Source organism: Lolium perenne, chromosome 2 (genome assembly GCF_019359855.2).
Source record: "Lolium perenne isolate Kyuss_39 chromosome 2, Kyuss_2.0, whole genome shotgun sequence".
Lineage (NCBI taxonomy): Eukaryota > Viridiplantae > Streptophyta > Magnoliopsida > Poales > Poaceae > Lolium > Lolium perenne.
The window spans coordinates 60834591-60906679 of NC_067245.2; the positions used below are offsets into that span (position 1 = coordinate 60834591).

The 72089-nt window shown below is 44.3% G+C and overlaps 2 protein-coding genes across 2 annotated transcripts; one reads left to right on the forward strand and one right to left on the reverse strand.

Moving 5' to 3' along the window:
- Positions 1 to 20524: 20524 nt before the first annotated feature.
- On the forward strand, positions 20525 to 21496 carry LOC127330031 (osmotin-like protein). Its single transcript, XM_051356394.2, has one exon. The coding sequence runs from the start codon at positions 20593 to 20595 to the stop codon at positions 21319 to 21321; it is 729 nt and encodes a 242-aa protein (XP_051212354.2). The 5' UTR covers positions 20525 to 20592; the 3' UTR covers positions 21322 to 21496.
- A 2224-nt stretch (positions 21497 to 23720) lies between these two features.
- On the reverse strand, positions 23721 to 24354 carry LOC127332734 (uncharacterized). Its single transcript, XM_051359064.2, has one exon. It carries the CDS (start codon positions 24335 to 24337, stop codon positions 23798 to 23800), a length of 540 nt encoding a protein of 179 aa, XP_051215024.1. The 5' UTR covers positions 24338 to 24354; the 3' UTR covers positions 23721 to 23797.
- Positions 24355 to 72089: the final 47735 nt, after the last annotated feature.

A 72089-nucleotide genomic window follows, 5' to 3' on the forward strand; every position in this document is an offset into this window, starting at 1 on the left:
TTGTCACATAATAGAGGCACTTTGTCACAAATGACACCATATTCCTTTAAAGTTTGCCTCATCCATAACAATTGAGTGCATCCACTTGCGGCAGCAACATATTCGGCTTCGGCGGTGGAGAGAGATATACAATTTTGCTTCTTAGAAGACCAACACACCAAGGACCTACCAAGGAATTGGCAATCCCCGGAAGTTGATTTCCTATCATCCTTGTCTCCCGCCCAATCCGCATCGGTGTATCCATTGAGAATAAAACTTGAGCCTTTGGGGTACCAAATACCATATCTTGGGGTATCAACCAAATATCGAAAGATTCTTTTGAGAGCCATCATGTGGCTCTCCTTAGGAGAAGCTTGATACCTTGTACACACACCAACACTCAACACTATATCCGGTCTAGATGCACAAAGGTAAAGCAAGATCCAATCATGGAGCGATATACCTTTTGATCCAACTCTTTACCATTGGGATCAAGCGCAAGATGACATTTAGTAACCATAGGAGTGGCTACACCCTTCAACTCGGTCATCTTGAACCTCTTGAGCATGTCTTGGAGATATTTTGCTTGGTTGATGAAGGTTCCTTCCCTCAATTGCTTGATCTCAAAACCAAGGAAGAACTTCATCTCTCCCATCATAGACATCTCAAACCTATCGGTCATAAGCTTTGAGAATTCATCATTGAAAGCTTTGTTAGTAGAGCCAAAGATAATATCATCAACATATAATTGGCAAACGAAAAGTTCCCCATTGACCCTCTTAGTAAAAAGAGTGGGATCGATTAGCCTAACATCAAACCCACGGTCTACCAATAATTCTTTAAGGTGCTCAGACCATAAAGAGCTTTATCTTATAGACATGGTTAGGGAAGTTGAGATCCTCAAACCCCGGGGGTTGCTTAACATAAACCTCTTGACGCAAAGGACCATTAAGAAATGCACTTTTCACATCCATTTATTGTAACTTAAAGTTATGATGCGATGCATAAGCAAGAAGGATACGGATGGACTCAAGGCGAGCCACGGGAGCATAGGTTTCTCCAAAGTCAATTCCCTCAACTTGAGAGAACCCTTGAGCCACCAATCTTGCCTTGTTCCTCACAACATTTCCAAACTCATCTTGCTTGTTCTTGAAAATCCATTTAGTGCCTATAACATTGCGGCACCCCTTTGGCTTCTCTACTAAGGTCCATACTTTGTTGCGCTTGAAGTTGTTGAGTTCTTCGTGCATAGCTTCCAACCAATCCAAATCTTCAAGGGCTTCAAATACTTTCTTGGGTTCCACTAAGGAGATATAAGCATGATGATTGCTAAAGTTAGCCAATTGCCTTCTTGTGGAAACCTTTGCCCTTACATCACCAAGAACCTTGTCATGTGTGTGTCCACGAAGTTCAAGGTTCCTATCTCTTCTTGCTAGACGATGGGCCTCGATCTCCTCCTTGGTTCTTCTTGGCCTTGGAGGTATCACTTGATCAACTTGATCATTTGGGTCCCCGTCTTGACCTTCAACTTGAGCTTCCTCAATTTCTTGAGAGTGCTCAACATCATGTACTTGATCTTGGACAATAGGAGGTGAATGACATGAATTGAGTGGATCCTCATTGGAGCCATCATGAATGCTTGGTTGATCTTGTCCTTGATCTTGTACACAAGAGGGAGGGTCTTGTTCTTGTTCTTGGGTTGGTGCATCATTTGCTTCACTTGATGGGGTTTGTTGATGTTGAGAAGATGAGGGCTCCACCGTGGTAGAGCATAGTCCTTCCCGAGACGCCACACCGTGTCCCTCAATGGGGCGGAAAAATCCCACACCCATTCTTACTATGGCATCTTGAGGTATTTCATCACCTGCACAAACATCAACTTGCCCCACTTGGGAGCCATCATTTTCTTCGAACTTCACACTACAAGATTCGATGATAATCCCGGAGGATACATCAAAGATTCTATAAGTGTGAGATTCGGCACCGTAACCAACAAATATACCCTCCAAAGCTTTAGGAGCAAATTTAGATAAACGAACTCCTTTGATTTTGTAGAAACACTTACACCCGAACACCTTGAAGTATGAGATATTAGGCTTGTTCCCGGTGAGTATTTCATATGGAGTCTTGTTCAAGCCCTTGCAGAGATAGAGCCGGTTAGAGGAGTGGCAAGCGGTGGAGATGGCTTCGACCCAAAAGTTATAGCGGGATTTATACTCCGCCATCATAGATCTTGATATATCCATAAGAGTCCGGTTCTTCCTCTCCGCAACACCATTTTGTTGAGGGGTGTAAGCAGCGGAATATTGATGTCGAATATCCTCTTCACTAAGAAAATCATTGAGTGTATAGTTCTTGAACTCGGAGCCGTTGTCACTTCTTATTGCCATAATGAGGAGGTTGTGTTGGCGTTGCACCTCGGTAGCAAAGTCAATGAATATTTGTTGAGTCTCATCTTTCGTCTTGAGAAAGTAGACCCAAGTGTATCTTGAGTAATCATCAACAATCACCAAGCAATGTTTCTTCGCACCAAGACTTGCATGAGCAACGGGACCAAAGAGATCCACATGAAGGAGCTCCAAGAGCCTCTTGGAAGAGATGATGGTCTTGCTTGGATGCGGAGAGTCATGCATTTTGCCTTCAACACAAGCCCTACAAACACGATCTTTGGCAAAAGACACATTTTCCATTAGTCCCACAATATGGTTCCCCTTGTGAAGACTTTGCAAAGTTCTCATGTTGACATGGGCTAGGCGGCGATGCCACAACAAACCCACATCCGCCTTTCCGAATAGGCACATCGCACTTGTCGTGGTGGTCCCCGAAAAGTCCACCACATACAAGTTGTGTTCGCGATACCCAACGAAAGCGACTTTTAGAGTCTTGCTCCACAAGAGGACCACAATATCTTTATCTATAAAGACGGCGAAACCCATCTTGCCAAGGGCGGAAACGGAAAGCAAATTGTAACCAAGGGTTTTGACAAGCATGACATCCACAAGACTAATGTTGTGTGCAACCACAACCTTGCTAAAACCCAATACCTCGGATGTAGAATTATCGCCAAAGGAGACGGTGATATTATTTATGTTGGGCCTCAACTCCTTGACGAGGTTCTTGCCGCCGGTCATATGACTTGTACATCCACTATCAAGTACCCATTTTGAACCTCCGGCGGCATAGTCCTACATGAGATCAATTCTTGGATTTAGGTACCCATTTCTCAATGGATCCTCTTTTGTTAGCAACAAGGGTCTTTGGGACCCAAATAGACCAAGCAACATAACCATCATATGGACCAACATATTTAGCATAAACATCACCATAATAATATTTAAAAAGAACATAGTGAGGGTTATCAATTCCCTCACCATCATCATTAATGGTTTTGCCCTTTGGGGTTTCACCATTAGTGGTGGCTTTCTCATGTGCGGGCTTGGCCTTTTTCTTGTTTGTCTTTTTAGCCTTGGCATTATAGCCAAGTCCCTCCTTCCCATTGTTTGACCTTTGCTTACTCAAAAGATCATCCAAGGAAAGTTTACTTTGGGGAGAGGAGGCCTTAGCAAGTTCATCCTTCAACCTAGCATTTTCCTCAATAATATTTGCATGATCACATGAAGGAGTAGAGGTACTAGGTATGTCATATGAATCAAGCCTAATTTGAAGTTGCTCATAAGACTTGGAGAGGAGAGAGTATTCACTCTTCAAGGCTTTGTGAGCCTTGTCTAGTTCATCTAGATCCTTCACAAGTTTCTCATGATCAACGCCAAATTTGGCCTTTTCCTTTATAAGCACTTTAGTCTTAGCTCTAGCAAGATCTCTAGCTTTAGTGAGCTTGTTAAGTTTATCTTGAGGTTCTTCAAGATTTTCTAGCCTCTCTTCAAGATACGCTATGGTTTCTTGACATTCCTCAAGAGCATTTTTAAGAGCATGTATTTCTAGAGAGTCTTCTCTCTCTATTTGGCACTTATTCTCTAGAGTACCATTTAGTTGAGCTATACGAACCATGAGATTTGAAACATGCTTCTTAGTGTTACCTTGTAGGTTAAGAATGAAATCATCAAACTCTAGCATTTCTTGTTTCACTTTTAGACTAGCAAGATCAACCCCAAGATCATTTGAAATGTTAGGCATAGAGGAGTTAGGAGATGATACCTCGGAAGATTTAGCCATGAGGCAACTTTCTTCCTCCACATGAATGACCTCATTGGGAGATTCACTTGTTTATGAAGAGTTAGTGGAGAGGCAGGCAAGGGAAACCAATCCATTTGAGGTTGCATCTTCTTCATCATCAACATCATCATCTCCGGAGGTATACTCTTCTTGAGTTGATAGCACAATTGATGTGTCCAAGGTGGACCTTGCCATGAAGCAATGTGCATTCTTGAATTGAGGATTCTCATTGTGTGAATCAAAGAGAGAGGAAGATGGAATGTTGGTAGTGACAATGGCGGCCACTTCTCTTGAGCTTTCCTCTTCATCATCACTAGCACTTTCAACTTCATCGGAAGAATATTCTTCTTTAGTCACTAGCACAATCCTTGAGGGCCTTTTGCCCTTCTTGTTCTTGTTATATAATTTCTTGTTGGGGGGCTTTGAATACTTGCCCTTTGAGTCTTTGCTCTTGTCCTTGGGGATGAGCCTTCCACCATGAATCCCCCTATTCTCATAGGGACATTCGGCAATGAAATGGCGCTTGTTGTTACAATTGTAGCAAGATCTTGTTCTTGGGCCCGAGCTTGTGGGACCCCTTGAGTTGTTTCTCTTGATGTTGTCTTCTTTGGCCTTGGATGGGTCAATCCAAAAGGTGTTTGCATGGAATGCCATGTGGTCATGGTAGTGGTGTTCCAAGTCATCCGGATAGGACATGCTCCAAGATGCCCTATAAGATTCTTGAGGAATCACTTCTTCCAGGGAGTTGACCACCAAGGCAAGGTTGGACCCTTTTGACATCCCAAGAGCACGATTGCGAGAATCATGAGAGTTTTGCTCAAGCACCTTGAGAGCTTGCATCTCGTGCACGGCTTGTTGAGAGGTGAGAGAGGGATAGCATTCTCTACCGACAAGAGTCTTGACATCAATAGGTTCAAATGGCATCATGCAATCGATGTACTTTTCCTTGATCCAAGAGTCATCGATGTGAGTGGCACCAACATTCCGGAAAGCATCAGCAACGGTGAGAAGTCTTCCATACATGACTTCATGATCTTCATCCGGTAGCCTCATGAATACTTCGGCTTTATTCCGAAGAGCATTATACTTGTTCCTTTTTGTGCTCTCACTTCCAATGCAACTAGCGGCCAAACCATCCCAAGCTTCCTTGGCGGTGGTGAAATGCCGAACACGAGACAACTCCTTTGTCCCCACACTAGTTTGAATCATGTGCAAGGCGGTGTTGTTGAGTTGACTATCAACCGCTTCTCTTCTAGTCAACTTGTCGGGGTTGTAAGGCTTGAAGCCTTCCACGATGATTCTCCAAAGTTCATTGGAGGCACTGCGAACATGAGAGCTAAACTCAAATTGCCAAGTATCAAAATCATTAACGGAAAACTTAGGTGGGTCGCCACGAATGTTTATATGAGGATGGGGAACCGGTATATCGGGAGATAGAAAAGGTGGAGCCACTCGATTGTAGCTCTCACATCCACTAGTTCCCCTAGTAGATGCAATGGGGGATGTGATGGTGTTTAAGTTATCACCATTCACGGGTTTGGTAGAGGAGGGTAATACCGAAGCATTTCCCTCTTCTAACGCATCCGTGACATTAACCTCTTTGGTGGGAGCCACGGGAGGGGGCGGAGTCAAAAGCTCGGAAATCATCTTTCTCATGCTTTCCATTTGAGCTTCCATGGATGACCTCAACGAATTGATATCATCCATGGTGACCATCTTAGCGTCCCCTTCCATAGGTTCTTTGTCCGGCATACTCTTAGGCGGTTAAGCCCGAAATAAGAGCCGAGGCTCTGATACCAATTGAAAGGATCGTATGCCGCACCTAGAGGGGGGGTGAATAGGTGCTAACGAATTTTTAGTTCTTTTTCAATTTAGGCTTGACACAAAGGTAAATTCTCTAGATATGCAACTAAGTGAATTTACCTATATGACAAGGTAATCAACTAAGCAAGATATAGCTACGCAATATAAGAGATAGAATAGGATAGAGGTAACCGAGAGTGGAGCACGCGATGACACGGAGATGTTTCCCGTAGTTCCCTTCCTTTGCAAGAAGGTACGTCTACGTTTGGAGGAGTGTGGTTGCTACGAAAGCCAAACCAACAGCCACGAAGGCTTCACTCAGATCTCCTGTGAGCAACGCCACGAAGGCCTAGCCCACTTCCACTAAGGGATTTCCTCGAGGTGGAAACCGGGCCTTTACAAGGTTTTTGGGGCACACATCCACAACCAAATTGGAGGCTCCCAAACCTGTAACAATACAACAATCAACAACAACAACACATCAACAACAATCAACTAGGGAACCAAATAGGAACACTAGCAAGAGGGCCCTCAAACAAATGAGGGGGAAATGTAAATCGCTTCGGTGAGGATGTAGATCGGTGTCTTCTCCTTCGAATCTCCAAAGATCAAGAGCTTTGGTTGGGGGAGGAAGGAGATCTTGCAAATCTTGTGTTCTTGAGATGGCTCTAATGGAGGTGAGACTTGGCAGAATTTTGTGCAATGATTGAGCAAGGAGCAAGGTAGAAGAAGGGGGGGGGGGGTATAATACCCCTCTCCAAAATCCAGCCGTTGGAGCTTCCGGGGGGCCGGATAATCCGGCCTAAGTAAGGGCCGGATAATCCGCCCCCTGACATAGGCATCCCCAATGGGCCTGCCGAATATAGTACCCGGGGTTTACTGAAGGCCCACGACTCGAAGAATAAGAAGAATCGGAAGCCCAAGTGGATATTTAGGAAAGCTAGAGTTGTATTAGAAGACGATGTTTGTAATCTTGCGGGATGGGTTGGAAACCCTCCCGGACTCTGTAACTTGTACAATACGAATCCCTCGACTCCACCTCCTATATAAGGGGGAGTCGAGGGACAAAGAAAGCATCGAATCATTATCTCACGAACCCTAGTTTTCATAATCGTCGAGTACTTTTTGGCTGAAACCTTCGAGATCTACTTGCCCTCTACTTCCAACTAAACCCTAGTCTACAACCCGTAGGCATTGACAAGTTAATCCCTTGTCACCCCCCCCCCCCCCCCGGAAAATCCGGCCTCAGGGACAAAACCTGGTAAATATCCGGCCAAATGTTCGGAGCTGCTTTTCTTCTGGTCCTTAGCCGATTTCGAGGGGGCCGGATATTTTGGAAATATCCGGCCCGGATAATCCGGCCCTGGAACAAATCCGGGCAAATATCCGGGCAAATGTCCGGCCCCTGTCCAGAGGCATACTGAGCCACAACTCCTCAAGTCCTTAGCCGAAAAATGGGGGGCCGGATATTTTGGAAATATCCGGCCTGGTGATCCTGTTCAGCTTCTTTTTGACACGACTAACCACATCCATCACACATATAAATGTATCTATATAATCCCTGTACCACTTAGACAAACATTAGTGTATCACATACATTGACATCAAACACACAAAACATAATATGAGAGATGTTCTTTTAGAAGCCATCTACATTTGCCAAATGGTTGTGTCAATTGACTAAAAGAGTACACGATAATTTAGAAACAAAATTTGGTAGGAAAAGAGGAAAATTTTACATTTGACAAACTATTAAACACTGGATGTGCAACGCGAAGCTTCATGGTCAACAGTGGTAGGTGGATGTGTCGACGGTGGGGCAGAGGAGCTAGAGGCCGACGGTAGCCTCAGCTACGTTCACACGGAGCGGGCGAGGCTGGCGGGCGACGATGAGACGTCGCGACCTTTTCTCCGGTCCATACCAGTGGAGAGGTCGCCAAAGGTGAGCGCCTACTCGAATGGTGCCGAACCAAGGCGACAGGTTCTTCCGCGGGGAATCTCGAGCATACGCAGCGGAGGAGTCTGCGTTTCGGAGACTAGCATGTTTGAACGCCAGGCGCGTGAGCCCGGGGATCCATCGGGTCTATTTATCGGAAGATTCATAGTTTGAACGGCCTGCCCGCAACATCAACGTAGATCTTCACTGACCACTTCTCGCGACAACAGCCGACGGCCCTCATCTTGACACGGCATGGAGCTGGGCCCCAAATGCATCCGCCATGGCAAGCGGGAGCTCAAGCGACCCCTCGTGGGCACGCACAAGCCTGACGAAGAACTCGGAGCCGGTAAGATGAGGTCACCCCTCCGGGACAGTGGTCGCCGGCGGGGGGCTGATATGTGCATTTTGTATCCTAATAATAGCAACTTATAAGACTACTTTGTATTGTTATTTTCATTAGTATATCATTACTTGTGCATTTTTAGATGGTGGGTGGGACTTTCCTATAAAGTCGCTTTATTTTGGTATTAACATTGTATGACAAAAAAATACCTTATGTTAGTATTTTGAGCATTACATGAGCTATGAGACTTCAAAAAGGGCAAGGTCAGAGGCCACACTTTGGAATTTTTGAGATGAACAAAATGAGCTAAAGTGGGATACCAGGAGATCAACAGGCTGAGAATAAGAGCAGGTGGCACGGGCCCCTATGTATCTCACGCCACCTAGGCCTTTTCTGGGCCTCAGACGTCGCCTCGTCTCCTCCTTTCACATACCTCCTTATATACCTCGAAAACCTATCCTCCCAGGAGAACGAACATTTTCGTGAAACAAAGCGCCGCCACCACCATGATCTTCATTTTAGGGTCAGATTGGTCCTGCTCTCCACACTGGAAAGGGGGATCTCGATGCCATCTTCACCACCATCGTCATAAACAATGTCTCCATCAACCATGTTCTCACTCTCCATCACGATGAATGAGTAGCTATCTGTAGACATGTGAGGTGGATGAGGATTGGATGAGATTGATCATATAATCATGCATACGTATCGAGATTTGAGGTGTTTATTTGAGGATATTCTTGTATGATGTTAATACACATTTGCTATGTTTAGTGCTTATTGCTAGGACCAAGTGACCTGATTTTAGTACTGAACTTTTATTTCTCCATCATATATATATGAGTTTGGTATGTATTTGCATAGTGTATTGACTACTATTATGTTGAACCTACGAACCCTAAAGTGACGGTCAGGGAAACCAAGAGGAATATGTGGTAGTTTGAGGATATTGTGTGTTCATGCAGTGCTAATGCATTATTTCAGGCTATTCGAAAGGGTAGACCTTAATTTCTTGTAGTTTCAATTTGGCTCCGGTGAAATTGGTAGGTAGGAAAACAAATGTTGTGTAAATTCTCTTGGTTAGTACGCATAACTATATTTGAAACACATACCTACACACAATTGAGTTAGAGATTAACACTATGTTATTTGTATCAATCTTATTCATGCAACATCCCGCTATCACCTCATGCCTTCGTTTTTAGCCATTGAAGTTACAAGTTTACTACTTCTGGTAAAAATTGGAAATCTGCTATGATCCAAGCTGACCTAAATATTGTGCTAGTAAGACGATGCTACTATGATCCAAGTTGGCATAATCATGTATAACACAAATAATATGTGGGAGGGGCTTTGAACACTGGGTGATATAGCATGAAGAGGTAAAAAATATCAAAATAGAGTATAGAGGATGTTCTAGAATATGGTGAGACGGCGTTTTGAGGAATTCATATGTCTGATTATTTTCCATAAATTTAAATGATTCATATAGGCACTAGTGAAATTATCTTAGCATAACATTTGTGGTTGTTGTTGTCGAATGCCATTTAGAAATTAGTATATTTTAAATATTTATAGAACCATAAATTTATTTCTTTGACACATTGCGTGCTCTTAACACAATGCCCTCGCATTTGCAACGGCCTCCTAGCTAGTTTAGTAAAACAAATATTAACATGTCGAAAATAAAATATATTGTATTAAAATCACTACAAAGTATATTTTTATATTATAAGTATTTTTTATGATGAACATTTATATATTTTTTATGTTCTTAGTCAAAATTTATAAATCTTGACTTTAACTAAATCTAGAATGCGGAGTAAATAAATATGGAGGAAGTAATTTGAAGGGTGTGACTTGTTGAATATCAGTTACAACCAATGGTGTAACTCACTATTAGCACGGATCATGAAGCAAATCTAATGGTTTGGCAACTGGAAAATTTGAGTTGCAATTCCACTTGCAACTGAAAAAATATCAGTTGAAACCCAACTCGCAACTCAAGAGTACGAATCACGATGCAAATCCGACGTTGCAGGAGTCGACTGAGCACTAGCTTAGTTTTCAATCTAATAAGAACTAGCAATTCCCTAATTTGAATGCAATGTTTTTTTTTTGTTTTTTAGACGGAAGCCTCGAAATCACGATGCCAACACTGCTGAGCTTCACCACCACATGGTCGAGAGCTGCCCCATCGGTCCCTCCAGGCGCGCGGGAAGAGGAAGTCCACCGTTGCCGCTGATGGAGGCGAGGGAAGTGACTGGGGAGGGTGGGGCGGCGTCTCTGGAACTTTTCTCGTATCGTGGCTCTCGGGAATAGGGTTTTCACGATGGAGAGTATAAGTAGGCGGAAGGGCAGAGTCGGAGGAGGCACGGGCCCCACACCATAGGGCGGCGCGGGCCCCCTTGGCCGCGTGGCCTTGTGGTGTCGGCGCCCCGTGGCCCCACTTCGTATCCTTTTCGGTATTCTAGAAGCTCCGTGGAAAAATAAGACCCTAGACGTTCGTTTCGTCCAATTCCGAGAATATTTACTGTGTAGGATTTCTGAAACCAAAAAACAACACAAAACAGGACTGGCGCTTCGGCATCTCGTTAATAGGTTAGTGCCGGAAAATGCGTATAAATGATGTAAAGTGTATATAAAACATGTGAGTATTGTCATAAAACTAGCATGGAACATAAGAAATTATAGATACGTTTGAGACGTATCAGTCACTAGGTACCAATCTCGTCAAGGACCCGAAGGGAGCGTCAAGGAACCGAGGAGAGGGAAGCCACATGGTTCAAGGAAGAAGAAGAGAAGAAGGAGAGGAGGAGGTCCATCCGGCCCAGGATCCGGTCCAACCGGCCCCAGGTCGGACCCGCCGGTCACAGGCCCGGTTGACCGGGCGGCAGACCGGATCCAGCCCGGTCCAGACCGGATCCCAGGCCGTTGCCAACTGGAAGGAGTTCTAGGGCTCCGGGAGCCCCACCCGGTCACCGTCCGGCCCAGCATCCGGTTTGGACCGGATGGGCTGGCCCCAGGCCCGGTCCAACCGGCCACCTGACCGGATCGCACGGGTCCGTCTTGACCCGACCTTTCTGGGCCGGTCTTACTTGTACCTCTTCGACCCGAGTCGCCCTGTAAACCTATATAAGTGCCCAGGTCGCCCACCCCTGCTCTTTAGACAAGATATGGCTTAAACATGACTTTGAGCTTTGTCTCCCTAGGGTTAGATCCCCTTTGTATCAAGGCTACTCTTGTTGAGGATTAGGCTACTTGTGAGTGAGATTCTAGTGTGCTCCACTCTCTCTCCCTCACCGGTCTCCATCTCCAACCCCGATCTCTCACACGGAATTCTACCTCGTGTCTCTTTCGGGTGATTCTATTGGCGTGGTCCATCGAGCCACGAGAGTAAGTTTCGATTGTATCGGGTTGATGTGTGTGTGTGTGTGTTTGTTCTTCGTGTTCTTCGTGTTCTTCGCGTTCTTCATCCTCTCCCTCTTTCCCCCTTTGGATTTCGGGTCAATCGCAAGATCGGGTCACAAACTAGGTCTTAGACCACATCATGTGTCACATATGCTTCAACAGTAGTTGTTTGCACCAATTTATACAGTTTACGGATCAAAGATTGATGTTGGTTCCTCCCAAACCTGCAGACAACCTCCTGACTGAATTCACTCCAGGTGTACTTGCGAATTGAGCTCTTAATCAACGAGAGCCATCGAGCAGCAGGACCCGTGAACTGCAATGAAGCCAAGCGAACCCACAGAGCTGGAGCTGTTCCATACATCTCAAAATAATCCTCACATTGTATCTACCAAGAGCTTCGGTTGATCTCCGTCGAACCTTGGAACATCCATCTTGGGCATGCGGTGACGAGGAGTATAATCAGCGGCATCATCGTCCAATTCGAACGAACGGGGAGTAATTGGTGTAGAATGATGGGGATGATGGCGCGTACCTCTTGCCGGAGGTGGTATGTAGGGACCTTGAGTCCCCACTGCCGGCCTCCGTGGAATCTGAGCTTCACGGTGCCCACTTGGGCCGATCTCCGCGTCGCTTGCCGTTGTCCGGTGAAGAGGGCCGGACTCATCGGAGGCGGCGAAACCTAGATGTGCGCGAATCGAATCCAAACCTTGTTGAAGAGTGGATTCGACGCCGTCGGTGCAGACTTGCATATCCGCTTGGGCCTTGGAAACGCAGGCGCGCACCGTCGAGTCCAGCGCGCGCGCCATGGCCACGTCGACGGCAGCGGTGACGGACTGGCCGATGAGCGACTTGATTTCCTGTTGATGAAGCTCGTGCTTCGCCGCTGCTTCCTTGTTCACCGTGTCGAAGATCGCGCGGCCTTCATCCGAAAGCTTGTCCGTGATCAGCTCGTGATTTCGCTCCGCCGCCGCACGGAATCTGGTCTCCAGATCGGCTGAAGGAAGGGGTGGGGGATTTTTTTGGCTCTGGATACCAAATGTTAAGAGCGCAGTGGGATCTACTCTCAAATTGCAGGATCTATGTCTGGATTTCAGTAGTTTGGGGAAATCTCACACCAGTTTCTACGGAGAGAGAAGGGAGGATTACATACCAACTCGGCCAGGCCGAAGCCGTTACTCATTCGCCAGCGTTTCCGGTCATCGACGTGGATACTTGTATTCGACCAATCTCCTCGCGCCAGCTCACTTGCGGGCCCATGTCTTGGAAGGATAGCGTGTGCTTTCCTTGCGTGCCCGCTTCTCCCGTTGTACCGCTGCCAGTGGGTCTGGAGAGTCGCTGCTAACAATATATTGGGAGCACTACAAGCACCGGCAATACTCTGTGTCAATTATGCTTTGTGAACTTGTACATAGCAACGCTAAGAACATCCCTATAGAAACATCAGCAACACGGCCTACGGTTAAGAAAATTAAGCGTGACAAATGAGGCTTGCGCCAGCCGGAGAGTGGCAACCCGAGCAAGACGGTTTCCTGAAGATAGGAAACAGTTATTCCAAAACAACCGAATGTGATGCGAAGGTCAAAGTCATCAGGATGGAACAAATCACTTCACGGTATATAAATAGTTTCAAACTTAATAAAGATAATCACATAATATTAAATAAGCACCGAAATATATTCTATAGGTATGACAACAATAGTTTCACACATAAAACAAATAGATTCCATCAAACAAATATAGGTCTACACAATAGTCAAGCGCTTCGAACAAATAGTTTCCACTGAAAAAATAAAATAAACTCACTTCTCGTAAGGATATGACTGGAATCTGATCATCCTAGCTATCTTAAACGACGGGTGTTTATCCATGGGGTCTCTGACACTACGGGAACCCGCCAAGCTGCCGACGGCCGGCGGCCGTCGGCAGAGCCTGCCTCGCCGTCGGCCCACGCATGTGCCGACGGCAACCGTCGGCACCTCGCCGTCGGCACAATGTGGCCTCGGCACAGCCTCAGGGGCCGTCGGCACACGTCTGGCCGTCGGCACAGACGCCAGCCCGACGGTCGGACGACGCCGTCGGCACAGCCGCTGTCGGCGCCGTCTTCGAGGGCCCCACAACGCCCAAACGGCCGTTAGCCCAGCCAGGAAACTGTGCCGACGGCGCCTCGCTCGGACGTCCTGCGCCTGCCACGCGTCCCCAGGTCCATCTTCTGTGCCGACGGCCTAGCCGTCGGCCCATGTCCATCGGCCCAGCTCCGCCGCATCGCGTCGCCAGCCGCTGCGCCACCCTCCTGTGTCGACGGCATAGCCGTCGGCACAACTCCTGCCATTTGACACGTCCAAGGGGCTGTGCCATTTGGTTTCCCGCAATATTTCTGGCGCAGCACAGCCTGCACAGCAAAAGTACCAGCAATATACATTGAAATGCATCACAAATGTAGTATAACACATAATCATCATCGTCATCATATCAAATGTAGCAACAATACAAAGCACTTAAATCACTTAAAGAATAATGATACAGATCCTGGATTTCTGACGACACACAATAATGATACACTTAAGAACTTGAGACCCACACACGATACAAAGCACTTAAAAAACTAGACCCACATACAAACCAAAGCACTTAAAGAACTAGACCACACACAAACCAAAGCACTTAAAGAACTACACCCACACACAAAGTAAAGCACTTAAAAACTACACTACTCACACACAAACCAAAACACTTAAAGAATTAAACCCACACACGAACAAATCACTTAACACTGGGTCGACACATGACCCGCTAGACACACGGACTCGACACACACACATACTAATCAGTTGTCGAAATCTTCGTCCTCGCTAGGGGTGTCCTCTAAAGCGGTACTTGAGAGGTTCCACAACCACCGTTCATCATCTTCCCCCATGTCAACGCCTCTCCTTTGTACCACGGCATCTACAATTAGTACCACGGCATGCACGCAATTAGAACGTTGTGTAGTAGACTTGAGACCCAGTCCACAGAAACTCGTGGATGGCCATAAGCTCCCGTTTCTCATGATTGCATTTTTACATGTCCTAACTGAACCGGCTTCTTTACTAGTACTTGAAGGCAGAATACATGCTTTATCTCCACTGTTCTGCAAACTAGGATCCAAACCGGGCCTTTTCTGTACCAACTCAGGCTTTCGCTGTTGTTGTTGTTGTACAACATTGGCCATTGAAGATATATTTTCAGATGTCCCTGAACTGCAGCCTTGCATGACTAAATCGGTATGCACACCAGCCGATTTAGACTTCTCACCTGTACCGTACTAGAGGATGCAACGAGTGGATTATTTGCATGTTTCTCTTTCATACTAGCAGTGACGTCACTTGTTTTGGGATTTGAAATAAAAGCTCTAGTTGACTCGTGATCCCCAAGTTTCACACGATGAACAACATCTGAATCATCTGATTTTTTTTTATAGATTTAAGCTCAACACGCTTTACCCACACACACTTGCATTCACCCATATAATTCTTGCCATTTGCATGCATATCGTCTCTCATGGAGATTTGAATTTCGCGAGACTGGTTTCTCATCATTGCAACCAATCACAGTAGCATCACGTAATCTGACTGCTTGATTAAACTGATCTCTTTTCTCCTGGAAGTGTGGTCTGAATATAGGCCTTTGTGAAATATACTTCAGCTGAAAATTACCATTTGGCCTTGTAGGATACGGCGTCCAGTGACTAAAGCTCCATGGTGGATATTGTAGATACATAGGAGGCCGGTATCCCCAATATATCGGCGCCACTTAAAAATAAGGCTGTTGGTTATACAAATTTTCTTGCCAGTGCTTATGCGCCCCAGGTCGAGTAGGAGACCTAAGACATTTAGTACCTCCAAGCCGACTAAACACCTTGCTGGCCTTGCGCAGAGTGTATTTGTCCAACATATGTTTAACAGTCGGTTTTGGTCTTGGAGCTTGTTTTCTCTTGCTTTCATCCACTTTCTGCCCTCCTACTTTTGGAATTTTCGGTTTGATCATCCTTGGCGCAGCATTATCATCAATGACAACATTTTTCTCTTTAGTAGATTCGGCCTGATCCAATTGAATAAGTATTTTCTTGTTCTCAAAGCCGGTCACCTTGATTGAACTTCAAAGCCGGTCACCTTGATTGAACTAGGACCACGATCGAGATTCATCTTAGATCCTTCTGCAAATGTCAATCGTCCCTCATCAATGGACGATTGCACCTCCGACAAAGAATTTTGAGCATCCGACGTTTGCTGCGGGGACCGACCTAAATATGAATCTAGTACTGGCTTGTACTGAACCCCTCTATCAACATGTTGCAACGGTGTTGTATTGTATGCTATTGTTTGATAACTAGGAAACTGCAAATTAGAATTAAATTCTACACTTCTTTCATTGCTGCTGTTATTTTGCGAAACCACAGTTGAAACAATATGAGTAGCAACACTAGATATAAAATTATTGGTTGAACATCTATCATAGTTCCGGCCATCTAGGTTGTTATTTAAAGGGATGTGGGGCTGAACATTAGCCGATGCACCATATGCATATGTATTACTAGGCAAATTAATCAATTCGCTACTTCCTGAAGGTATTGGCTTTTTCTTGGAAGGGTCATCTTTGATTTCCAGAAATAATGAGCGAACATGAGGAGCTAGACTATTTTGAATATCTATATTAAGCCGTTCATTTAATTCTTCAATTCTACGAGATAATGTGTGAGTAATTGGCCTTGCTGTAATTTTCATCTCAGAATCACGCTCACTAGCTACAGACACATCAATTAGATTAGAAATTTCTTCAGTTGACATTTTTACATCGGTGACAAACGCATCGGAAGGAGTCGGAGCAGCTACAATACTCTCCATGTCTTCGGTTGTACCTGCTGGCTGAATCTCCGACAATACAACACCAGAAAACTCTCATTTTGCTCTCGCCAGTGTGTCTTCTTAGGCTACAATCCCAATCACCTAGGTTTTCGATGCTTGGATAATCAAGTGGGTCTGTGTATGTTTCCCGTGATGTCATCTTTGACGAATACGTATATCCCTTTTCCAGTGATCCACAAGCTCTTCAGGGCCCTCTCCGTCTGAAGATGCTCTTCTTATTTCTGAACCAGTTGTAGAATTGTCGATGTGTGATGATACGGCCCGTGTGCTACTAACTCGCTTCATGTCTTTCAAGTAACGTCGATCATGCCATGCATGGCTTGAATGCACCCCCTCACGTCGACTGTGTCGATCCCGTGGGCGCAGACCATGACGGGCCATATGTTGCAGCCCAGCCTAGTGATGGGCCTGATGCGTCACCACCGCCCTCTCCCTCTAAACCGTCCCATGGGATGGCTCCTGGCGATGAGGGCTGGGCAGCCTCGTCGCGAGGCTCCTCTCCTCTAGCTGCGTCTCCGACCGTGGGACGCTGCTTCTCCCATCCACCCGATGTGCACACGCCTGCGCAATGAGGTGGTCCGCGCAAGCTCTTCGACGGCATCATTCGCTACAACCCCGCTAAACATGCTTTTGCCGCGGAACTAGTCTCACATCTTGATGTTCTTGCAACTCCAGCTTGGAAGACTGCTATGGATTCAGAGTTTTAGGCTCTCTGTCACAACAACACTTGGCGCCTCGTCCCGCCACCTCCTCATCATCATATAGTTGGCTACAAATGGGTCTTCAAGCTCAAGCAGAAACCCGATGGTTCCATTGATTGGTACAAGGCACGCTATATTGTCCGCGAGATCTTCCTACGCCTCCCGCCCCCCGAGCCTCGTCCCTGCCTCCTTTGCTTGTTGCGCTTTCCGCCGCGTCGTCCGTTCATCCCCCGCCTTCCGCCGCAGTTTCCGCGCGCTCTACGCGCCGTCTCTCCTCGCATTTTTCCTCGAGCCCAACTTTGAAGTGGCCCCGGCCTTTTCCTGCCCATGGCGCAGCTGCGACCCTGACCTTGTCGCCACCGATTTCTTTAACATCCGCCACGCCGACGCCAACGCCAACGCCAAAACTACCGCAGTCAGGGAGATCGAATCCCCGACTCCTAGCTGTGACGGCTACTTCCCGACTCCGATCCAAACCAATGTTGGTGCCGATGAACACCGTGCGCACGCTGACGTGATCGTCCGCCAGTGCGTGCTTGAACAAGGCGGGGACAGCAGGATCTCGGAGAGCCAGGCATCAACCCAGAGAGCTAGCGGCCCCGGCTGCAGCCAGTGATGTCCGGCCAGAGCAGAGCGGCGACGAGGCTGTCACTGTTGGAGTGCAGACGATGAAGGAGCTTGAGGTTCTGCGTGTATAGGCACCGGATCCCCAGGCCGCCCACCTCTTTGGACCGACACGCCTTCGTTCAGTTTGGGTGGGCGGTGACCAGTTTTGTCCCCAGCACCGCGAAACGTGCTACTGGTTCTTGTCTGTTCCTAAAATTGATAGAAATGCATGGTCAGTAAGTATTCTTCATTGAGGAAGAACCCGGCGCGCGGGCAAGCAAAATCACTAATATCAGATATATCGTCTGAACCACTCCGGCCATGTGAAAGAAGCATAGCTATGCACCAGCTGGAGAACACATCCGGAAGTAGCTAATGTAACCTCCGGGAAGAAATTAGATGCATCTCTGCTCAACAAGGGCACGCTACACTACAGTCTCAAGAATAGAAACCACTCTTGCCATGACGGGACCAATCCAGGCATCCATTGATCCATACGGGCTGGAATGCAGAGTGAATAAAAATCAGTGTGATCCTCTCCTTCGTAGCTAAGTAACCAAAGAACTCGTGCAGATCTAGCATCGTGCACATCGTCTTCATGATCCTGCTGTCTCTCATCTCTTGGAGTTGGTGCTCTTCCTTTGTGCTCGTGATGCACACCAGGAACACCTCGGCTCCTCCAAGTAAATGGGATTGCTAGCCAAAATAAAGATGACAAGTGTATTGAATCTTGTCGAGGCTGATATTGCAGAAGTCCGGATGAGGCAACCAAATGCAACGGATACTCAATTCATGGATAACCCTTTCCACTGTCCAGTAAACAATTATTCAGTCACTAAACCAGCTATTCGAAACATAATGTGGCCATCAGAACCTAGCATATTCTTGTGACATCCTGAAACCTGTTATTCTGCTAGTTGCCACATTTACATTCTGCTTAGTGGATAAAGGAAAAGATGCCTGTTCAGGCTGAACCCACTTATTTTTCATGTGCTTATTATTCGAAGTTATTAACGGTGGGTGCTGTTCATGGTGCATCCTCAAAACATTCTGAAAAACCCAAAACGTATACGCAGATTAGTTTCCTATGTATGATCTGTTCCTTGTGTTTGAAGGGTTCCTGATTATTACCCTACAGAACTGAATTTCCGTTTGGGTGCGCGGTGACCAGTTTATACTGATTCTTCACATACCCAATGAGGATGAGGATGGCATCAATAAAGAAATAGCCGCAACGTTGGAGGCCTTCTTGCGTCCCAACGAGGATGACGATTGCTCTTTTAATAGCAAGATCACTAATTTGGAGCACAGTTGATAACTGCAAGAGACCATATCTTGAGGATAAGTCCATGACTCTGAGGTCTGCGAGTGTGCCTAGTACAGAAAGAGAAACCTGATGATGCGTTGGTGATAACTTTATAAGTGGAAGCTCCATTCCCCCGCAGAACTGAATTCAGTTTGGCTGGGCGGTGACCAGTTTATACTGATTCTTCACATACTTAGAGCATGTCTAACAGGCCCCGTATTTTTTCGCCCCGTAAAACCCGAGTAGAGGGCCCTGTATCCGGATTTCACCGGCCGAAAACTCGGACGAGCTAGCAGAACCCGTATCCCTAAACGGTAAAAAAGCATATTCCAAGAATATGCCAAATTAAAAAAAAAATTCCCCATCTTCCTTCTCTTCTTCTTCCACCTCTGGGCACTGTAGGCCATGGCCAAATCGCGTCCCGCTCCGGCCGCCCCCGCCCCCGCTCCGGCCGCCGCCGCTGCCGCCGGCCGCCGCCTGCCCGCCATGGCCTGGCCGCCCTCGCCCGCCACGCCCGCCACGGCCTGGCCGCCTCGTCTCCCGCTCCGGCCGCCCCGCGACGCCCGGCCCCGCCCGCCACGCCCCTGCCCCCGCTCGCCACGGCCCGGCCACCCCCGCCCGCCCCGCCACGGCCAGGCCTCCGCCGCCCTCGCCCTCGCCCGCCACGGCCAGGGCCTCCGGCCGCCCCGCCCGCCACGGCTGCTGCCGCTGCTCGTCGCGCCCTCCGGCCTGCTGCTGCTCGTCGCGCCATGCCATGCACCGGCCTCCGGCCGCCACGGCCCCGTCACGCGACTCCGCCTCGACCGCGACCGGCGCGATGAACAGTTGATTTCCTGAAAATTCAGCCCGCCACGACTAGGGGGTTCGCCCTGTATTCAGCCTCCCACCCTGTACTTGTAAGGGGCGAGGAGCCGCCCCGTACCCAAAACTGTAAAAATTCGATACCGGGGGCTGATTTACGGGGTCTACTAGACGGCCGGGTAGAGCTCTACCCCGTATATCGGCGGTTATTTTACGGGGTTGGGGCTTTTAAGGGGTCTGTTAGACCTGCTCTTAGCTATGCACCGGGCAGGAGAACACCAGCACGCCACATCCGGAAGTAGCTAATGTAACCTCCGGGAAGAAATTAGATGCACCTCTGCTCAACAAGAGCACGCTACATTCTCAAGAATAGTAACCACTCGCCATGACGGGACCAATCCAGGCATCCATCGATCCATACGGTGATACGGGCTGGAATGCAGAGTGAATAAAAATCATTGTGATGCTGCTCTCCTTCGTAGCTAAGTAACCGTAGAACTCCATGGTCGGTTATTCTAACACGCATAGCACTCACGGCCCCTTGCCTATATAAACAGCCTTGCACGTCCGCCTAAACGATATCACCAGTTCATCACCACCCCTGCAAAGCCAAGAAACAAGAGCACATGGCTACCATGGCCGAGCGCCTCGCCCTCGCCTTTCTGCTTGCGGCCGCCGCTGCTCTGGCGGCATCGGCGGTGGACACCAAGCTGACCCTGCAGAACCTCTGCCCGTTCCCCGTGCACCCGCTGGTCACCCCCAACGGGAACTTCTCCTCCATCTCCGACAACACCGTCCACCTCGACCCCAACCGGGGGCTGGTCTCCTTCCCCTTCCCGGACACCTTCTGGGCTGGCAGCGTGGTGGCGCGCACCTTCTGCAGGACGCCGACCAGCTGCGACACGGGCTCGTCGCCGCCGAGGACGGTGGTGCAGCTGGCCGTGCACTCCACCGAGGACCTGGCGACGTACAGCGTGAGCCTCGAGGACGGCTTCAACCTGGCGACGGTGGTCACCCCGCTGTTCAGCGGCGGCGGGCAGTGCCCGGCGCTGGGCTGCCCGCTGAACCTCACCAACGGGTGCCCCGTGGATCAGGTCAAATTCGACGACTGCGGCGTCATGGTGGCGTGCAAGGGGGACCCCGGGTACTTCAAGCGGCGGTGCCCGCTGACGCGGGTCAACGGTACCGACCGTGAGCCACTGCCACAGAGCTGCATCGCGCCCCGCGAGCTCAAGGTTGTCTTCTGCCAGAAGGAGCTCGCCCATCTGACCATGGTCGGTGCCGCCTCCGCCCAGACGGAGCTCGCCCATCTGACCATGGTCGGTGCCGCCTCCGCCTGCACGGAGCACCTGTAATTTCATGATAAATAAGCAGCTGCTCAGCATTCAACTTACTGTGAAGAGAAACAGATTGATGCGCCAATCGGGCTCTATCATACTGTAAATCTTCGAAAGTGAGCCTATTACATTGTAACTGGCCTGTCGATATAGAGGCAGCCCAGGCACAAATGAAATGACGATAGTGAAGTCCCATTCTTTGCAAATATAAAATTGAATTCCTTAAGCAAATGAATGCATGTGAAGATAATAAGGAGGAATGAACAACACACGCTGGATTACCAAGAAAGTTACCAATTCGAACCAAGATATCATCAGCCATGCAACACGCGTCAACACTTATCAAAATGTTTCCGACCATTGGTAAGCCTCTTTTCTGAAACTGTATGTCGCACTGGTGTGCAGCTTGTTCACGAGTGAAGAGAAGCAATGGGACTGGGATCGATGTTCGTAATGTTGACAGATGTGCTTGTTGTTCAATAGATTTTGGTTGGCATGTATGGATGCCTGAAAGGCTGAACATGCTATAATTAATGACGAATACTTCCAATGAGCTCCCACAATTAATGATGAATAGATTGGAAGATGACAGAATGCTTTTGGAAGATGACACAATTATTTGACTGTTGTAGCTAAGTTACCTTCCGGTGCTAGCTCTTGCGTCATCCCTTTTCCAATTCATTTTGTATGTCATTTATGGGAATTTTTTTTGCTGGGAACGGGCCGCACGCTGCCTCTTTTAGGGCCCCTCTTTAGATTGTGACACGTCGCCTTCCGCACGCATCTTAAAGCTGCCTAGAATCCCCTCATCAGTAAATAGGTATCTGTGCTGTACCTGGACGTATCGAAAGGAAAAAAAAGGATGATACGTACGTTCTATCCGTAGGCCTTCATATTAGCCGGACAATCTGGAAGATCTCATTACTTGCAACGAACGAAAATAGATAACTAAAGTGCAATGACTTCAAAGTAAAGCACACCCGATCAACTTGTGCGTAATGCACAAAGTAGCAACCCTAACTGGAGAGAACCAACCTGAGGTTGGGTGGTTAGGAGGGTGGTTGTACCCCCAGCCCACCAGAGTTCAAATCTCAGATTTGACATCTGTGTGTCTCATTAAGGCGGAATATTCATTCAGTGGGAGGCGACGTTCCCGTCGACAGCGAGGCGCCAGTGGTGACTTCGTCAATTTCAAGATCCCCGCCGGCTCAGTCTTTCGGAGGTGCTCATAGGGGTAGGGTGTGCGTGTGTGCGTTCATGGGGGTGAGTGTATGCGCGTGTATGTGAGCGTCTGCGTTGTACTGTGTTTCTCAAAAAGAAAATAGATAACTAAAATAGATTGCTATTGTAGAGAAAAGACGGAACCAGGTGAATAGCGATCTGGAAACTACTCGCCACCGCAGCTAGCTCCGCCGTCTGGCAATCAGACGTTGCCGCAGCTGTAGTGCTAATGTCCAACGATCAGGAGGTGACCACAGTAGTTGAGATCGCCGATGTGCAGTGCAACGCTGCTGTCGCTGGTTGTGAGGTGATCACAGGAGGCGATACCGTCGATGTTCTGCACAACGCCGCTACTGCTGGTGGTGAGGTGGACACAGGATCCGATGTCTCCAATGTCCAGTACAACGCTGCTGCCGCTGGCGCGCAGCCGGTTTCTTCCTTCACAGTAGACTCATCCCACGATCATGTTGCCATGGCCACCTCGTCGCCCCTTGCCGGCGACAAGACAATTCACGCGCCAGATGTACGGGCTTCCACGTTCACGGCGATCGAATCGAGCTCAAATCTGTCCACCTTGAAAGCTTCATCTACAATGGCAAACTCCAATGAGGTACAAAACTGATCTATGTATTGGTGCAAACAATGTCATGATTTATTCGTAGAAATTAAGTTTAAATATATTTGAATGTAGGTCCATGGTACTAGTTCTGAATAACTTGTTCCTAAAATTGGAATGGCTTTCAAGTCAGAGGAGGATGCATCCCTTTTCCTGTTGAAGCTAAGTTACCTTCCTGTGCTCTTGGGTCATCCCTTTTCCAATTCATTTTGTACGTCATTTATCATCATCCGGCTCGAGCAAGAAAGAAAATGTAGAGCTGCCCCGCTAAGAGAAGAAAAAGGGCATGGCCTCTAGTGCTCACGTTCCTCCGGCCTTCCACTAGCGATCTTCCACAATCCTCTATCCATGCAACACTGGAATTTAGCTTCAAGACACGTGGGCCTGTAGACCGCTCTTTTTGCCTTTGTGACCTGTAAAGCTCCGCGCTGCGTCTGCGTCTAGTTGGACTTGAAACTTGTCAAGTTCTGAAGCTGTAACGATAGCCGCTATCATTCACGGGAAGCACGAAGGAGACAGCTAAATCTCAATATTACAAACATGAAATTAATGGCACAAGGCAATCAAATCACACATTCAATTACTGTTTTTATTTTCATAGATCTATCGATCTATCTAACACAGGTCACACGGCAAGATCCACAGGTATCCTGCTTGCTACAAGTACAACAAGAAAAAGATCACCATGGCCACGACGGTGAGGTGCTCGGCGTCGGCGTTCACCTTGCGCAGAGGCGACTCCTCCTTATCCGCGGCCATGGCCGCAGCGGTGCAGTCGGTGGAGGCCCTCCTGGCTGCGATCATGTTGTCCTCGTATGCCTGCTTCTGCCCCGTGGCAAGTGCGTGGATGGCGCTATGCATCGCGTTGAGCGCCTCGGTGTACCGCTCACGGCACGTGGCCAGCGCAGCCTGCTGGCCGTCCGTCCAGCCGCCGTGCCGTTGCAGGTCCTTGATCGTCGCCACCGCCGCCGTGTAGTTGACCAGCGTCAGGTTCGTGGCGATCACGGCCAGCCCGTGTGTGTCGGCGGTGGCGCTCCCCGGCGCCGCCTGGAGCGTGGTCACGCAGACGGCCTCCAGTTCCTTGCGGAGCGATATGTTTTCCACCTTCGCGCACGTCTCCTCCACGATGGAGGCGAGCGCCACGTGGGAGACGACAAGGAGCACTAGGAGGATGGGGATGAGAAGCCTCGATGCCATTTTGGGTGTCTCGTTTGGGGAGAATGGAGAGGAGGCAAATCTTGAGGCTTTTGGTGGGTTTATGTAGTAAGATCCCGTGGGCAAATCGTGAGGCTTTAATTTGGTGGGTCTATGTAGTAAGATGAGGCAAATCTTGAGGCATAAATGGGAGATCAAATTTTGTGATACGCTGCTAAAATGGATTTTCTTTATGAAGTGACAATGGGAGATGAAATTTGTTGTGATAGGTGTATTTGCGCCATAAATGGATTTCCTTAATGAAGACGAACGAGTCTTGGTCATACTTTATTATGCTAGCAATAAACAAAAGAAGTGTCTTGCGGCATTTTTTTTTTCAATTATATTATTCACCATAAACGTACAACTTCCAATGCGGGAATTAAGAAACATAAACGTTACCTCCTTCCTGAAATATAAACATTTATGGAAAGCTAAAAATACTTATATTTTAGAAGGGACTTAATACTGTTCAATGTTTAAGTTAACAGTGTAGAGCAGATCCTGGACTTTGGACCGCTTGCCCATCCAAGGTGGCCTCGCCGGCCTATGAGCCAGCTGTGCTAAATTGCCAACCACAGGAATAAGACACATTATTATCTTTGGATCTTCTTAATGAATGCACAGCTAATGGTAAGATAACATGACAAAAGGCAAAAGTAAATATATGCCTTTATCATGAAATAATTTTGACATAATTGGCCATAAATGTACTACTATCCAATGTACTGTGAGTTTGAAATGTAAAAGTGCATCGAATATATGATGTATTTTAAGGCACCTAGAAATTATTTTAGAACATCAAACACTTTTTGTCATAGCAGATGATGTAAAATAGAGCACACTTCCATCGTAGATGATGTAAAATAGGGTACCACACACGTATCAAGATCACCGTGAACATATCTACACGATTAAAATTTATTTATGCATGAATAATTTTGACATGTTGAGATAGAGCTTATTACACCAAGCATTTCGACCTATTGTTTTTGTATTTCTCATAATGCTTACAATCTTCACGGAGAATTCAATTTTACTGGGTCCATGTCGGAGACAGAGGGGTTCAAATCTATTGGATGCAATCTTATTTCTATCAATTCTTTAAATAACTATAGTAAAAACTAAGAAAACTTTTTTGCCGGCCTACAATTCTCCTTAAACTTATGTGCTTGGTCAGCATGGCTGGCTGCTCTCCTAACAACCAACCCTACGACAAAGGAGGGCAAAGAGGGTCTACGCGAGCTAGCATGTTGGATGTTGACGACTAATGGGCACCAAATAGGGGCTGCGCCATTTGTTATTGACCACTGGTCTGATGCAGGCAATGATGCCGAGCGGTGGCAAACGATGGTGTTTTGTGCGGGGAGGCTGCCGAGAGAGAGGGAGATGGAGAGGGGTCCATGGACTAGAGACTTGCCACATTTGCAATGGAGGGGTTTTTGTGGCTAGAGATGACCGGACGGTGTTGGAAGGACTTCGAATATGTGAGGTTGATTGGATCGATTGTGAACTTCCCAACAAGCTTTTGTCGGTTGAGAGGTGGTGGAGCTTCGCTGATGCCCAAAGGATCTCGATCAGGCCTAGCATAGCGGCACGAAATGATGTGGTAACTTTGGTTTCACGTGCACGGCAGAAGAATGGGGGGAGAGGGTATTGAGTGTGGCGACTAGGGTTACGTGCCGCATCATCTTTTCCGCGGCAGAAGAATGGGGGAGAGGGTATTGGCCTTTCGGGAAACATCGGAACGCCGCTTCGGCACCCTCCTTGAGCTTGTTGCTGTCTATACACACCTACGATCCAGGTCTGGTCTGATGTGCTGATCCCCTCCCTCTCACCTCAACTCTTCTACAGAGCGACCCTCGAGCCTGCAGTCATTTTCTTTTTCGAGCTTCCGAGCCTGTGGTTGGAAACCGATGCAAAAATAAATCAATCAATTAATCCACCGACATCGCCTCGAATCCAAATCCGAATACGAACCAGCGAAATAAACACATGTACTCACGTCCAACTCCAAGTACCAAACCAACCGAAACTGAATCAAAATTTAAACGAAACAGCATCTGGTGTACTCCACGACTCCATATATGAGTCGATCAATCATAGTCCGAGGTCCTGAACCAAGAACTTGGCAGTCCGTCTCGATCTGGGTGTTGTCATGCCCAAAATGACTCGCCGCCTAGATCGCTTGGATGCACGCTTTCCAATATGAAAAGCATTTTCAGCAAAACGTGTCAAGCCATCTCCCGATCAAGCGACCTCCCCTTCAGGCTTCAGCAACTTCTGAAACTTTAAAACCCAAAAACTGTAGTATCTGCTGTGCCGGTAGTCATCTCCTTCTCAGCAGCGTTCTTCTTGATTCTAGCATTCCACCATTGCCATAGGAGGGCTATCACCCGTATTTTGCACTGAGCGCTAGAAGATGGTTGACTAGCCTGTCACTTGTGCAGCCTGTACCGCATTGCTCTTTGCATTACAAAGGATGTTCAGTTTCTTAGACGAGACTCGTAAATTGTTCGACACACAGATTAAATGAGACTAATAAATCATTCACCTAAACAGATGAGACACATGAATTAATCAAGTTAGAAGTATAATATGTCCACTCTCAGATCTATTCCTCTCCTAACAGGTGGATCTAACAAGCTCAAGGCTGCCTAAGAACCTTGGAACCAAACAGGAAAGTGGACTTCGAACTGAATATGCACAGCAAAAGACACAATCAAACTCTAGGGAAATAATAAGCTCATCCATCGTACCGATGTAGTATATGAGACTACTATTGCATGGCTAAGAAGAAGAAGGGATCCCGGTGTTTTCGTTGTGGGAAACCAGGACATTGTCTTAATGACTGCAGTGCTCAGATTTGTGATTGTTGTCAGAGCCCAGACCATGAATCAAGGAATTGTCCACTTCTGGTGGCACCTAAACCAACTATGGCCATGTATGGTTTAGCACATGAGGTGTTGATGTTTTGGGATACACCTTTGTCTGATTCAGTTAGGCCTAGATTGGAAAACACACACATGGGTCGTGTAACAATTTCTCGTGGTCAACTAGTCCGTGTTCAGCATTGTGACAGATTCAATGTACCCAACACTTAGGTGTCGATGACTTTTGATTTCTGGAAGAGGGTGGTTGAACCGGCTTTGGCGAGCCCAGGATGTTTGGGTGAGGATTTTTGATATTCCAGCAAATGTGTTGGATGATTACTTGGCATTATGGGCTCTTGGTACTTTGTTTGAAAAAACCAGAGGTATTGACATGAAGTTCACACGTGCTAATGAGGTACTGAGAATCCTCATTACTTGTCTTGATCCTACTTTGATTCCTAAGAAGATGGATGTGAGGATGAAGGATGATTTTTATAGATTAAGATTCGAGGTGGAAGGTTTAAACCCTGCTCTAGGGGCTGATGTGCACATGGATGATGCTCCAAATGGAGATGGTGATATGGAACATGATGGTTCTAAGGAGAATGATGAGGCTAATGGGAAAAGAAGTGACAGTAATATCGAGATGGAACAAAATGACAACATGGATAACAATGGAATGATGCTTCTCACATACAAGGAAATACTCTTTCTTTTGGGCCTAACTTCGGTTCTTTTGAATCTATCAAAATATTATCAGATTCCCACTGGTGGTGTTTAGCAAGAAATCCGTGGATGCTATACGGTATGAACCTCTATTCACTTCTGTCGGGGATTCTCAAAGTGGAGTGATGTCTCCTCCACTTGATATCAATTTGTCTGAGAAGACCTTTGATTCGACTGGGAAGTTTTCATCGGACAAACATGCAATGGAGGTACATGACTATGCTGAAAATATGGGTGCAGCCACGCCTGGGCCATCTGTGGGCTTCAGTTTGGGCCAGCCCATTATGCATGCCACTACGTCGATCACACATGCAGAGGCGACGTCGATCATTCGTCTGGGGGATGATGCTGTTAATTGTATAGCATCTCCTGGTGGAGTGTCAAAGGTACCTTTCACTGATTTAAATCATGTACTTGATTGCAATGTTGTTAATCATTTTGTTAATATTTCTACTGATCAAAAGGTGTCTGCAAATATTGATTCTAGCAAGCCAAATATGGAAGAGGTTATTGCTTTTGGAGGGATCAACTATGGATCAGAGATGGGGCTGAGGTCTAGTGATCGCCTTCGTGCACATCCAAACTCGGACCCGACTCAAATGGAGCGGGCAATGATGATTTCCCAAAAGCGTGACGAGCCACAAAATTTTGGTACACCCAAACCCTCACGTTTATCTTTCATGTCTTTTACAAATAAGCAAACAGTTGATAATGCAGCTAGGATTGGAATATCTATGGGTGATACACATGAACAAAAAATTGAGGCACCGAAATTGCTTAAATATATTGAGGAACAGCGATCTCTAATTTTCCTAAACAACTCGGAATTACAGAAATCTAATGAAGACATTCCTCACTGCCTTGCTGTAGCTAGAGCTTCTGTTTTATGTGAAGATTTAGAGGAGCATGAGGGACTGGTAAATGATAACCATGTGGAGGATCTACTGCCAAAAATAAAAAAATAAGCAAAAAAAACGAAAAAAGGTCTTATGACAAGACCTAAGGTTAGGAGAAGTGAGAGAATTAAATATACTAGGAAAAATAAGTAAATCAATGGAGGGATTGAGAGGTTTAACTTGGAATAGCGAAGGTTTCAAGGATCCGGGTAAGCATCTTTCTGTGAAAGAGGCAATTCGGGATTATTCTCTTGATTTTATAGCTTTACTAGAATCAGAAAGATCCAAATTTACTGTGCCATTTTTGGATATCTTGCGGCGGGTAAGCATTTCACTTGGTTTTGTTTGCCACCCCATGGACGATCAGGAGGAATACTAGTAGGTATTAACACACAAACGATTAGTGTTAAAAAAGTTGATAATGGGGATTTCTGTGTAAAGCTTCATATTCGATCAAAATTTGATGGGTTTGAATGGGTTTTGGTACCTGTTTATGGCGCAGCCCAAGATAACCATAAAGCCGAGTTTTTATCTGAATTGGTTCGTATGTGTGAGCATGAGACTTTGCCTATACTTTTAACGGGTGATTTCAATATTTTGCGAAGAAAAGAGGAAAAAAGTAACAATAATTTCAACCCTCACTAGCCTTTCGTTTTTAACGCCATTATTGAAAATTTGAATTTAAGGGAGATTGTTCTCTCGGGACGACAATACACTTGGGCCAGCCGTAGACAAAACCCAACATATGAAAATTGGATAGGGTTTTGACAAGCGTTGAATGGAAGCAAAAATCCCCCTAGTCACTGTGAGCGCTTTAATTAGAGCTGGTTCAGATCATACTCCTTTGTTAATTGATTCTAGGCATCATGCTCACCTTGGAAATAAGCCAAGACTTTCTTTTGAGCTTTCTTGGCTTCAACAGGAGGGGTTCCATGAAATGATAGTTGCCGAATGGGCTGCTGTGGCTAGTGGGATCTCTCCTATTGAGACTTGGCAAACAAAGATAAGACAACTTAGGAGTTTTTTTAGGGGTTGGGCGAAGAACTTAAGTGGAAAATATAGAAAAAAGGAACGCCTTTTAATGATTATTGATACACTAGATATTAAAGCTGAAAATTATCCACTCTCTGATGCCGAGAGAGAAAATTTGAAGAAGGCTCATGAATGTTTGAATAAACTTCATCGTGATGAGGAAACTAAATGGGCTCAGGGGGAAAAAGTGAAACATACACAGGAGGGTGGGAATAACACTAAATACTTCCATCTCATTGCTAGTGGAAAACATAGGAAGAAAAAGATTTTTCAGCTAGAACAAGATGAAGGTACTATTGTTGAGGATGATAACCTAAAAGTTTATATCACAGAATATTATAAACAGCTGTTTGGTGAACCTGAGCATAATTCTTTCTCTCTGATTGAGGATCATACAATAGGTATTCATCAATTATCTCCCAAGGAAAATACTATACTAACGGCTGATTTCACCGAAAATGAGGTCTTTGAAGCTATTTCACAAATGGAACATAATAAAGCACCCGGTCCTGATGGATTTCCGGCTGAGTTTTATCAACATTTCTGGAGTGTTATCAAAGGTGATCTGAAGTCCAACTTATGTTCCCTAATTTCCTATTTAACAAACAGGTTTAGCAGTATCACCAAAACCACCCGGATTCCAATTTATACCTTTTATATTCTGCATTAAGAGTATTGTTTTTTAATTCGTTTCCTAGAACTCCTGCGAATATTGGTAGTATCTGATACGTCTCCGACGTATCGATAATTTCTTATGTTCCATGCCACATTATTGATGATATCTACATGTTTTATGCATACTTTATGTCATATTTATGCATTTTCCGGCACTAACCTATTAACGAGATGCCAAAGAGCCAGTTGCTGTTTTCTGCTGTTTTTGGTTTCAGAAATCCTAGTAAGGAAATATTCTCGGAATTGGACGAAATCAACGCCCAGGGGCCTATTTTGCCACGAAGCTTCCAGAAGACCGAAGGGAAGACGAAGTGGGGCCACGGGGCGCCGCCACACTAGGGCGGCGCGGCCCAGAGGGGTCCCGCGTGGCCCTAGCGTGTGGGGCCCCCGTGTGGCCCCCTGACCTGCCCTTCCGTCTACATATAGTCTTCGTCGCGAAACCCCCAGTACCGAGAGCCGCGATACGGAAAACCTTCCAGAGACGCCGCCGCCGCCAATCCCATCTCGGGGGATTCAGGAGATCGCCTCCGGCACCCTGCCGGAGAGGGGAATCATCTCCCGGAGGACTCTTCACCGCCATGGTCGCCTCTGGAGTGATGAGTGAGTAGTTCACCCCTGGACTATGGGTCCATAGCAGTAGTTAGATGGTCATCTTCTCCTAATTGTGCTTCATTGTCGGGTCTTGTGAGCTGCCTAACATGATCAAGATCATCTATCTGTAATGCTATATGTTGTGTTTGTTGGGATCCGATGGATAGAGAATACTATGCTATGTTGATTATCAATCTATTACCTATGTGTTGTTTATGATCTTGCATGCTCTCCGTTATTAGTAGAGGCTCTGGCCAAGTTTTTACTCTTAACTCCAAGAGGGAGTATTTATGCTCGATAGTGGGTTCATGCCTCCATTAAATCGGGACGATGTGAGAAAGTTCTAAGGTTGTGGATGTGCTGTTGCCACTAGGGATAAAACATTGATGCTATGTCCGAGGATGTAGTTATTGATTACATTAAGCACCATACTTAATGCAATTGTCTGTTGCTTGCAACTTAATACTGAAAGGGGTTCGAATGATAACCTGAAGGTGGACTTTTTAGGCATAGATGCATGCTGGATAGCGGTCTATGTACTTTGTCGTAATGCCCAATTAAATCTCACAATATTCATCATATCATGTATGTGCATTGTCATGCCCTCTTTATTTGTCAATTGCCCAACTGTAATTTGTTCACCCAACATGCTATTTATTTTATGGGAGGGACACCTCTAGTGAACTATGGACCCCGGTCCTATTCTTTTACATCGATACAATCTACTGCAATACTTGTTATACTGTTTTCTGCAAACAATCATCATCCACACTATACATCTAATCCTTTGTTACAGCAAGCCGGTGTAATAACCCAGAACATAGGAACAACGAAGGGTAGAGTTAGAAATGGGATGTGCATTTCATCGCAAAACGGGGGAAATTTTCGCGCCTTATTGCAACTAAACCTAAGAGGGATCGAGGTTCTCTCTCATTTTGCACTTAGGGTTAGGCAATGTGAGTTAGGGAAATTTCGACATGATCTCTTTTGTATCTTGTTACTTTGGGGAATGATTGCATTTGATAAGTGTTAAACATTTAAAGATAAACATCACACAATATAACAATGAATTTAAAATTCAAACACAAGATATAAATTCAAATCATTTTTGAATTTCAAAGTGAATGTCAAATACAATATTTAATCAGGATTATGAACATTACATCATACAAAAGCTCATAAACCAAAACTTGAGCTTTATTGATATGCAACACAAATTACAAAGTCTTTACAATATTCTTGATACAAGAATTGAGACATAATGATCAGTAATAAAAGAAAAGGAAAATTACAAGTTTAATTCTAAACTAAACCTAAACTAAGTGGCTTGAGGATGATCTTCTTGCCATAGCATCATTCAAACCTGCAAAACAAAACAAAGAACAGATACTAACCAGAATACAAGTGTTAACAAGGTTCAGTTTGGACAGTTAGCAAAAATCACAGGAAATTCAGTTTGGACAGTGCAAACTGTCACAGCACACTTGTGCTTGTCCAAATTCCTGGACAGCACAAGATAGACATAGGCAGACCAACACTGAGCAAGCCACAGTGGGCTCAAGTTTCACCATATGAAGGCTGTTGCTAGGCAAGCAACAGCAAGGCAATGCAAGGGGTGAGTCATAAAGTAACCAAGCTTGTGTGTCATGGCCAGGGAAGAAGTAGAGACCATATAAATAGCACACAAACCCTAGAACCATGACAGTCGACCACATTTGCAAATCACCAGGTAAGGGTGAAGCAAGAACAAGCACCAGTTCATCCAGTTCATACTCAAGAACAGAAACCAACACAACCACTTAGCCACCAGGAATCATGGTGACCTGAGAAGATCAACCAGAAACTGGAGGTGAAGGGCTGTGCACAAAAACCCCAAGTCTGCATCAACCAAATATTTCACACTAGGAGCTGGAACAAGGTATACCAAGTTCCTGGACAGATCCAATGGATCTGATCCATCATATATGCATGAAATAAGCATGGGAATGAGCAGATGCTCATATGGGTAGATCATCACTTGGTTTTCACCAAGGATTGCTGCCAGTCAAAAAGCTACCAAAAATAGAAAAGCATCTAGGTACAGATCGTGTACACAGAAACTAGCACACATGCACAGATGCACACACTAGCCAGATCAGATGCACAGATAGCACCAGTAGATGAATTGCAAGTATTAGCAGCTAATAAGACTACACAGTAAATCCTAAGCTATAAACCATCAGTAAACCCTAGATTTTCATCAGGCAAGCATATTGGCATTCATATCAAGTATGATTCCCAAATATGCAAGCAAAGGTTGAGTAGCCACAAGATCCAACTAAATAGGTGAGCAACCAATCAGTAGCAAAGCTACTGAGGTCACATCACACTTAGCATCAATTAAAAGAAAGCCAAATATAGCACATCATTATCCAGGAATGGATTCAGATTCAATTGCTTGCTAAACACTCATGAATAGCCAAATCATTTGCAAGCAAGTCATTTAAATCATTACTGCATAAGCAGTTCATCATAATTTAATTAATACAAGCATGAATTTATCACAGATCCGTGCTTAGCACTGACAGTAGCATACTATTAAGCAACACAGTTTAATCACTGCATCATAGCCATTGGAACAAGTCCAGTAGCTTGAGTAAGCAACAGCACAGTGATGCTTGAGCATCAGCATCACAAGGAAATTGAATCACTTAGCCACAGTGTTAATCAGTAAGCCATCACTGACAATTAACTGATTAAATGGATCAATTGAATCAAGTCAAGCTACACAGGGAAGCTAGCCAACAAGCAAAGAATGATCCAATGGATCACTAGCTTGCATAGGAAGCACAGAAGCATATCACAGGCACCACTGGCACACACACAAGTGTCACTGATGCATCACAGGCACACCTAGACAAGCAAGCATGATATGCCAGTAAGCACAAGCAAGCCATAATCAAGCATAGCATGGCATAGCAAGCTTTTGAGCAAGCACAGTAGAGCATGGCAAGTACAGGGCATGCTAGGAACAACAAGGTAAGCAAGCACATCATAAATAGCAAGCAAAGCAACATTGGTCAGTACCAGTAACTGGTAATTTGGCCATGAGCTTGCAGTAGCTAGAAGCATAGGAAGATTGAGCAGCTATGGCATAGCTCTGCATGATCACAGGACCACCAGAAAGCAACAGAGCATGAGGAGGAAGAAGAACAGTAACAAGGGGAGGCGCACAGATATGGAGAAGAGGAAGAGGAAGTGCATCAACTTACTTGCGCCTGGAAGCAGAAGCTAGGGCATGGCGAGGCAGTGCTGGCCCTAATAGCTGCAAGTCCAGGGTAGGCGCCGACGTTACGCCGGCGAACCCAAACATGAACCAACACCACCGTAGCGAGCACCTGAGGAGACGGCACGAGTACTGCGAGCAGCACCCGCGCCAGGTCAACCCCAGGAGCACACCCATCGTCGGCGAGGACGAGCGCTCGCCGGAGTTCGTCGAGGCGATTCTTCCCGAGATCCAGAACGGAGGCGATTCGCCAGGAGTGGAAGAGAAGGGGAAAACCACGCGGACAGATCGATAGATCTGCACGCGGCGGTTCTGGTTCAGTAGGTGGCTACGGCGGGGGAGCACGGAGCTGGCCGGAGCAAGGCGGCGGCCATGGCGGCGACGCCATCGCCACGGCGTCGCAGAGAGGCTAGGGTTAGAGACGAAGAGCGAGAGAGGGCCAAGTGAGTGAGAGAGGTGGGCCGTTCGGCGCCACCGAGCCACTATGGGGCAAGCCTTAGTGGGCTGTCCCATGGGCTTAGGTTATTGGGCTGGCCCAATAGGGGCCAGAGGGTTATTTTTGTCTTTTGACAATTAATAAAAGACCAGAATTTTACCAATTTTTAATAAATCAAATACAACTCTAAAAATCCATTAAAAATTGGATTAATGAATGAAAAAATAAATCTTAACAAGAATAAAATATGAAATGGAATTTATGAAACAAATTCAAAATTATGAATTTTAAGAATTTAAATAATAACTTGGAATTTTAAACTATTATTTCCTTGTATTTAAAATTCAAGGAAAAATCTCAAATAAGTTTAAATACTTATTTTCAAACATTTCAAAATGAAATTCTACTATTCCAAGTCATTTCCATTGAAAAGGGTATTTTTCCAAGAAAAATACTATATTCCTTTTTATTCCAAAAACTATAGAGGTAACTCTATGATTTCAAATTATTTTTGGAATGGTTAAGGGAATCACCAAGTAAAATAGTTTTACTTTGAATTGTTCTACTTTGTGTGAATTAAAATGGTTTATACTTTTAATCCATTGCAAATTACTGTCAAAGACATAAATCTTAAACACAACCCTAAATTGATATAACTCAACGGGGTGAAGGGATTCAACAAAATAATACATCCATGATTGCATTATTTGGATTTTATAACATTGTCCTTACCGGACAATGATGCTTCTTACAGAACCCGAGGTCCAGGTTCCATCAACTGCATTGAACTGCACTATCTCGCAGTCCACAGGCAAGTTCACCCTTGCTCATGTCAACTTGAGTATTTTCTACTACCTTAATGCAAAGCTATATACTTATCATTCCTGCACCGCAAATGAAATGTTACTTTCCAACTATGAATATGACTATGTGGCTGGCAATGGAACCATGGTATGTGTTGATATGGTGGAGGTTCCATTGCAATGGGTTATATCACCCTAGGATTAAATTACCAATGCCGTCCAGTGATTCTAGCGCCGTACAAATCGCGTTGACCATGAGATCTATAATGGCTCTGGGGAAGCCAGCCGTATCTTTTCCCTTCTGCACGCCAACGGATTGGTAGAGCCGGTGGGGTGTTGGAGGCACTTCCGCAATAGGTTGGGATATCCTTTTAAATCCCCATCCATTAGTGATGATAAGCTCTACCATCTATGAAGGATTGTCCGGAGTACACCGTGAGTAAAGCCGTATTATCGGGGGAAGTCTACTGGGGGTGTACGGTTGGACAAAAGGGTGGGTTTGCAGTCGCGGAGAAGGCGGTGTGGGCTTGGATCTTTATACCTGGCCTCACACCAAAGGAAGTGTGAACGGGGGCAAGTCCCTGCGGATGGCATAAGGGGTGAGATCTGTTGTGGGAAAAGTAACGCACCTCTGCAGAGTGTATCAAATTGTGGCTGTCACTCCTTGTTCCGGGAAGGGAACTGCGAACGCGGCAGGAAAGGAACTCCACGAAGTTCTAGTCAACCTGTGAAGACTGACGGGCATAGTTTTCATAATAAAAGCAACCTTTTGAAGAAATGATTTCAAAACATGCATTTACCTGCGATTTCCTGATCAATGGTCGTAGCTAGTGCATCAAACACCTTTTTATTCTTTTAGAACTTGCTGAGTACCCCTGTACTCACTTTCTTTCGACACCCTTGCTAGACTGTGATCCGGAAGTGGAGGCCATCAACGATGGAGCACCAGAAGGAAGTTACGAGCTGGTCTATGAAGAACCTGATCTTACCGGCGGAGTGGAAGGCGTAGACTATGGGATAGTCTACGGACCAGATGACACGGAGGTGGAGGAGTAGTGACATACCCTAGCATCATAGAGCCGAGCAACGTAGAACTTACCTAAATAAGTTGTTGAGCTCTCTTTATATTTAGTTATGAGTTGTAATCGTACTTAAGTAGTATCTTAGGATGTTCTCATAGGACCTGTGAGAATATCAACTTGTAAGACAATGTTTGTAATAAAGTATGGAGTGTTATGACCTGCAATGTTTCTGTTGTACCACTCTGAGGGATATGGCAAATTGTGAAGAAGTCCCTTCGCAAAGATCATATCAACGACTTGTATACTACAACATGCAGTGGTATGCTGGGTCACCGCAGCTGGTATCAGAGCAAATGTTGCGACCTTAGGTTGGAAAAACCTAGTATCGGGAAGAAACCTGTAGGAGTCTAGTAGAAATAGTAAAGGATTCTCTAGAAATATGGTGATTATTCACTTGAGAATAGCAAAACCATATATTTTAGTGCGATAATTCTTTATTATAGCTATTATGATGCATTATCACTACTAATATTCTGCTTTTGTATACAACCATAATGGCGAACACTTTTCCTAAGAGGACTTTGAGGAAGGTTGAGGGATGGCTCGGTGATTATGATGGACCAATAACAGCTCTCCTGTGTGGGATGCTGAAGGAACTTCATTGTGATCCACAGATACCTGTTATCAAGTATACCTACTATGATGGGGAAATCCTAGCCAAGTGCAGAGTATCGGTCCAATTACCGACAAAACTGCTGATGAGTCGTGTAATGCCATACGGAGAAGCCAAAACTATCACCACAGCCTACCTCATAGGCCTATTCAAGGCAATCCTTGAGATAAGGCAGCACAAGTCAGTAGAACTGCTATGTTCAGAGTTTTCTCATATACCTCATGCCGAGGAAGATGAGGATCCCACTCTGAATCATTTGGTGTTAGCACGCAGAAGTCCTGAAGCTGCAGCACAGCATATGGATAGCTGTAAGTCTTTATTGACCACGATGTACCTTTTACACATGAAGATGAGAGGTGAGATTGACCACATGCTAGCTGAGTTCACGGACCCTGATAAAGTCCAAACTCGGATGAGTGATTTGAGGGCACAACCACAACATACTACACCTTTCTTTAGCCTAGACAGCTATGTAGATTTGAGTGACCAGTTGTCCCATAAAGATCCACTCACACCCAACTTTGTCCCACATTATCCACATGTGTCAGCATCATATGAGTCTGGATATGGGGGAGATGATTCCAGGAACCTAAACTGCTCGGAGTCACCAATCGAGAACTCGACTGGTTGGCGTTTCGGGGAACCATTTGGAGATGAAGGAGAACCCATCACTTGTAAGTCAGAGGATGAAGGAGGCGTGGTTAACCAGAATGTTAACCAGAGCTTTGGGAAGGAAGAGAAAGATACCAACTCCATTTCTTTAGATTTGGAGATGGGGTTACCCAAAACATCCCAGTACGTCGTAGGTGAGAGTTCTGGAACCAAGAAAAAGAAGAAGAAGAAGATGAGGGGCCAAGTGAATAGGAATCCTCCATGGATGACAGAAGAAGATGAGCTGTATCCCACTGGGGATATATATGAGTCTTTATCTAGCTACTTTGGCATGACAGATCTCTGTCTCGGCACTTCGTCCGATTTAGACTACATACCTACGGGAAGGACCTTCATTCCGGACGGTGTTCGGAGGACAAACCGCTGTACCGGATGGACCCCAGGGATGTACGCAGAGGCGAGTTATGATGACGAGGAGTGGAGCTCCAATGAAGAATAAAGTAATCTAGGTGGTATTGTAATAGAGCGTATTTTAAATTCCCGTTGGCTTGGGCTTTGAGCCAAATAAGTGGTTTATATATACCACATGTAATATAAGTTTGTGAGTGTGTTATATATTATACAAAGTATATGCATAATAAATGTTTGTTTTGTATTTGCTTCTTGATTTCATTGTGTGACTAGTTCTGGGCATTGAGTTGAGCTCAGAAAGCATTTGCATGGTGTAATTATGAGTAATCGCTCTTTGTTACAGGACTAGGGGGAAATGGCGTTAGTAGAAACCGAAGAGGCTCGCAGAGAGCGGGAAGCAAGAGAAAAAAGAGGAGGCAGATGCAGCAGCTAGATCAGAGAATGCACCACCACCACCACACCCAATGATGCACCCAGACTTCCAACAGTATATGAGGGCAATGGATGAAGATAGGAGGCGTTACCAGGAAAGCCAGAGCAAGAACATGCAAGATTTCTTTACCCACGTCATCAATGATAGGGGTAATGAAGGCAAGGGAGTAACTCTATCGGACTTCCAAAATGCAAGACCACTACCATTTACATCAGCTCCAGAACCAATGGACGCTGAAGATTGGCTTATGGATACGGAACGGAAGCTGAAGATCGTTGGTTGCAACGATGAGGAGAAGATCAGATATACTACTTATCTGTTGTCAGGACCAGCAGCGTCATGGTGGGAGAACCTTGTAGCAGTACACCCTCCAGATAAGGTGTTCACCTGGGAGGAGTTCAAGAAGAAATTCCGGGATGCTCATGTTCCGGACAGCGTGGTGGAGCTGAAGAAGAGGGAGTTTGAAGAACTAAGACAGAATACTGCACCCATCATGCAGTATGTTCGGGATTTCAACGGGCTATCCAGGTATGCACCTGAGGATGTAGATACAGAGGAGAAGAGAAAGAAGCGGTTCATGAAAGGCATGAATCCATACATGAAGATGCAACTGAGGTTGGCACGGACTGCCGAATTCCAGGAACTGATTGACTCGGCAATCACTTTCGAGGATGATTACCGGCAAGTCCAAGAGGACAGGAGGAAGAGGGCTCGTATCGAGCCAAGGAAGTACCCAATTAGTAAACCAACACCTGATCGGAGTTTCAAACCCCGATATCGACCTATTACTGGTAATCAATACAACCGGGGAGGTCAGAGTCAGAATCCAATCAACCAGATCATCTGCAACAATTGTGGCCTGAGAGGTCATTTGCAGAAGGATTGTCAAAAACCCAGAATCATCTGTTATGGTTGTGGGAAGGAAGGACATATCAAGCCGGATTGTCCAAACAAGGCGTCTTGGAGCGGACAGAGCTCTGGAGGACGAGGTGGAAACAACAACAACAACAACAACAACCGCAACAACAATAACAACAACAACAACAACCGCAATTACAACAACAACAACAACAAGAGGGGAAAGCCTTATGGAAAGCTGAATTGCACATCTTTGGAACAAGCGGAAGAGTCGGATCAAACAGTCTTAGGTACGCTAAGCATTCTTACTCATCCTGGCAAAGTATTATTTGATACTGTAGCAACCACATCATTTCTTGCATTGGAGTTTGTGGAAAAATTTGGGCTTAGATGTTCTAAGTTAGAAACTCCTATAACTGTTCTATCCGCGGGGGGAACGATCTTAGTAACCCACGTGAAAGAAGCACAAGTCTTAACCATATGTGACTGTGTGTATTTCGCGGACCTATTCATCATACCCATGAAGGACATATCAGTCATCCTAGGGATGGATTGGTTGACAGAAAATGGAGCGGTGATTAACTGTGGAGACAAAACAGTATCACTTCGCAACTCCATCGGAGGTCGAATAGTGTTCCAAGGAGATAAGTACAGTGAGTTGGAGATCGGATTGGAACTCAATAGTCTGAAGGAGGTGAGAATTGAAGATATTCCTGTAGTGAATGAGTTTCAAGATGTATTTCCTAAGGAACTACCGGGGATGCCACCCGATAGGGAGATAGAATTCACAATCGATCTGATTCCAGGCACATCACCAATAGCACAACCACCATATAAGATGGGGCCAAAGGAATTAGTGGAACTGAAAGCTCAGATTGATGAGTTAGAACAGAAGGGATTCATTCAAGAAAGTGTGTCACCATGGGGTACACCAGTTATTTTTGTGGATAAAAGAGATGGCGGAAAGAGAATGTGTGGAGATTACAGAAATTTGAACAATGTAACTATCAAGAACAAGTATCCTTTACCTAGAATCCAAGACCTTTTTGATCAAGTTCAAGGAGCTGGAGTCTTCTCGAAGATAGATTTAAGGTCAGGATACCATCAAATCAAGATCAAGAAGGAGGATGTACCAAAAACAGCGTTCGTATCAAGGTATGGACACCATGAATATTTGGTTGTACCATTTGGACTAACAAATGCACCAGCAATTTTCATGAATTTGATGAACAAGATATTCATGAAGTACTTGGACAAGTTTGTGATAGTGTTCATAGATGATATTCTAATCTATTCCAAAGATAAAGAAGAACATGCCAAGCATTTGAAGATAGTTCTGCAAACTTTGAGAGAACATCAGCTATATGCAAAGTTTAGTAAGTGCAAATTTTGGTTAGACAGTGTTGAATTTCTTGGACATGTCATAACTAAAGAAGGCATAGCGGTGAATCCAAGCAAGGTTCAGTCCGTATTGGAATGGAAATCACCCAAAAATGCTAAGGAGATACGAGGATTTCTTGGTATGGCAGGCTATTGTCGGAGATTCATAGAGGGATTTTTGAAGATTGCAGGACCAATGACCAAGTTACTCAAGAAAAATACTCCATTTGAGTGGACAGATGAGTGTGAAGCCAGTTTCCAAACACTCAAAGATAAGTTAACCACAGCACCAGTGTTAGCAGTTCCTGAACCAGGAAAGGATTACACGGTGTATTGTGATGCTTCCAAGAATGGACTTGGATGTGTTCTTATGCAAGATCGGAAGGTAATAGCCTATGGATCAAGACAGTTGAAACCACATGAACACAACTACCCAGTACATGATCTAGAGTTAGCGGCAGTTGTGTATGCTCTGAAGAGTTGGATACAATTTCTATATGGATCCAAGTGTGAGTTATACACCGATCACAAAAGTTTGAAATATTTCTTCACCCAGAAAGAATTAAACATGAGGCAGAAGAGATGGTTAGAGTTGATTAAGGATTACGACCTTAAGATCAACTATACACCAGGCAAGGCTAATGTAGTAGCAGATGCCCTAAGTAGGAAGAGTACGGAGAATCAACCTACGGAATGGGAGATTCCAAAGGAACTTCGGAAAGAGTTAGAGGATGCTCAGATTTTGTTTATTCAAGGTGATGTTAAGGGAAGTATAGCAACCATGAGGATTATGGATGAGATGTACTCAGACTTGAAATATGAGATTATCCGAAAGCAAGCGGATGATTTGTTCATACAAGAGGAATTCAAGAGGATTGGAGAAGGAAGACCATCGGAATTCCATCTAGGGGATTTTGATTCATTATACTTCCAGAAAAGGATCTGTGTACCGGATGATCCAGAAGTGAAGTCAATCATATTAAAGGAAGCACATGAAACCCCTTATTCAATACATCCGGGAAGTACTAAGATGTATATGGATTTGAAGGAGATGTTCTGGTGGAACAACATGAAAAGAGAAATAGCACAATATGTCTCGGAATGTCATACATGTCAATGAGTGAAGGCAGAACATCAGAGTCCTGCGGGATTACTCAAACCACTAGAGATACCGGAATGGAAATGGGATGAAATCGGAATGGATTTTGTTACTGGTCTACCAATGACTAGTAAGAAGAAGGATATGATATGGGTAATAGTGGACAGACTTACCAAGAGTGCTCATTTCATAGCCGTAAACACAAAGGATACTGCAGAGAAGCTTGTGGATATATATGTGAAGGAAATTGTGAGTAAGCATGGAGTACCCAAGAAGATAGTCTCAGATAGAGGTTCAATTTTCACATCCGCATTTTGGAAACAACTACAAGAAGCTTTGGGATCCAAGTTGGATTTCAGTACAGCATATCATCCACAGACCGGAGGACAAACCGAAAGAACCAATCAGATACTTGAGGACATGCTTAGAGCTTGTGCTCTGAACTTTGGAGGCTCATGGGAGGACCATTTACCTTTAGCGGAATTCTCATATAACAATAGTTATCAGAGTAGCATCCAGATGGCACCGTACGAAGCATTGTACGGAAGGAAGTGTCGATCACCAATTTGTTGGTTTGAAACCAGAGAAAACAAGGAGTTTACACCGGACTACATCAAGGAGAGACAAGAAGTCATCGAGGTGATCCGGGATAGACTCAAAATAGCTCAGAGTCGTCAGAAGAGTTACGCCGACTTAAAGAGAAGAGATTGGGAATCGAAAGTGGGAGACATGGTTTATTTAAAGGTTAGCCCAATGAAAGGACTTAAGAGGTTCGGAGTGAAAGGAAAGTTAAGTCCTCGATATATTGGGCCATTTAAGATACTCAGTCAGAATCGAGGAACAGCTTTTGAGTTGGAGTTACCGGCACAACTAAGTTAAGTTCATAATGTGTTTCATGTTTCACAACTCAGAAAGTGTTTGAAGGCACCGGATGATCCCATTACATATGAAGAAATAGAATTGCAATCTGATCTAACCTATGTGGAAAGACCGGAAAAGATCTTAGAAGTACAGTGGAAGAAGTTAAGAAACAGAGCAATCAAATACTGCAAAGTTCAATGGCAACATCATCCTGAGCGAGAAGCAACTTGGGAGACAGAAGAAGAATTAAGGAAGTCTTACCCTGAGATGTTCAGGTACCAATCTTAACTTCGGGACAAAGTTTCTGTTAAGGGGAAGAGGCTGTAATAACCCAGAACATAGGAACAACGAAGGGTAGAGTTAGAAATGGGATGTGCATTTCATCGCAAAACGGGGGAAATTTTCGCGCCTTATTGCAACTAAACCTAAGAGGGATCGAGGTTCTCTCTCATTTTGCACTTAGGGTTAGGCAATGTGAGTTAGGGAAATTTCGACATGATCTCTTTTGTATCTTGTTACTTTGGGGAATGATTGCATTTGATAAGTGTTAAACATTTAAAGATAAACATCACACAATATAACAATGAATTTAAAATTCAAACACAAGATATAAATTCAAATCATTTTTGAATTTCAAAGTGAATGTCAAATACAATATTTAATCAGGATTATAAACATTACATCATACAAAAGCTCATAAACCAAAACTTGAGCTTTATTGATATGCAACACAAATTACAAAGTCTTTACAATATTCTTGATACAAGAATTGAGACATAATGATCAGTAATAAAAGAAAAGGAAAATTACAAGTTTAATTCTAAACTAAACCTAAACTAAGTGGCTTGAGGATGATCTTCTTGCCATAGCATCATTCAAACCTGCAAAACAAAACAAAGAACAGATACTAACCAGAATACAAGTGTTAACAAGGTTCAGTTTGGACAGTTAGCAAAAATCACAGGAAATTCAGTTTGGACAGTGCAAACTATCACAGCACACTTGTGCTTGTCCAAATTCTTGGACAACACAAGATAGACATAGGCAGACCAACACTGAGCAAGCCACAGTGGGCTCAAGTTTCACCATATGAAGGCTGTTGCTAGGCAAGCAACAGCAAGGCAATGCAAGGGGTGAGTCATAAAGTAACCAAGCTTGTGTGTCATGGCCAGGGAAGAAGTAGAGACCATATAAATAGCACACAAACCCTAGAACCATGACAGTCGACCACATTTGCAAATCACCAGGTAAGGGTGAAGCAAGAACAAGCACCAGTTCATCCAGTTCATACTCAAGAACAGAAACCAACACAACCACTTAGCCACCAGGAATCATGGTGACCTGAGAAGATCAACCAGAAACTGGAGGTGAAGGGCTGTGCACAAAAACCCCAAGTCTGCATCAACCAAATATTTCACACTAGGAGCTGGAACAAGGTATACCAAGTTCCTGGACAGATCCAATGGATCTGATCCATCATATATGCATGAAATAAGCATGGGAATGAGCAAATGCTCATATGGGTAGATCATCACTTGGTTTTCACCAAGGATTGCTGCCAGTCAAAAAGATACCAAAAATAGAAAAGCATCTAGGTATAGATCTTGTACACAGAAACTAGCACACATGCACAGATGCACACACTAGCCAGATCAGATGCACAGATAGCACCAGTAGATGAATTGCAAGGATTAGCAGCTAATAAGACTACATAGTAAATCCTAAGCTATAAACCATCAGTAAACCCTAGATTTTCATCAGGCAAGCATATTGGCATTCATATCAAGTATGATTCCCAAATATGCAAGCAAAGGTTGAGTAGCCACAAGATCCAACTAAATAGGTGAGCAACCAATCAGTAGCAAAGCTACTGAGGTCACATCACACTTAGCATCAATTAAAAGAAAGCCAAATATAGCACATCATTATCCAGGAATGGATTCAGATTCAATTGCTTGCTAAACACTCATGAATAGCCAAATCATTTGCAAGCAAGTCATTTAAATCATTACTGCATAAGCAGTTCATCATAATTTAATTAATACAAGCATGAATTTATCACAGATCCGTGCTTAGCACTGACAGTAGCATACTATTAAGCAACACAGTTTAATCACTGCATCATAGCCACTGGAACAAGTCCAGTAGCTTGAGTAAGCAACAACACAGTGATGCTTGAGCATCAGCATCACAAGGAAATTGAATCACTTAGCCACAGTGTTAATCAGTAAGCCATCACTGACAATTAACTGATTAAATGGATCAATTGAATCAAGTCAAGCTACACAGGGAAGCTAGCCAACAAGCAAAGAATGATCCAATGGATCACTAGCTTGCATAGGAAGCACAGAAGCATATCACAGGCACCACTGGCACACACACAAGTGTCACTGATGCATCACAGGCACACCTAGACAAGCAAGCATGATATACCAGTAAGCACAAGCAAGCCATAATCAAGCATAGCATGGCATAGCAAGCTTTTGAGCAAGCACAGTAGAGCATGGCAAGTACATGGCATGCTAGGAACAACAAGGTAAGCAAGCACATCATAAATAGCAAGCAAAGCAACATTGGTCAGTACCAGTAACTGGTAATTTGGCCATGAGCTTGCAGTAGCTAGAAGCATAGGAAGATTGAGCAGCTATGGCATAGCTCTGCATGATCACAGGACCACCAGAAAGCAACAGAGCATGAGGAGGAAGAAGAACAGTAACAAGGGGAGGCGCACAGATATGGAGAAGAGGAAGAGGAAGTGCATCAACTTACTTGCGCCTGGAAGCAGAAGCTAGTGCATGGCGAGGCAGTGCTCGCGCGGCCCTAACAGCTGCAAGTCCAGGGTAGGCGCCGACGTTACGCCGGCGAACCCAAACACGAACCAACACCACCGTAGCGAGCACCTGAGGAGACGGCACGAGTACTGCGAGCAGCACCCGCGCCAGGTCAACCCCAGGAGCACACCCATTGTCGGCGAGGACGAGCGCTCGCCGGAGTTCGTCGAGGCGATTCTTCCCGAGATCCAGAATGGAGGCGATTCGCCAGGAGAGGAAGAGAAGGGGAAAACCACGCGGACAGATCGATAGATCTGCACGCGGCGGTTCTGGTTCGGTAGGTGGCTACAGCGGGGGAGCACGGAGCTGGCCGGAGCAAGGCGGCGGCCATGGCGGGGACGCCATCGCCACGGCGTCGCAGAGAGGCTAGGGTTAGAGACGAAGAGCGAGAGAGGGCCGAGTGAGTGAGAGAGGTGGGCCGTTCGGCGCCACCGAGCCACTATGGGGCAAGCCTTAGTGGGCTGTCCCATGGGCTTAGGTTATTGGGCTGGCCCAATAGGGGCCAGAGGGTTATTTTTGTCTTTTGACAATTAATAAAAGACCAGAATTTTACCAATTTTTAATAAATCAAATACAACTCTAAAAATCCATTAAAAATTGGATTAATGAATGAAAAAATAAATCTTAACAAGAATAAAATATGAAATGGAATTTATGAAACAAATTCAAAATTATGAATTTTAAGAATTTAAATAATAACTTGGAATTTTAAACTATTATTTCCTTGTTTTTAAAATTCAAGGAAAAATCTCAAATAAGTTTAAATACTTATTTTCAAACATTTCAAAATGAAATTCTACTATTCCAAGTCATTTCCATTGAAAAGGGTATTTTTCCAAGAAAAATACTATATTCCTTTTTATTCCAAAAACTATAGAGGTAACTCTATGATTTCAAATTATTTTTGGAATGATTAAGGGAATCACCAAGTAAAATAGTTTTACTTTGAATTGTTCTACTTTGTGTGAATTAAAATGGTTTATACTTTTAATCCATTGCAAATTACTGTCAAAGACATAAATCTTAAACACAACCCTAAATTGATATAACTCAACGGGGTGAAGGGATTCAACAAAATAATACATCCATGATTGCATTATTTGGATTTTATAACATTGTCCTTACCGAACAATGATGCTTCTTACAGAACCCGAGGTCCAGGTTCCATCAACTGCATTGAACTGCACTATCTCGCAGTCCACAGGCAAGTTCACCCTTGCTCATGTCAACTTGAGTATTTTCTACTACTTTAATGCAAAGCTATATACTTATCATTCCTGCATCGCAAATGAAATGTTACTTTCCAACTATGAATATGACTATGTGGCTGGCAATGGAACCATGGTATGTGTTGATATGGTGGAGGTTCCATTGCAATGGGTTATATCACCCTAGGATTAAATTACCAATGCCGTCCAGTGATTCTAGCGCCGTACAAATCGCGTTGACCATGAGATCTATAATGGCTCTGGGGAAGCCAGCCGTATCTTTTCCCTTCTGCACGCCAACGGATTGGTAGAGCCGGTGGGGTGTTGGAGGCACTTCCGCAATAGGTTGGGATATCCTTTTAAATCCCCATCCATTAGTGATGATAAGCTCTACCATCTATGAAGGATTGTCCGGAGTACACCGTGAGTAAAGCCGTATTATCGGGGGAAGTCTACTGGGGGTGTACGGTTGGACAAAAGGGTGGGTTTGCAGTCGCGGAGAAGGTGGTGTGGGCTTGGATCTTTATACCTGGCCTCACACCAAAGGAAGTGTGAACGGGGGCAAGTCCCTGCGGATGGCAAAAAGGGTGAGATCTCTTGTGGGAAAAGTAACGCACCTCTGCAGAGTGTATCAAATTGTGGCTGTCACTCCTTGTTCCGGGAAGGGAACTGCGAACGCGGCAGGAAAGGAACTCCACGAAGTTCTAGTCAACCTGTGAAGACTGACGGGCATAGTTTTCATAATAAAAGCAACCTTTTGAAGAAATGATTTCAAAACATGCATTGACCTGCGATTTCCTGATCAATGGTCGTAGCTAGTGCATCAAACACCTTTTTATTCTTTTAGAACTTGCTGAGTACCCCTGTACTCACTTTCTTTCGACACCCTTGCTAGACTGTGATCCGGAAGTGGAGGCCATCAACGATGGAGCACCAGAAGGAAGTTACGAGATGGTCTACGAAGAACCTGATCTTACCGGCGGAGTGGAAGGCGTAGACTATGGGATAGTCTACGGACCAGATGACACGGAGGTGGAGGAGTAGTGACATACCCTAGCATCATAGAGCCGAGCAACGTAGAACTTACCTAAATAAGTTGTTGAGCTCTCTTTATATTTAGTTATGAGTTGTAATGGTACTTAAGTAGTATCTTAGGATGTTCTCATAGGACCTGTGAGAATATCAACTTGTAAGACAATGTTTGTAATAAAGTATGGAGTGTTATGACCTGCAATGTTTCTGTTGTACCACTCTGAGGGATATGGCAAATTGTGAAGAAGTCCCTTCGCAAAGATCATATCAACGACTTGTATACTACAACATGCAGTGGTATGCTGGGTCACCGCAGCCGGTGAGATTGACAACCTCACTGTTTCGTTGGGGCAAAGTACTTTGGTTGTGTTGTGCAGGTTCCACGTTGGCGCCGGAATCCCTGGTGTTGCGCCACACTACATCTCGCCGCCATCAACCTTCAACGTGCTTCTTGGCTCCTACTGGTTCGATAAACCTTGGTTTCTTACTGAGGGAAAACTTGCCGCTGTACGCATCACACCTTCCTCTTGGGGTTCCCAACGGTCGCATGCTGTACGCGTATCAAGACTGTTTTCTGGCGCCGTTGCCGGGGACCTGAAGAAAAGTTACACCACAGAGATCTCTAACTCCCACGTCAACTCTGCGCCAGTAACTGTTTTCTGGCGCCGTTGCCGGGGAGATCAAGACACGCTGCAAGGGGAGTCTCCACATCCCAATCTCTTTACTTTGTTTTTGTCTTGCTTTATTTTATTTACTATTTTGTTTGCTGGACTAAAACAAAACACAAAAAAGTTAGTTGCTAGCTTTACTTTATTTACTATCTTGTTTGCTATATCAAAAACACAAAAAAATTAGTTACTTGCATTTACTTTATGTAGTTTGCTTTATTTACTATTGCTAAAATGGGTACTCCTGAAAATACTAAGTTGTGTGACTTCACAACCAAAAATAATAATGATTTCTTATGCACACCTATTGCTCCACCTGCTACTACAGCGGAATTCTTTGAAATTAAACCTGCTTTACTGAATCTTGTTATGCGAGAGCAATTTTCTGGTGTTAGTTCTGATGATGCTGCTGCCCATCTCAATAACTTTGTTGGATTATGTGAAATGCAAAAGTATAAGGATGTAGATGGTGACATTATAAAATTAAAATTGTTTCCTTTCTCATTAAGAGGAAGAGCTAAAGATTGGTTGCTATCTCTGCCTAAGAATAGTATTGATTCATGGACTAAATGCAAGGATGCTTTTATTGGTAGATATTATCCCCCTGCTAAAATTATATCTTTGAGGAGTAGCATAATGAATTTTAAACAATTGGATAATGAGCATGTTGCACAAGCATGGGAAAGAATGAAATCTTTGGTTAAAAATTGCCCAACCCATGGACTGACTACTTGGATGATCATCCAAACCTTTTATGCAGGACTGAATTTTTCTTCGCGGAACCTATTGGATTTAGCTGCTGGAGATACCTTTATGTCCATCACTCTTGGCGAAGCAACAAAGCTTCTTGATAATATGATGATTAATCACTCTGAATGGCACATGGAAAGAGCTCCACAAGGTAAGAAGGTAAATTCTGTCGAAGAAACCTCCTCCTTGAGTGATAAGATTGATGCTATTATGTCTATGCTTGTGAATGGTAGGACAAATGTTGATCCTAATAATGTTCCGTTAGCTTCATTGGTTGCCCAAGAAGAACATGTTGATGTAAACTACATTAAAAATAATAATTTCAACAACAATGCTTGCCGGAACAATTCTAGTAACAACTATAGGCCATATCCTTATAATAATGGAAATGGCTATGGTAATTCTTATGGGAATTCTTACAACAATAATAGGAACACACCCCCTGGACTTGAAGCCATGCTTAAAGAATTTATTAGTACACAAACTGCTTTTAACAAACCTGTTGAAGAAAAGCTTGGGAAATTGATATACTTGCTTCTAAAGTCGATAGTCTTGCTGCTGATGTTGATCTTTTGAAATCGAAAGTTATGCCTAATGAAAATCATAATAATAAGATTGTTACTATAGAAAATGCCATCCAAGTTAGAATTAATTAGAATATAAGATTGATGGCCGAATTGCGTGCTAGGTGGGAAAAAGAAGAAAATGAGAAAGAAGATAATATAGCTAAAGTTTGGACTATTACCACCACTAGTAATGCTAATGCTACACATGTTGCTGCACCTCCTACTAATAATGGTAAAAGAATTGGTGTTGGCAATGTTTCCACTTCTAATGCAAAGCGTGAAAAACTGCTCGAAATCGCTAAAACCGCTGAAAGCGCTGTGATAAAACTGCTGAAATTTTTTCCAACATTGGGGATAATGATCCCATTGCTTTAGATTATAATGGTTTGGATTTTGATGATTGCCACATCTCTGAAGTTATAAAGTTCTTACAAAAACTTCCTAAGAGTCCTAATTCTAGTGCTATAAATTTGGCTTTCACGAAACATATTACAAATGCTCTCATAAAAGCTAGAGAAGAGAAACTAAATCGCGAAACTTCTATTCCTAGGAAGCTAGAGGATGGATGGGAGCCCATCATTAAGATGAAGGTCAATGACTTTGATTGTAATGCTTTATGTGATCTTGGTGCAAGTATTTCCGTTATGCCTAGAAAGATCTATAATATGCTTGACTTGCCACCATTGAAAAATTGTTATTTGGATGTTAATCTTGCTGATAATTCTACAAAGAAACCTTTGGGGAGAGTTGATAATGTTCGCATTACCGTTAACAATAACCTTGTCCCCGTTGATTTTGTTGTCTTGGATATTGAATGCAATGCATCTTGTCCCATTATATTGGGAAGACCTTTTCTTCGAACTGTTGGTGCTATCATTGATATGAAGGAAGGTAATATTAAATATCAATTTCCTCTCAAGAAAGGTATGGAACACTTCCCTAGAAAGAGAATGAAGTTACCTTTTGATTCTATTATTAGAACAAATTATGATGTTGATGCTTCGTCTCTTGATAATACTTGATATACACTTTCTGCGCCCAGCTGAAAGGCGTTAAAGAAAAGCGCTTATGGAAGACAACCCATGTTTTTACTACAACACTTTTATTTTATTTTTGAGTCTTGGAAGTTGTTACTACTGTAGCAACCTCTCCTTATCTTAGTTTTGTGCATTGTTGTGCCAAGTAAAGTCGTTGATAGTAAGGTTCATATTAGATTTGGATTACTGTGCAGAAACAGATTTCTTTGCTGTCACGAATCTGGGTCTAATTCTCTGTAGGTAATTCAGAAAATTATGCCAATTTACTTGAGTAATCCTCAGATATGTACGCAACTTTCATTAAATTTGAGCATTTTCATTTGAGCAAGTCTGTTGCCTCAATAAAATTCGTCTTTACGAACTGTTCTGTTTTGACAGATTCTGCCTTTTATTTCGCATTGCCTGTTTTGCTATGCTTGATGGATTTTTCGATTCCATTGACTTTCAGTAGCTTTGTGCAATGTCCAGAAGTGTTAAGAATGATTGTGTCACCTCTGAACATGTAAATTTTGCTTGTGCACTAACCCTCTAATGAGTTGTTTTGAGTTTGGTGTGGAAGAAGTTTTCAAGGATCAAGAGAGGGAGATGATACAATATGATCAAGGAGAGTGAAAGCTCTAAGCTTGGGGATGCCCCGGTGGTTCACCCCTGCATATTTTAGGAAGACTCAAGCGTCTAAGCTTGGGGATGCCCAAGGCATCCCCTTCTTCATCGACAACATTATCAGGTTCCTCTAGTGAAACTATATTTTTATTCCATCAAATCTTATGTACTTTGCTTGGAGCGTCGGTTTGTTTTTGTTTTGAATAAAATGGATCCTAGCATTCTTTGTGTGGGAGAGAGACACGCTCCGCTGTTGCATATGGACAAATATGTCCTTAGGCTTTACTTATAATATTCATGGCGAAGGTTGAATCTTCTTCGTTAAATTGTTATATGGTTGGAAACGGAAAATGATACATGTAGTAATTCTAAAATGTCTTGGATAATGTGATACTTGGCAATTGTTGTGCTCATGTTTAAGCTCTTGCATCATATACTTTGCACCTATTAATGAATAAATACATAGAGCTTGCTAAAATTTGGTTTGCATAATTGGTCTCTCTAAGGTCTAGATAATTTCTAGTATTGAGTTTGAACAACAAGGAAGACGGTGTAGAGTCTTATAATGTTTACAATATGTCTTTTATGTGAGTTTTGCTGCACCGGTTCATCCTTGTGTTTGTTTCAAATAACCTTGCTAGCCTAAGCCTTGTATCGAGAGGGAATACTTCTCATGCATCCAAAATCCTTGAGCCAACCACTATGCCATTTGTGTCCACCATACCTACCTACTACATGGTATTTTTCCGCCATTCCAAAGTAAATTGATTGAGTGCTACCTTTAAAATTTCTATTCTTCATCTTTACAATATATAGCTAATGGGACAAATAGCCTAAAAACTATTGTGGTATTGAATATGTACTTATGCACTTTATCTCTTATTAAGTTGCTTGTTGTGCGATAACCATGTTCCTGGGGACGCCATCAACTACTCTTTGTTGAATATCATGTGAGTTGCTATGCATGTCCCTCTTGTCTGAAGTAAGGGAGATTTACCGCTAGAATGGTTAGAGCATGCATAATGTTAGAGAAGAACATTGGGCCGCTAACTAAAGCCATGATCCATGGTGGAAGTTTCAGTTTTGGACAAATATCCTCAATCTCATATGAGAAAATTAATAATTGTTGAATGCTTAAGCATTAAAGAGGAGTCCATTATCTGTTGTCTATGTTGTCCCGGTATGGATGTCTAAGTTGAGAATAATCAATAGCGAGAAATCCAATGCGAGCTTTCTCCTTAGACCTTTGTACAAAGGCATAGAGGTACCCCTTTGTGACACTTGGTTAAAACATATGCATTGCAATGATAATCCAGGTAATCCGAGCTAATTAGGACAAGGTGCGGGCACTATTAGTATACTATGCATGAGGCTTGCAACTTATAGGATATAATTTACATAACACATATGCTTTATTACTACCGTTGACAAAATTGTTTCTTGTTTTCAAAATCAAAGCTCTAGCACAAATATAGCAATCAATGCTTCCCTCTGCGAAGGGCCTTTCTTTTACTTTTATGTTGAGTCAGTTCACCTATTTCTCTCCACCTCAAGAAGCAAACACTTGTGTGAACTGTGCATTGATTCCTACATACTTGCATATTGCACTTGTTATATTACTTTACATTGACAAATATCCATGAGATATACATGTTACAAGTTGAAAGCAACCGCTGAAACTTAATCTTCCTTTGTGTTGCTTCAATACCTCTACTTTGAATTATTGCTTTATGAGTTAACTCTTATGCAAGACTTATTGATGCTTGTCTTGAAGTACTATTCATGAAAAGTCTTTGCTATATGATTCATTTGTTTACTCATGTCATTTACATTGTTTTGATCGCTGCATTCATTACATATGCTTACAATAGTATGATCAAGGTTATGATGGCATGTCACTCTAGAAATTATCTTTGTTATCGTTTACCTGCTCGGGACGAGCAGAAACTAAGCTTGGGGATGCTGATACGTCTTCGACGTATCGATAATTTCTTATGTTCCATGCCACATTATTGATGATATCTACATATTTTATGCATACTTTATATCATATTTATGCATTTTCTGGCACTAACCTATTAACGAGATGCCGAAGAGCCAGTTGCTGTTTTCTGCTGTTTTTGGTTTCAGAAATCCTAGTAAGGAAATATTCTCGGAATTGGACGAAATCAACGCCAAGAGGCCTATTTTGCCACGAAGCTTCCAGAAGACCGAAGGGAAGACGAAGTGGGGCCACGGGGCGCCGCCACACTAGGGCGGCGCGGCCCAGAGGGGGCCCGTGCGGCCCTAGCGTGTGGGGCCCCCGTGTGGCCCCCTGACCTGCCCTTCCGCCTACATATAGTCTTCGTCGCGAAACCCCCAGTACCGAGAGCCACGATACGGAAAACCTTCCAGAGACGCCGCCGCCGCCAATCCCATCTCGGGGGATTCAGGAGATCGCCTCCGGCACCCTGCCGGAGAGGGGAATCATCTCCCGGAGGACTCTTCACCGCCATGGTCGCCTCCGGAGTGATGAGTGAGTAGTTCACCCCTGGACTATGGGTGCATAGCAGTAGCTAGATGGTCGTCTTCTCCTAATTGTGCTTCATTGTCGGGTCTTGTGAGCTGCCTAACATGATCAAGATCATCTATCTGTAATGCTATATGTTGTGTTTGTTGGGATCCGATGGATAGAGAATACTATGCTATGTTGATTATCAATCTATTACCTATGTGTTGTTTATGATCTTGCATGCTCTCCGTTATTAGTAGAGGCTCTGGCCAAGTTTTTACTCTTAACTCCAAGAGGGAGTATTTATGCTCGATAGTGGGTTCATGCCTCCATTAAATGGGGACAGGACAGTGAGAAAGTTCTAAGGTTGTGGATGTGCTGTTGCCACTAGGGATAAAACATTGATGCTATGTCCGATGATGTAGTTATTGATTACATTACGCACCATACTTAATGCAATTGTCTGTTGCTTGCAACTTAATACTGAAAGGGGTTCGGATGATAACCTGAAGGTGGACTTTTTAGGCATAGATGCATGCTGGATAGCGGTCTATGTACTTCGTCGTAATGCCCAATTAAATCTCACAATATTCATCATATCATGTATGTGCATTGCCATGCCCTCTTTATTTGTCAATTGCCCAACTGTAATTTGTTCACCCAACATGCTATTTATTTTATGGGAGAGACACCTTGATGACCCACAAGTATAGGGGGTGTATCGTAGTATCTTCGATAAGTAAGAATGTCGATCCCAACGAGGAGCAGAAGGTGTTGACAAGCAGTTTCGATGAAGGATTCACTGTAAATGCTCACAGACAAGTATTCAGGGGGGTTTGATGTAACAGTTGAATAAAGTACGAGTATGTAAAGTGCGAGAGTAATAATTGCAGCGAGTGGCCCAATCCTTTTTAGCACAAAGGACAAGCCGGTTTGTTTACTTATAATGACCAAACGTTCTCGAGGACACACGGGATTTTAGTCTAGTGCTTTCGCTACATACGGCTAAATAATCTTCATTGTTGTGATAAGTGTTGTGTGGGTGAACCTATGCTAATGTACCGCCCTTCCTAGGACTAATACATACTTGTGATTATACCCCTTGCAAGCATCCGCAACTACAAGAAAGTAATTAAGAATTAAATCTAACCACAACCTCAAACTCTGAGATCCTGCGATCCCTCCTGCATCGATATACCAACGGGGGTTTAGGTTTCTGTCACTCCGGCAACCCCGCAATTGGCAAACGAGTACAAGATGCATTCCCCTAGGCCCATAAATGGTGAAGTGTCATGTAGTCGACGTTCACATGACACCACTAGAAGAATAACACCACAACTTAAATATCACACCATTGAATATTACTCAACCATAGTTCACTACTAACATTTAGACTTCACCCATGTCCTCAAGAACTAAACGAACTACTCACAAGACATCATACGGAACATGATCAGAGGTGATATGATGATGAATAACAATCTGAACATAAACTTGGTTCAATGGTTTCACTCAATAGCATCAACAACAAGTAGAAATCGATACCGGGAGAGTTTCCCCTATCAAACAATCAAGATCAAACCCAAATTGCTACGGCGGTGGCGGTGTCCAGCGGTGATGACGGCGGTGATGATGGTGGAGATGATGATGATGGTGATGGCGATGATGTCCAGCTCGATGACGGTGTCGATGGCGTCGATTTCCCCCTCCCGGAGGGAATTTCCCCGGCGGATTCCTGCCCGCCGGAGAGCTCTTTTCTCTCTGGTGTTCTCCGCCCGCGCAGGCGGCTGTAACTCTTCGCGAGGTACCCTCTGTGGCTTAGGTCTTCGGGACGAAGGGTTTGGCGAAGAAAAGGAGGCGAAAAGGGTCGTGGGCCCCTGCACCATAGGCCGGCGCGGCCAGGGCCTGGGCATCGCCGCCCTACGGTGTGGCCCCACCCAGGCAGCTCCCCGGCTCCTCCTTCGGCTTCCTTCGTCATCTTGAAAAATAGGATTTTTGGTATAATTTCCTTCCAGAGTTGATCTTCCGAAATATTGCGTTCGACGGTGCTTTTTCCAGAGAATCCTGGCTCCGGTGTTCGATCCTCCAATAATGATGAAACATGCAAAATAGATGAAATAACATAAGTATTGTGTCCCAATATGAAATATATCAATGAATAACAGCAAATTATGATATAAAATAGTGATGCAAATTGGACGTATCAACTCCCCCCAAGCTTAGACTTCGCTTGTCCCCAAGCGAAACTGAGCTCGATAGACATGACCACATGTTTATGGAGTGAAGAGTCGATAAATAAAATACGGACAAGAAGCATCATATTCATTCACACAGGACATTATAGTAAACAACCTCTTATAACTCATATTGAAACAAGTATAAGGTAATCACAAGTAAAGGTGCATGAGAAATCATGATTGGTGATGGCAAACTTCGTTCTTGGTCAGAGAACAATTAATGATTATATTTATCTCATTGAGCAGCGCTCTCATGTTAGAGTTTATAAGGCACAACTTGCATACTCAATCGTAATGGTCTACTCATAATCATTGATAACTTGCAAAGCTATATTCATTCAAATAAAACTTGTACTAAACAAAGAAGAATAAAAGACATGATGTAGCAAATCACAATATAATGGTTTGATCACAACTACTCAAATGCTTGCTTGAGATGGAGGGAAATAGGTTTACTGACTCAACATAAAGTAAAAGACAGGCCCTTCGCAGAGGGAAGCAGGGATTAAATCATGTGCTAGAGCTTTTTCAATTTTTGCAATCATATAAAGAGAATAAAAGTAACATTTTGAGAGGTGTTTGTTGTTGTCAACGACTGGTAGCGGGTACTCTAACCCCCTTGCCAGACAACCTCCTAAGAGCGGCTCCCATATTATTTTCATTTTGTGTGGCACTCCTTCCAACCTTTCTTTCACAAACCATGGCTAACCGAATCCTCGGGTGCCTGCCAACAATCTCATACCATGAAGGAGTGCCTTTTTATTTTAGCTTTATTATGATGATGACACTCCCCAACCTTTACTTACACAAGCCATGGCTAACCGAATCCTTCGGGTGCCGTCCATCAATCACATACCATGGAGGAGTGTCTATTTAGTTTAATCAATTTGGGACTGGGAATCCCATTGCCAGCTCTTTTTGCAAAATTATTGGATAAGCGGGTGAAGCCACTAGTCCATTGGTGGAAGTTGCCCAACAAGATTGAAAGATAAAACACCACATACTTCCTCATGAGCTATGAAACATTGACACAAATAAGAGATACTAAGTTTTGAATTGTTTAAAGGTAGCACATGAAGTATTTACTTGGAATGGCAGAAAATACCATGTAGTAGGTAGGTATGGTGGACACAAATGGCATAGGTTTGGGTTAAGGTTTGGATGCACGAGAAGTATTCCCTCTCAAGACAGGTCTTTGGCTAGCAAGGTTAATTAGCAAGCATAAGAGTCGAGGGAAACAAACAAATATACATGTGATAGAAACAATCATGCATCTTCCTTGTAAGTACAAACAATTTTAACTTCAGAATAATAAGCTATGAGCTAACAAGAAAGACAATGAAACATCTACATGTATTTCTCTTTTCTATTTAAACCTCAAAGTGTTGTTGCTATTGACCAATGCTAAGTTTGCCAAAACCAAATAGATTTATTCAATGCTCCCAAAGTGATACCAATACTAACAACAAGGTGAATCATATAGTAGAGATTGCAAACTAAAATAAGATGTGCAATATGTAAATGATAAGACTTCTCATTAATATTCCATAACGATAACTCACACCAAGGGATACATAGATAACCAACTAAAGGAGAGATACTTCCAAACGCAACCCATCTTATATGATAACTTCCCTACTCATGATATGATACTACTTGACAATAAAAGTAAAAGGTAGTGATAATGTGATACCGCGGCACTCCCCCAAGCTTGGAACAAACCAAGGGGATGCCAATACCGATGATGAATTACTCCTGCGGTGATGGTGGTGATGAACTCCCGTCATCAAACTTCCAAGGAAGAGGCTCTCCATCAAGAAACGACATCTTGGTCTCGGGGATCCCGAAACTAGCAAAGACGGCTTATGTATTTAAACCTGTTTTCATACTCACAGTTCTGATTCTGAAAATCATAGAGTTGTGCTTGGAGCTTGTTGGTGGTGTCGTGAAGTGAGAGGATATTGCTCCAAAGCTTTGCAGTTTCCTTCTCATGTTCAGCAATGAGTTCAGACACAATCCTGTGGAAAATATCCACCTCACGCTCAGCCATCTTCTTGTATTTGAAAACCTCTTGTTCTAGCTTCTCCATCCTGTCTTCCAGGCTTCCTTCTCCTTTAAGACCCTGGACATCCTTGACCTGCAGTTCTCCTTCAACGAGCAGCAACTCCTTGGGGTGCATCCTCAGCTCCTCCATGTACAAGTTGCCAACATCCTTGCTGGAGCTGTCCTTCGGAGTTTCCGACGAAGACATGATGGCTCTAGATCCGAAGCAAATCTGGCGAAACAACTCGAAACAAAACACGTCGAGAAAACGATATACGGACCTCCGAGTGCAGGGGGATTATATAGCAAAAATTTTCTCGACAAAAGGAAAGTACCAGATCGAACCAGAGTCGGAAAGGGGCGACGGGGCGGCCAAACAATAGGCCGGCGCGGGCCCAGGTCAGGCCGCGCCGCCCTATGGTGGCACCCCCTCGTGCGTCCTTTCCACTCCATTTCGAACTCGTAATTTCTCATATTTTCCAAAAACAGCAAAAATATAGTTCGGAAAGTAAATTGTGTACTTTTCATTACCAGTACTGTTACCTATTCAAAGTCGAGTTCTGGCGGACTGTCAATTTGTCCTTTGATGAAAGCTTCCGGTGTTTCCACTTGAATAATATCAACATCAACATTATAGGAATCACCTGAGATATAATGCTTGAGTCTTTGTCCATTCACCACTTGCGTAGCATTGCCTTGGAGAGAGCTAATTTTGATTGCTCCTGAACGATACACCTCCTCGACAACATATGGTCCTTCCCATTTCGAGAGTAATTTCCCTGCAAAGAATCTGAGACGAGACCGATACAATAGGACTTTATCCCCAATATTAAATTCTCTTTTGATGATCCTCCTATCATGCCATTTTTTAACTTTCTCTTTAAAGAGTTTAGCATTTTCATAAGCTTCACTTCTCCATTCATCTAGAGAACTCAATTGCAACAACCTCTTATCACCGGCAAGTTTAGGATCTTTATTTAATTCTCTAACAGCCCAATAAGCTTTGTGCTCTAGTTCTAAAGGTAAATGACAAGCTTTCCCATAAACCATTTTATAAGGTGACATTCCCATGGGATTTTTATACGCAGTTCTATAAGCCCAAAGTGCATCCTTCAATTTACTAGCCCAATTCTTTCTAGTTTTATTAACGGTCTTTCCCAAAATAGATTTAATCTCTCTATTTGATAATTCTACTTGACCACTAGTTTGAGGATGATAAGCAGAAGCAATTCTATGATTAATACCATACTTAGCAAGAGTTTTTCTAAAACCTCCATGAATAAAATGAGAACCTCCATCAGTCATAATATATCTAGGTACTCCAAATCTAGGAAAAATAATATCTAAGAGCATTCTTAAAGAGGTCTCACCATCAGCACTTTTTGTAGGTATAGCTTCCACCCATTTAGTAACATAATCAACAGCAACAAGTATATGAGTGTTACCTTCCGAAGACGGAAAAGGTCCCATGAAGTCAAATCCCCAACAATCAAACGGTTCAATAACAAGAGTATAATTCATAGGCATTTCATTGCGTCTGGAGATATTACCAACCCTTTGGCATTCATCACAAGATAAAATAAACTTTCTCGCATCTTTGAAGAGAGTTGGCCAATAAAAACCTGATTGTAAAACCTTTTGCGCGGTTCTTTCTCCAGCGTGATGTCCTCCATAAGCACTACCATGACATTTACTCAATATTTCTTGTTGTTCATACTCAGGAACACATCTTCGCATAATACCATCCACTCCTTCTTTATATAAGTGTGGGTCATCCCAGAAATAATGCCTCAAGTCATAAAAGAATTTCCTCCTTTGCTGAGCTGAAAAGGTTGGAGGCAAGTACTTGGAAACAATAAAGTTAGCATAATCAGCATACCAAGGACTGTCTCGCGAGCTCACCTTTATTACAGCCAATTGTTCATTTGGAAAACTATCATTAACAGAACAGGATCATAAGCAATATTTTCCAATCTAGACAAATTATCAAAGAACAGGATTATCAGCACCTTTCCTATCTACAATATGTAGATCAAATTCTTGCAAAAGAAGTACCCATCTAATAAGCCTCGGCTTAGCATCTTTCTTTGTCATTAGGTATCTAATTGCAGCATGATCAGTATGAATAGTAACTTTTGAATCAACAATATAAGATCTAAATTTATCACAAGCAAAGACTACAGCTAATAATTCTTTTTCAGTTGTAGCATAATTTCTTTGAGCAGCATCAAGAGTTTTACTAGCATAATGAATAACATTCAGTTTTTTATCTACTCGCTGTCCAAGAACAGCGCCTACAAAGAAAATCACTAGCATCACACATAATTTCAAAGGGTAAGTTCCAATCAGGGGTTCAACTATAGGAGCAGTTGTTAAGGCTTTTTAAGAGTTTCAAAAGCTTCCTTACAATCGTCATCAAAAACAAATGGTACATCTTTTTGAAGACGAGTAGTTAGATGCTTTGAAATCTTGGAGAAATCTTTAATAAATCTCCTATAAAACCCATCATGACCAAGAACACTACGAATACCTTTAACATCCCTCGGATAGGGCATCTTCTCAATTGCTTCAACTTTAGCTCTATCAACTTCAATACCTCTCTCAGAAATTTTATGTCCCAATACAATTCCTTCATTAACCATAAAGTGGCATTTCTCCCAATTAAGAACAAGGTTAGTTTCTTCACATCTCTGCAAAACTTTATCAAGGTTTCGCAAGCAACTATCAAAAGAATTCCCATAGAGGGAAAAATCATCCATGAATACCTCTACAATACTTTCACAAAAACCATGAAAAATAGCAGACATGCATCTTTGAAAAGTAGCAGGAGCATTACATAAACCAAAAGGCATGCGTCTATAAGCATAAGTTCCATAGGGACAGGTAAAAGTGGTTTTCTCTTGATCTTTAGCTTTAACAGCAATTTGTGAAAACCCAGAATAACCATCAAGAAAGCAAAAATGAGTATTTTTAGACAATCTTTCTAGCATTTGATCAATAAATGGTAAAGGGTAATGATCTTTCTTAGTAACTTTATTAACTTTTCGAAAATCAATGCACATTCTATACCCTACAACTACTCTTTGAGGAATGAGCTCATCATTATCATTAGGCACAATGATCATACCTCCTTTCTTGGGAACGCAATGCACAGGACTAACCCATCTACTATCAGCAATAGGATATATAATACCAGCTTCAAGAAGTCGTAATACCTCATTCCTTACCACTTCCTTCATCTTCGGAATTAGACGACGCTGAGGTTCAACAACAGGCTTTGCATCATCTTCCATATTAATAGCATGTTGGAATATAGACGGAGAAATCCCCTTCAAATCATCAAGAGTGTAGCCAATAGCGCCTCGATGCTTCTTCAATATTTCCAATAACCTTTCTTCCTCAATCTCTGAAAGCTTAGAACTAATAATAACAGGATATATTTTCTTATCATCAATATGAGCATATTTAAGATTATCAGGTAAAGGCTTTAAATCAAAAACAGGTTCTTCCTTTGGTGGCGGTGTTGTACCCAAATCTTCCACCGGTAAATCATGCTTGAGAATAGGTTGGCGAAGAAAAATTTCCTCAAGCTCATCTCTTTCTTTCCTAAAAATTTCGCTCTCGCTATCCTCCAAATGTTGCTGCAAAGGATTATTAGGAACAAGAACAATAGATGCACATTGCTCCATTTTAAAATCATTACTAGGCAAATCAGCTTTATAAGGAGTTTTAGTAAATTTAGAGAAGTTAAACTCATAAGATTCACCAGCGAATTTAGTCAAAATTTTCTCTTTCTTGCAATCTATAATAGCTCCACAAGTATTTAGAAAAGGTCTACCAAAAATTATAGGACAATAATCACTAGCAGCGAGAACCAAGTACCAAAAGTCAGCAGGATATTTAATCTTACCGCATAAAACTTCCACATCTCGAACAATACCAATTGGAGAAATAGTTTCTCTATTAGCCAGCTGAATAACCACATCAATATCTTCAAGTTCACAAGAATCAATTTCGTGCATAATCTCCGTGTAAAGCTCATACGGAATAGCACTAACACTTGCACCAATATCACATAATCCATAATAACAATGATCACCAATTTTGACAGATAGCATAGGAACACTAGCTTGTTTGGGTTTATTAGGATGTGAGACAATATTAGAAGCATCTTCACAGAAAATAATCTGACCATCCTCCACACTTTCAGTCACAAGATCTTTAATTATTGCAACAGCAGGTTCAACTTTTATTTGTTCTTCAGGTTCTACAGGTTTCTTTTCACTTTTATGAACCGCACTATTTATAACAGAGTACTCTTTCATTTTAGCAGGGAAAGGAGTTTTTTCAATATAAGCTTCAGGAATAACATGATCAGCAGTTTCAACTACAACGCATTTATTAATAGATGAATCAATTTTATCTTTATACGGTTCATGATACTTATCAAAATTCTTCTTTGGCAATTCATAATGAGAGGCAAAAGCTTTATAAAGATTTACAGCAACTTGAGAATCAAGACCATATATAGCACTCATATTACGAAATTTATCAGTATCCATAAAAGCTTCAATGCATTTATAATCATAAATTATACCTGATTCTCTATCCTTGTCGTTCTCCCAACCTTCAGTATTTTCTTGGATCCGATCAAGAAGGTCCCTTTTAAACTCTTCTTTGTTGCGTGTAAATGATCCAGAACAAGAAGTATCCAGCAAGGTCTTGTCTTGAAAAGAAAGTCTTGCATAGAAATTATCAATAATAACATTACCAGGAAGCTCATGAATGGGGCATTTGAGCATTAAAGACTTCAATCTCCCCCAAGCTTGGGCAATACTCTCTCCATCATGAGGCCAAAAATTATATATGCGATTCCGATCCTTATGAATTTCACTTGGAGGATAGAACTTAGAATAAAACTGGGGCACAATATCATTCCATTCAAGAGAATCCCCATTATCCAGTAATTTATACCAATGCGCCGCTTTACCGGACAGCGACAAAGAGAATAGTTTCTTCCTCACTTCATCCATAGCAATACCTGCACATTTGAATAACCCGCATAATTCATGCAAAAACAGTAAATGATCACCAGGATGGACAGTTCCATCCCCTTCATAGCGGTTATCCATAACACGTTCAATAATTTTCATAGGTATTTTATATGGTATCACTTCCTCACCTGGCGCCTCATCCACTACCGTTGCAGTAGTAGTAGATTTCCCAAATAGAAATTGAAGAGAAGATCTCTCCATAATGACTTATAGCAGCAGAAATAAAATCAGCACAACAGGAAAGGTTTTCCTTACCAATTCCACTTACCAATAGCGCTTCACTCCCCGGCAACGGCGCCAGAAAATAGTCTTGATGACCCACAAGTATAGGGGGTGTATCGTAGTATCTTCGATAAGTAAGAATGTCGATCCCAACGAGGAGCGAGAAGGTGTTGACAAGCAGTTTCGATGAAGGAGTCACCGTAAATGCTCACAGACAAGTATTCAGGGGGGTTTGATGTAACAGTTGAATAAAGTACGAGTATGTAAAGTGCGAGAGTAATAATTGCAGCGAGTGGCCCAATCCTTTTTAGCACAAAGGACAAGCCGGTTTGTTTACTTATAATGACCAAACATTCTCGAGGACACACGGGATTTTAGTCTAGTGCTTTCGCTACATACGGCTAAATAATCTTCATTGTTGTGATAAGTGTTGTGTGGGTGAACCTATGCTAATGTACCACCCTTCCTAGGACTAATACATACTTGTGATTATACCCCTTGCAAGCATCCGCAACTACAAGAAAGTAATTAAGAATTAAATCTAACCACAGCCTTAAACTACGAGATCTGCGATCCCTCCCGCATCGATATACCAACGGGGTTTAGGTTTCTGTCACTCCGGCAACCCCGCAATTGGCAAACGAGTACAAGATGCATTCCCCTAGGCCCATAAATGGTGAAGTGTCATGTAGTCGACGTTCACATGACACCACTAGAAGAATAACACCACAACTTAAATATCACACCATTGAATATTACTCAACCATAGTTCACTACTAACATTTAGACTTCACCCATGTCCTCAAGAACTAAACGAACTACTCACAAGACATCATACGGAACATGATCAGAGGTGATATGATGATGAATAACAATCTGAACATAAACTTGGTTCAATGGTTTCACTCAATAGCATCAACAACAAGTAGAAATCGATACCGGGAGAGTTTCCCCTATCAAACAATCAAGATCAAACCCAAATTGCTACGGCGGTGGCGGTGTCCAGCGGTGATGACGGCGGTGATGATGGTGGAGATGATGATGATGGTGATGGCGATGATGTCCAGCTCGATGACGGTGTCGATGGCGTCGATTTCCCCCTCCCGGAGGGAATTTCCCCGGCGGATTCCTGCCCGCCGGAGAGCTCTTTTCTCTCTGGTGTTCTCCGCCCCGCAGAGGCGGTTGTAACTCTTCGCGAGGTACCCTCTGTGGCTTAGGTCTTCGGGACGAAGGGTTTGGCGAAGAAAAGGAGGCGAAAAGGGTCGTGGGCCCCCCAGACCATAGGCCGGCGCGGCCAGGGCCTGGGCCGCGCCGCCCTAGGGTGTGGGCCCACCCTGGCTGCTCCTGGCTCCTCCTTCTGGCTTCCTTCGTCATCTTGAAAAATAGGATTTTTGGTATAATTTCCTTCCAGAGTTGATCTTCCGAAATATTGCGTTCTGACGGTGCTTTTTCCAGCAGAATCCTGGCTCCGGTGTTCGATCCTCCAATAATGATGAAACATGCAAAATAGATGAAATAACATAAGTATTGTGTCCCAATATGAAATATATCAATGAATAACAGCAAATTATGATATAAAATAGTGATGCAAATTGGACGTATCACACCTCTAGTGAACTGTGGACCCCGGTCCTATTCTTTTACATCGATACAATCTACTGCAATACTTGTTCTACTGTTTTCTGCAAACAATCATCATCCACACTATACATCTAATCCTTTGTTACAGCAAGCCGGTGAGATTGACAACCTCACTGTTTCGTTGGGGCAAAGTACTTTGGTTGTGTTGTGCAGGTTCCACGTTGGCGCCGGAATCCCTGGTGTTGCGCCGCACTACATCTCGCCGCCATCAACCTTCAACGTGCTTCTTGGCTCCTACTGGTTCGATAAACCTTGGTTTCTTACTGAGGGAAAACTTGCCGCCGTACGCATCACACCTTCCTCTTGGGGTTCCCAACGGTCGCGTGCTGTACGCGTATCAAGACTGTTTTCTGGCGCCGTTGCCGGGGACCTGAAGAAAAGTTACACCACAGAGATCTCTAACTCCCACGTCAACTCTGCGCCAGCAGTATCATACAAATTTTTCTGTCCAATTTTTCTTCCCCTCACAATCGGCTTTAGAGGCTCAATATCATCATCAACCCCCAACGGGATATCATCTTCCTCCACTAAATCCTCACATAAGGTAGAGACTTTTGAAATCACAAGAGATGACAAACCCCTGAGAGGGAGATGAGCTCAGTCTAAAACACGAGCTCTCTCTGATCCATGGCAACGTCCCCGTCCGGATGAAGTTTGGGTGCCACGCCCATGTGCAGATTCCTCCGTTCATCATGCTCTTCATCAACTCGCAAGGCTTTGGCATCCGCACAGAGGTGGAATCAGGTCAGAGGGTGGGGGGTCCTCTCTCGCCCCCACCCCTCCACCCAACCCCCACCACGAGAAGGACAAGGAGGAAGGTGACGACGACACCCTGGACTCCGATGATGACCGCTGGGATGGACACCGCCCCGAACCCGGACGGTCTCCCTGTCCTCTTCTTTAAGAAGTTCTAGCATTCGGTTAAACATGGGGTTCTCCATATCCTGAATGACTTCATCCTTGGCATAATTGATATTGCCCGCCTCAACTTTGGAGTTCTGTCCCTCATTCGTAAGGTGTCGGGAGCTGAATCTATCACCCAATTCAGGCCCATCGCTCTCATCAACGGATCTTCAAGATTGTTGCTAAAGCCTTCGCCTCCCACCTAGATCCTATTGCCAACTAGGTGATTAGTCCCAACCAAACTGCATTCATCAAGGGTCGCTTTATCTTAGATGGGTCACTGGCCCTTTTGGAAATTATTCACGAGCTAAAAAGGAAGAAACTTGGGGCAGTGCTCCTTAAGCTTGATTTCGAAAGGCCTATGACCGAGTCAACTGGGACTTCTTGTTGGTATCTTGCACCGCAAGGGTTTTGATGCAGGCTATATCGACAAAATCTCGCAGCTTGTGTCCGGAGGGAAAATAGCAATCTCAATCAATGGAGAGATTGGACCTTTTTTAGAAATAGGCGAGGAGTGCGTCAAGAGGACCCACTCTATCCCCTGTTATTCAACTTCATTGGTGAAGCTCTTTCTGGGATTCTCTCGGCTGCCTGCCGCGTAGGGCATATCCGGGGTGGGGGGGGTCATCCCACATCTCATTCCAGGGGGAATCTCGCATCTCATTCCAGGGGGAATCTCGCATCTCCAATATACGAATGACACGCTGATCTTGATCCAAGATGATGACCTCGAAATCGCAAACCTAAAGTTCCTTCTTATGTGCTTTGAATATATGTACGGCCTGTGGAGGAAAAGCGTATGGTCGCTGATATGCTGAATTGCAAGCTGGGATCATTCCCATTTGTTAGCCTAGGCCTCCCCATCTCCGGCCGAAAGCTAACCATTGACCAATGGTTGTTCTTAGTTAGAAAGCTCGCAAGCAGGATTGAAGCATGGATGGGTAGGTTCTTATCCTCGGCTGGTAGGCTTGTGCCGCCCAATGCCTGCCTTGACAGCTTGTTGTTAAATGTAGTTAGCCCTGGTAGATAGGAGCACACGTTACGATCCTTATCTGTTAGCTAACCATATACATTTGTATAGATAAACATCAATGTTGTTATGATCCTAGCCGACTATGTAAACCCAAGCTCCATGAGCTGCTATATATACAAGGCATCGCCTACCCTTAGAGGTATGGCACAATATATCCCTCTCTTCTATGTTTCATATGGTACCAGAGCCACTGCTCCTAAACCACGATGGCTCCCGCAACCTCTCCATCACCAACCCATGTCCCAACCAACATCACTGTCGTCCTTGCCGCCGCCATCACCATTAAGCTCGACCAAGAAAACTTTCTCCTTTGGAGAGCCCAAGCCCTACATGCACTCCACAGCCATGATATTTTCCCCTTTGTAGATGGAACCAAAACCGCACCATCCAAAACCCTACCCGCTGCCGAAGGTCCTTCCAATCTGGTGGCCAATCCAGAGTACGCCGTGTTATTCAAGCAGGACCAGCAGATCCTGAGTGGTCTAGTCGTCTCCCTCACGCCGGCGGTGCTTGGGCATGTTCTCTTCCTCAAAACTTCTGTGTGGGTACATGAAGCACTCGACCGGATGTTCACATCCCGGTCCAAGGCCAAGATCGTCCAGCTTCGCTCTCAACTGGTCAATCCCAAGAAGCGGGACATCTCCGTGTCCGACTACTTCCACCACATGAAGAGGGTCGCCGACACCATGGCGTCTCCTACATCCTCGCTGGCCTCGGGGCCGACTTCGACAACTTCACCGCGTCAATCACGGTGATGATCGAAAAGGGTGAGGACTTCACCCTCAGTGACCTCTATGGTCACATGACTGCGTACGAGGCCTGGAACATCGATCGCTCCTCCACCAACAATAACTACAGTGGCGACCAATTTCAGCACTCTGCCAAGAACGCCTCCCGTGGAGGCCGTGGGCGCGGTGACGGCGTTGGCCGTGGCTATGGAGGAGGCCGTCAAGGAGGCGGCCGCGATGGAGACAACCGCTATGACAACTTTGGGCACGGTGGCAACGCTCAGGGAGGCAGAAGTGGATGCGGTGGCAAGTCCACTTGCCAGATCCGCGACATCAACGTGCATGATGCACTGTGGTGCTACTCCCGCTTCAACCATGCGATCCAGCCGGAGACATCCAGCCACATGGCTGGCTACACCTCCATCGGCGACATCGCTGATCCGAGCTGGTACCTGGACTCCGACGCGACGGACCACATGACAAACGACATGGAACGCCTAAACTTGCATGACGCCTACAAGGGAAACGATCAGATACAGGTCGCGAATGGTATGCACGTCCCCATCTCACACATTGGTTCAAGTAACTCTTTGCATCTAAAGAATGTCCTCCACACTCCTAAAATCAGCAAAAATATCGTCTCCGCTCATAAACTCACCAACGATAATCAATGCTTTGTTGAACTTCATCCAACTTGTTTTTTTTTGTGAAGGATCTCACCACGAGAACAACCCTGCTCCACGGTAAAGCTAGGGACGGCCTATACCCGATTCCAACTCCATCTCGCACTCATCATACCAACCTCGCCGCCCCCCCCTCCAAGGAACTCTAGCACAGTCGCCTCGGTCACCCAGCTTCACCAATCGTCCAAGCCATTCTTCGATCAAATAAATTAGGTTTCTTGCCAAATAATGAGCCTGTGTCACATGTGTGTGAGGCTTGTCAACAGGCCAAAGTCCATCAACTCCCTTATGAGTTGTCTAGACGTGTTTCCCAATAAATGGAGAATACGACATCGATGTTGCATGCGGTTGTACGCCGGGCCTGCACGGATTAACGAGACGTGACTGGGGGAAACCGTGCTTGGAGACGGAGGCGGCGAGCAACCCAGGCACCGAGCATTGTCCGTCTGTCTCTCTTCGGCATTCTCTTCCATGCTCCCTCTTCCCTGCGCCTCATCCCAAATCACACATGGCCACCATGCCGCGCCACCGTTCATGCCCAACACGTGCTCCTCTCCATCCTCCATCCTAAACAAATTTCCTATTTACTTGGATTTATTTGTTGAAACATAAATCTGATGTTGAGAATGTGTTCAATCAATTCCTAAACCAAGTTGAGGGCTCCATTGGCAAGAAAATCCTCTCTATCCAATCCGATTGGGGAGGAGAATATCAAAAATTACACCACTACTTCAATGACACATGCATAATCCATCGCACCACATGTCCTCACACCCAACAATAAAATGGCGCCATTGAAAGGAAACATAGACAACTAGTTGAAACAACTCTTGAACTTATAGCCCAAGCTTCTGTCCCTATATGGTTTTGGGACGATGCCATCCTCACAGCCTACTATCTTATCAATCGAATGCCTAGTTGAGTCATCCACAATTTTCCACACCTGTTTACAAACTTTTCAAAACTCCCATCAACTACAATACTCTCCATGTCTTCGGTTGTACCTGCTGGCTGAATCTCCAACAATACAACACCAGAAAATGTTCATTTTGCTCTCGCCAGTGTGTCTTCTTAGGCTACAATCCCAATCACCTAGGTTTTCGATGCTTGGATAATCAAGTGGGCCTGTGTATGTTTCCCGTGATGTCATCTTTGACGAATACGTATATCCCTTTTCCAGTGATCCAAAAGCTCTTCAGGGCCCTCTCCTTCTGAAGATGCTCTTCTTATTTCTGAACCAGTTGTAGAATTGTCGATGTGTGATGATACGGCCCGTGTGCTACTAACTCGCTTCATGTCTTTCAAGTAACGTCGATCATGCCATGCATGGCTTGCATGCACCCCCTCACGTCGATCTGCCGATCCCGTGGGCGCAGACCATGATGGACCAGATGTTGCAGCCCAGCCTAGTGATGGGCCTGATGCGTCACCACCGCCCTCTCCCTCTAAACTGTCCCATCACTAGTAGGGAAATGCTTATAGGTGGAGCTTAGTTCTGTGGCGCACCATCAAATATGCGCCACAGAAAGTTATTTTGTGGCGCACCAGACAAGGTGCGCCACAGAAATAGCTTAATTTTGTGGCGCACCAAGGATCTGTGCACCATAAAAACTTGGTGGGGCCCACACCTTTTCACCCCCAATCATTGGTTTTACTTTTTCTATGGCGCACTGACCCAAGTGCACCACAAAAATACGTTATTATGTGGCGCAGCTCCGCGGTGCGCCACAAAAATAAGGTATTCTGTGGCGCACTGTGCCTGGTGCGCCACAAAAATAAGGTATTCCGTGGCGCACTGTGCTCGGTGCGCCACAGAATTAGCGAACCAGATATACAAAAGTGAGCTAACCTCCCACCAACCACACTACCCAAGCCATTCTTCTTCCTCCATCTAGCTCGTCCCCCCTTCTCTCTCATACCATTTTGGCTATACTTTTCACTTGCTTGGGTATTTATTGCACTTACTTTGGTTGATACATAATTGGAGTTGAGGAGAAGGCTCTCCCTACTCTCTCCTCCTCTCAAACTCATCGATCGCGGTCTCGTCTCGGTATCGAATCTACAAGGTGAGTAGTTGGAGGAGACATACATATGCTTGGAGGAGACATGCATATGCTTGTAGATCTTGTGTGGCCGTCGTGTGTATGGATGCTTGTTGTAGGTGATCGAAGCGCTTGTGTGTGTGTGCCAGTGTGGTGCACGGATGTTTGCCGAAATATTGATTCATTTCCGTTTCGGCAAATTTTTGCACTACCCATATGTCCTACCTTGAGGAGAGGTCATGCCGAATTTTTCCGCTTCATGTAATACCTTGAGAAGAGGTACGGCCCATGCATGTGTGTGCATGTGTTGTGGTTCTAATTTCCTGTTCTATGTATACCATTTGCAGGCAAGCATGGTCCTCTCGATGAGTTCCGCTCGAATCTCTAGATACAAGATAGACGCGAAGGAGGACATGATTCGGAACGCTAGATAAGATGTCCGTGTCGATCATGCAAACTTGAGCGCTAGATCAACCCTGATTCCGGACAACTGGAGGAGCACCTGCTGAGGCGCGGTTTCATGCAAGACAACCAGGCGTGACCGGCCCCATCAAATGGTGCGCATGAAGACCATGTCGAGCAAGATGACTATCATCATGAAGAAGACTATCATCATGTCGACAGGGACTATCATCATGAAGAAGAAGTCGGCAGAGAAGATCATCATGAAGAAGAAGATGCCGGCGGAGAAGATCATCATGATGAAAAAGAAGATTCCGGCGCGACCCCGCTAATTTCGGCCTTGCGGGACTCTCATGTTCAAGATCTGCTCCTCCAGGAGACGAGCAACGGTAGAGTTGCAGCTAGAGAGTGAGCCAAGCTGTCGCAAATGGAGAAAGACTAGATGACTCTGATCTTTCTTGGGTGCCGTCCGCAGGATACGCGCTTGCATGTAACGCTTGATTACCTGTAGATGAAGACGCAGAACAAGTGGACCGATTCCAGCTTCAGCAAGAACTTGAAATTATGGCACGATCGTCTCCCGGTGGGGAACACATTGCCAAGTAGTATCGAGGAGGCCAAGAAAGTCATGTGCCCCCTTGACCTACCGCACGAAAAATACCACGCCTGCATTAATGATTGTGTGATTTATAGGTGCGAATACAAGGACAGAACCACATGTCCGGTGTGCGGCCATGGACGGTACAAGGTTGGGAACAAAAAGGTACCTCGAAAACTGGTATGGTACTTTCCTATCACTCCCCGTCTGCAGCGGTATTTCGTGGACCCTAAGGAAGCAAAGCTCATGCAATGGCACGTGGAAAGGAAAAAGCCCGAAGAAGATCCGGAGATGGGCTATATGCTGACACACCCTTCAGACGCTGGACAGTGGGAAG

Coding starts and splice junctions, on each gene's coding strand:
- LOC127330031 (XM_051356394.2), top strand. CDS start 20,593: ATGGCTACCATGGCCGAGCGCCTCGCCCTCGCCTTTCTGCTTGCGGCC.
- LOC127332734 (XM_051359064.2), bottom strand. CDS start 24,337: ATGGCATCGAGGCTTCTCATCCCCATCCTCCTAGTGCTCCTTGTCGTC.